This window comes from Cydia fagiglandana, chromosome Z (genome assembly GCF_963556715.1).
Source record: "Cydia fagiglandana chromosome Z, ilCydFagi1.1, whole genome shotgun sequence".
In the NCBI taxonomy this organism is placed as follows: domain Eukaryota; kingdom Metazoa; phylum Arthropoda; class Insecta; order Lepidoptera; family Tortricidae; genus Cydia; species Cydia fagiglandana.
The window spans coordinates 24397154-24469242 of NC_085959.1; the positions used below are offsets into that span (position 1 = coordinate 24397154).

Here is a 72089-nt window from a genome sequence, read left to right on the forward strand (position 1 = left end):
CGTGGCCTACGATGGAGCGAGCTCGCCCAGAAGGTGCCTGTTCACTCTTGATTTGAAGGTTGCCGGGTTATAAGAACACGGAAATATAGACGCCGGCAAGGAATTCCATTCCTTGGCAGTGCGCATAAGGAAAGTAGAAGCAAAGCGCTTCGTGCGAATTGGTGGAATATCTACCAAGTAAGGATGGAAACCGGCCGTGCGTCTAAAAGTCCGATGGTAGAATGGGGACGGTGGAATAAGCTCGTGTAGCTCTTGGGCACACTCCCCGAAGTGCAACCTGTAGAATACCGACAGGCTGGCGACTTTCCGCCGATGGGCCAAAGACTGAAGCTTAGCCGTTAGCTTCTTCTTCTTCTGTGCTGATCGTAACAGACGCGTTTTGTTAGAGAGTGAGTCTTCTGTACCTAGTACTATTATTTATTCTGCGGCCCTAGCGAAAGGGAGGGGCATAGATTGTGTGTAATATTTGACTGTTGCTTTCTTTTTGTATACTTATTTGTTCCCTCAGGACTTCATGTGTAAACCGATTTGGAAAATTATGTTTTTGTTCATCATAATATAATATTTAAATTGATTATGATAGGTAAACGTATACATAAGGTATAAGTGACAGCCTTACAAAAAATATTCAAGACTATGATCTAAAACCATGGTTTAAATCTATGGCAGGCTTTACTTATGCCTTATATTACATTATGTATTAAAAGATAACATTTAAGTTCTATTTTGAGTTCATTTAACATTTAAGTTCATTTAAGTTATATTGTTGAAGGTTAAAAAAAATAAGGATGAAGTAAATAAAATATTGAGTATTATTTTTAAAGCGTATTTTTTTCCTGTCGACGTTGGATTGTAATTACCCCACCCGAGAGTAGGATGAATAATATACCTACTCATATATCAGATCTATACATATTCTTTCAAACTATCCTCTACCTCTACCGCAACATATGTGGCACTATGCGTATTGGCACTAAGCGTATATGGTATTGTGAGAATTTGGTGCTTTGCGTGTATACAAATAATACTCCGCGAAACGCCAAATGGCACATTGCGAATTTGGCACTACGCGTATTGGCACTAAGCGTATTTGGTATTGTGAGAATTTGGTGCTTTGCGTGTGTAAATATAACATTCCGCGAAACGCCAAATGGCACATTGCAAATTTGGTACTATGCGTCGAAAGGCATAATGGTGATGTAAGGCAGCTTGAACTTGACGCCGTGTCCTTTTTCCACCTGACACCATTCAGGGTATGAATTAATGCTTAGTACAAGTTGACCTCCGAAGGAATCGTGATTCTCACAATTACCTGCGAAAACGAATCGCCTTCAGCAACAATATCTAGGCTTTTGATGTACGCACTGACATTTAATGACTTGACATTTATTACTTAAGGCCTGATTCGTAACGGATTTGAAAAATTAAAAAATCTGTTTCTGTCAGCTTAGTGGTTTAATTGACAAAAATATATGATTTTATATTAAAAAAACAGTATAAAATTATCATCTCGTGACTATTATGGAAATTCTACTTTTTCTCCCACTCCTGCCGCAATTTTTGCCGAATGCCCTCCATCAGCCGTGCGACAGTGTCATTAGCCACTTTCCTGCTCGCTGCGTTCCACTTTCTCAGGAAGTCTTGCTGATTGCTGGCAGCCCAAGTAGCATGGAAGTGTCGGCAACATCAATATACCAGCCAATTTAGAACTTAGAGTGATTTAAGAGACGTATAAGAGTGTCAGAAAAGATTTAAGCTGTATAAAAGGTATTTTACAGACATTATACAGCTCAAGCTGTATAAAATCATTATAAAGGATTCTGCGGAATCATGGGGTGCTTTATCAGAATATAGAAAATCTACTATAAAACTAAAAGTGTTGTGAAACACTACAAGCTAATTTTATCGTAAGAGCTGTATACAGGCTGTATTGTAGTATCACTTGGCACTTGTAGCTGTACAAATGTATCTGTCAACCCCGTTTTAAAGCTATTTCTTATGGCGTAATTTTACTCTCCTATAAGAATAGTAGCTGTATAACTTCTGTCTGTAAGGGTATTATAAAACTAAACGAATAAATGGCAGCTATAGTACAGCTTTTTTCTGTATTACTGACAGAGTCGCTTATTTCGGCGTAATTTTACACTCGTATAAGTATATATTTCGACCACGAAAATAAAAAATTGTAATGAACAAAATTAATAATTTAGAAAATTATGAAATGGAACGAAGAATAGACCAAATACATTTGGACCTAAGGGTTTTTTTATTTGTTATACGGATCTCTAAAGAGACTTATAACTTATGTACGGAGAACCGAAATACAGCCAAACGAATACAAATCTTCTATTCTAAAGCTGTTTTAATTACAAAAGCTGTAAATGACACTCCATTTATTACACAGCACAGCTACTAAGATTATAATGCTCTCCAACTATCCTGTAAGCTGTTAAAAAATTGTCGCCATTTTCCAATGAAAAAAAAAAAGTATTTGTAAATATAATTAAGGAAATACTTGCAAATATTAAGCAGACTAACATCGTGTTATGATTACCAGCTAAAATAAATTAACTTTAGCCTTAGAATTAATATTTATAAAACTTTTTGTTAAAAACAAACACTAAATTTACCGATTTTTGATATTTTCCTTATGGTTTCTCTTTGTTATTTTGCAGGCGCGTGAATATTTTGCCAGAAAAGATACATAGGTTCACAATAAATAATAATCGGCACTTACAAATAGTATAATATTCCACTTAAGTCCTCTATAATATTTACTTTTACTTTTACCGTCCACTATAACACTTTATTGTCGCCATTACTATATTACGAATGAACAAGATTAAGACATTTTAGTTTCCTAAATGATTATTATTCTCTTGTAATCATTTTTAAAAACTCATTTAAAACTCATATTCTTATATCGTACTTATAAGAGATTATCTGTAGTGTTAAGGTTTCCTGTTACACCGAAATATAGCTGTAATGCAGCTATTATGCAGCTTATGTATTGCTTATACAGCTACTCTACAGCTCTAATATCGCGAAAGGCTGTATAATTTGGGCCCTTTTTTAACTTATAAGGGCTGTATAAGCGCTTATACAGCCTTTGTACAGCCTAACTGTACTGCTTATAGTATACAAATAAACTTCAATACAGCTTATATACAGCTTGCAATGCTACTTGGGAGTCTTACCTGTCTTCCGTAAGATTCTTTTGACCAGAGCCCAATACCTTTCGATAGGGCGACACTGTGGAATATTTGGCGGATTCAGTGCTTTAGGCACGATCTGGACATCATGTCGTTTGAGAAAGTTTAGGGTATCCGTTGCATAGTGGGCTGTAGCTAGATCTGGCCAAAATAAGGCCGAGGAATCGTGTTTTTGAATGAATGGTATTAACCGTTTCTTCAAGCATTCATTGATGTAAATGTCTTTATTGATTGTGCCAGTTGTAACATATGCACTGCTGCGATCGCCGCATGGGCAAATTGCCTGCCAAACCAGATACTTGGAGCCAAACTTCTCCATTCTTACGGTAGTTTCCGAATCTGGAAGATTTTCTCCATCAGCTATAACATAAAACTGATTGCCAGGAAGTGTTGAAAAGTCCGCCTTCACATAGGTTTCGTCATCCAAAATCAAATGAAAATTGTCTGTACCCAGAAAATCGTACAGCTTTCGAGACCTGGTTTTGATTGTTAGTTTTTGCTTTTCCGATGTTTTCGGCACTTTTCGCTTCTTTTTAGACTTCATACCAGCCCGTTCCTTGGCACGTCTCACCATTGACTGATTGGTAGAGATTTTTTTAGCTACATCCCGTTCAGACATACTGCGGTTGTTGCGAATCGTCTTAATGATTTTCCTGTCTAGCCTAGGATCACGAGCACCACCATGTTCTACGGTTCGAGGCTTCTGAGCGGTAGACAAGGTCTCAAAGTATCGGTTTAGAACCGTATCAACGGTATTTCTTGGGATTTTTAATTGTTTTGCGATGAAGTGGTTCGGTCGCTGTGTATTTTCCATCCATTTGGCGACAATCTGATCACGGCGTTCACGTTGATTCATCTTTTTTTTAGTTTTTCAGCTCTTACGTAATGAAAAACGATGCCTACATATTTTGGAGACATTAGTAATGTCAATATTAAAAACAAAAGAGGGATATTTGTCTTTAGAGCTATGTGCCAGCATTTTGAATTTTTCAAATCCGTTACGAATCAGGCCTTACCTATATACAATGAGTTATAGGTGCTTTTACTTAAAAGGTTATAATGTCGTTGATACAAGTATCAACCTAATCTACTCGTACATGCATTTAGGATTCAACATCAAAGAACATAGGATAGTTTTAATCCCAAAAATTATCACTTAAGTGTGTGAAAAATTGTACCAGGAATCAATAAGTACTTAACTGATGAACAGATTTAGATGGAATTTGGTATTACAAATGATATTAAAATTGACATAGTAACTAAACATAATCAGTTATTAACCTCACACGTCGCCGTGGCTGAATACATTCGCCTCCCTCCCACCCTTCACCACATCTTAGGAACACAAATTAATTAATACATTAAGATTAATTTTACCTTTGGTTCAGAGAATACCGTATTTGGCCTTTATATTGTCGTATGCCAACGCAACTACAATACATATTTATATCCGTAATTTCCATAACTTTTTACAGTGCTCTCTAAGTTTAAGACTTTTAAGAGGGAGCAAACTTAGAGAGCACCGATTGAACCGTAGATTTATTAATTTTGAGACATTTAGCAATGTCTTTCTGAGATATACCTGGATTTCTTGGAAAATTGTTTACTATTATTTTCCTTATTTCGAGTTATTTAGACGCCATTACGTTTTTTTATGAAAGTATTGAAAACAGCAATCCGTGTCGACAAAGGGATTTAAGTTTAAGCGACAATTTTATGATTTATGATTTATTTTTAAAAACAAGTGAAAATCAGTGAGGTCGAATTTAACCCTTTATAAGGCCGCAGTTACACAGATATGCTACGTGAAAGTTAAATACACTACCAAGTTTGTAATGCACTGGGGAACACATCTACGGCAAAAAAAAACCGAAATCATTAATAAAAACATGTGGTCATTATATGCACTCTGCCCGTTAGTGCACTCGAGTTTTCAGATGATCTGTTTCCAATACACCTATTCATTGACATTGACAACAAACATAATGATGCTCTTTACAGACTGGTGTTTGACTACATAATGTTAATCGTAAATCGAATATTATTGTGTATCTAGTAGAGGGTAGGATTATTATACGAATATCACTGAAAAAATTATAACCTGTGGCCCGTTTCACGATACAATTTACAAGCGGAAGTCTCTTTCTATCAAGGAGTTAGAACGAGACTTCCGGTCGTAAATTATGTACCGTCAGGTCTCAATTGATAATAAATTAAACTTGGTTCTCATTAGATATAGCTTATATTTTACATTTTCCAATACATGTTTTTAATATACTTATCGATAAACTACAATCATACAATCCCGACTGTCCATTATCTTTTCCGCCTAATCTAACTATGTATTTAATGAAATAAATGAACTGCGTGAAGTAAATAAAAAAAAAGTTTTCCACTTCTGCTGGTAGGATTAAAACTATTTTCAGTTAAAGCCTGGAATTCTGATGAATAATTCGCCGCCACATATTCTACAATATAAATCGCATAAATATGGTTCATTTACGAAATGTCTGGAATTCTGCGAGTGACAATATTCCTCACATGTCTCTATTGGCATCATGCCTTCCTCTTGCAGGCATATTGTTTCGTGGGGTATTGTCTCAAAGAATAAATCTAGCCATATCGTTGTCGGTAGAGCCAAGCGGTGAAACATAATTTGGATATCAAGGAGCTGTAAAAAAACAAATTAATCAGAAATTTTGTATAAATTCAAAATACATACATTTCAGTTAATCCATGGTATAAGAACATCGGTTCTTACATTTTCCAATACAGAATTTCTATAATCTTGTAAATGTTGTTGTATGTTTGAGTTCATGACATGCAACACCTTTGATAAGGCAGTTCTGTATAATGTCTTAGGACTTTTGGAAAATGTTTTTCGTAAAATTAGAGAATAATCCATTTTATTGACAATATAATTTACTGTGACGTTTATGAGTCTGTATTAAAATAAATACTTTTATCAATCAGCCAGTATTTTGTAAGGTGAACAGCATGTAGGTTTTAATCATGTTTTTGATGAAACAATTCAAAGCATGGATAAATGCAAACTGGAACACCACAATATTTACATATATAACTTGTCCGTTTCGGTGTTGTTTTTGTACTGCAAAATTTACACCTTGATGATGTTGTAGGAAACGGCATATGCAGGCCCACATTTACTAAACGAATTTCGTCGGGTATTCCGAAATTTCCACCTTTTTTATTACGTGGAAAAGATGATGCTTTCCTTTTGCGGCCATTAAAACCATTTATTAAGGCTAGACCAAGTCGGTAACGAAACTAGCGATGGCTATAAATATCCTGTCTTTTTTGCAGTATGTACGAATTGATGACTGCAGCCTCAAATATATACCAAAATATTCTGTGCCAATTCTTACGAGATCTTCGTCCAACGGTATACGTGGACTTCAGATGATCAAATCTATCGACACCTCCCATTACTTTGGTGTATTGAGAAATAGCCCTCGGACAAAACATTTCCTTCTTGGTTCCATTTTTTTGAGTTCTGTAAATAATTTCGACTTTCCTTGGATCAAAAGCATTAGTCATGATGAGGACATCTTTGGAATCGTGCCATCTTATAACGGATAACGGCGGATCGTATTCATACATGAATTCTCCAGGCTTTAGTTGTGCATGTTTTCCCTTGGGCTTTTCCTTAATTGAAAGTGGAATCCCTATGCGGTTTGCACGAAATGTGCCAACACAAAATATACCCGTTTCGTACAGGTAATCTAAGAGGGGCAAGCTCGTAAAAAAGTTGTCAATTGCTATCAAGGTGCCTGCTTCAACATCTTTACATAACGATGTTACGACTTTGTAGCCTAACCCACTGGAAGCATTTTCTTCAACATCCTCCTTTCCTGTATAGATTTGAAATTCATATAAATAACCACTCTTTGAATCGCAGCGTGCCCATACCTTATAACCGCGTTTAATGGGTTTATTTGGCATGTATTGCTTAAAAGAGCAGCGTCCTTTAAATTTAATCATGCTTTCGTCTATAGTTTGATGTTTTGACTGTGTTGCGTTTTCTGAAAATGTATGGTTCAACATGTTGACCATGTCCCGCACTTTGTTTAATTTATCCGTTTTAACTTTGGGACTGTCATCGTTGTTCGACACATGCAAATTTTCTAAGATCTTTTTAAATCTTTTGCAAGTCATTGCTTTTTTAATGACCGGGTTGCCGTAGAATTCGTCAGTGGACCAGTACAAATCGATGCTAGGTAAAGGATGTATACCCATCAGTATGTTTATTCCTAAAAATGCAGACATTTCATCTTTACTTATTTCTTGAAACTGGTTAGATCTTTGTTGCAGGGCGTAGAGATTAGAATTACGTACAATTAAATCCAGCAGTTTTTCGGGAAATAAATTTTTGAAGTAATCTATTGGTTGACTTCTCGATGTATATTTATTTCGTGGTATCAAGTCTTCGTCAAAATCTAGCTCATAAAATGAACCAGTTGCCCTACCCCAATTTCTTTGTTTTGTTTGCTGGCTAAAGGTAGCTTGACCGCTTTGTGTCCTGGAGACTTTCGTTTGGTTTTCAGTTGACGCCATGATATGGGAATACACGTTGGTAGACGGCACATTTTCAGACAAGATGTTTTCAAGTTCTTCAAGGTCATAATTTCTACTTTGGAGTACGTCAAGTCTAGCATTTATGTCATATTTTTGGGAAGAATATAATTGCATACCGTCACTGACATCATCAGATGAACTGAAGAACTGCCTTAATTGGGTTTCAACGTCGTCACCGTTGAATCTGCACATTTTTTCTGAACTCATTACATTAAATAAGCAAATATTAAATTTATTTTATGTTAGTACAATGAAAAGCCGATCCAAAGACGATCAAGACAGATACGTGACAGGCAATACTCAATACTTCTTCACTTGTCATAACTGCCATGTACGTAATACTATGCAATTAGTTCTAATTACAATATTTATCGATATAGCATGTAACCTTTTATAATTTTATTAATCTTAGGTGGCAAATGATACACTTTCCTGATACTACAAACAACGTAGTTCAGTTATTGCAAATATTGCAATTCACGATGGAGCGTGGATGGAGAGTGGATTTATCAAAATTAGACCTTATTATCATACCAATAACAGTCTCACCACTCGCCTATAATAGAAATTATTAGAAACAGCGACTTGTGTATTTTTACCCGACTACGGCAAAGCCAAAAGAAAGGGTTATGATTTTAGCAGTCTATGTATTTAATAGTATAATGGAAACAGTGACAAATGCTTGCTTCCCTTAACGGGCATAGTGCATTCATTGACCACAAACTTTAGATTAATTAATTTCACTAAAATTAAATTATGACCGAAAAAGTATAAATAAGAAAAGAAAGCCTGATATATTTGCTATATAATACCATAATAGTTAAATAAAAAAGAGGATGTTCTTCTCTATAAATGTTTATTAACTAAGTGGTTTCCAAATCGCCTCTGCCTTATAAAGGGTTAAACCGACCAGATCTAATTAAATACGTTAGTTATGTATAGTTAGTTAGGAAGGTGTATATTAAATTCTGATAGTTTCACACAACTCTATCGCTTTAGCAAAACTATTGCTAAACAATTGTGTTGCAAGTTTTACGCTCAATGATGTTGTTCCTAAAATTCAAGTGTGTTTCCGTTAATTTATTGGCAAAATGAAGTCCCAGATTGTCATGCTTATGTATCCATTGGGATACTATTGTCCATTTTTATCTGTTAATGCTCTCTTTGACACAAAGGTATTTCTGACACATTTCACCAAATGGCATGTCAACTATAGTCACACATCACATAAATAGGTCTGAGAGTGGTTGGATGCGGGAAGGTGGTTTTCAAATCAACAGGATTATTAAAATCACACCCCAGCATTTTTGCCCAAGATATATTTATGTACAGCCATCGAAGGTCAATCTGACTATTTTTGCTCCAGCTTCTATTCTTTAGCTAGGTCTTTAGCGACCAAATGGCGTTTTGTGTTTTTGGCATTATGCATCAAAGGCTCTGCGTCAAATCTGTGTACCTACGATGTGGTTTTTGTATCTTGGATTTTAATATTACAAATCTTGCCCAAATTAATCGGGCCACCTATCGTATTTTATCAACATTAAGAATGCCGCTACACAGCCTCCAGGCAGTGCGAACGTGCTGCGCAAAGGGGTCGGTAGATGGCGACTATTTAATTGAACCTTTATAAAAGAAAGCGTTTCTAACTCTCGAAGTAAGAGGGCGGGTTAAACTACTTTTACTTTGCAGTACTTAAATACGTAGCTGATGTGCAAGTTGCGGAAAGTTTTAAAAAGTTGAATTGTTCTCGGAAATTAATAACTGATTTGCAAGACCAAAGTGATCCCATAAGTGTTCCGTGAACAAAGTTTTGTACGGAACACTAAAAATGTAACAAGAAATACAGGAACTTTTAGAATTTACATTTTCGTCTCCCATACGATATTATAAGAATGTTGGCGTTCGGCTTTAAGGAAACTAAATGGCATAGTTAGTTTTTTAATAGTACATTATTGTCGAGGCTCGGAAGTAGCTACTTGCAGGCTGAGGATTCGTTTTAAACGGACGACCTTGGGAGTCCGTTTAATTGAATCCGAAGCCAGCAAGTAGCCTTCCAGCGGAGTCATATATAGTGCTTTTCTCAAAAATGGTGCAAGAAATATAAATGTCATAGAAATATTTTACAAAAGCAACGTTCTTACATATATATTTTGACAGAAAAAAGCCCTTGCCGCCTTTTCATTAATAAAAAAATAGAAGTGTATTTTTCTGCCAAAAATACGCCAACCTATTTGAGACATCTAAATAGTCGCAGTACTAATCATCTGATTGGCTGTTTAATGGGCCTGTGCCTTCATTTGATATGGTAATTTCAACTTTTAAAAAGTTTGAAACTCGACAAATAATGGAATTTGTATGCAACATTGCAGTCCCAAAATCGAGACTGCAATGTTTTTAACTTTTTAATTTTTGACTGACCATAAACTACGCGCTTCGCGACCTATTTTTTAGACGATAAAGTCGACTTTGCCGTCCATTTTTGAGAAAATTCATTTATTTATTTATATACCTAAAGCCTGTACCGAAAAGTTTTTTTACAGAGTAGTTATATTTATGATATCAATCAAACTTTAATGAACAGCAAGGATATTTAATTTTAGTTATATGATACATAATGTCTATTTACAATAAATATTTACATTTTCTGGTTTGAGGTTTTTGCGGCTGAACAAGCGGATTTTTTTCTTCAAGCCTGCTATTAAGTTTTGCACAGTGGTTTCAGTGACTTTGTTGACGTGTTTAATTCCACTTCTTTTTAAAATCTTTCTCTCATGTTGCTGGAGCACAGTTTTCACGCACTGCTTTGACTAATGCCCAATACCGCTCGATGGGTCGTAGCTGGGGACAATTTGGGGGGTTCATATCTCTTGACACACATTGCACGTTGTTTGAAGCCAGACAGTCTTGTGTGGCTCGGGCATAATGTGCAGTAGCCAAATCGGGTCAAACCAACAAATTACCTTCATGCTGCCCTACAAATGGTAAGATCAAACCTTTTATACATTTCTGGACTATATCTGCATTCATGGTGCCTTGCGTGATAATGACAAATAACCCAGTGCATTTCCCACAGGAACATATTGCTTGCCAGATTAAATATTTTTTCGCCAAACTTTTCCATAAAAATATATTTATTCTGATCGCTTATAAAATATTTTGTCACATTCGTCTCATCGTCCATAAGAACGCATATTCCGTTCAAGTTGCAACTTGTACAATTTTCGCGACCTTGAAACAGAACTATTGTAATGTTTTACCGATTGTTTTGGGGCTTTTACTTTTTTATAAGTGTTTAAATTTTAACGCACTTTGGCTCTCTGGACCATGGATGAACTAGTTTGAATTTTTTTGCCACATCCCGCACTGATAAACTACAATTTTTCTTGTAAATAGACACTATTGACCTAATTTTTTATTTGAAGGACCCGTCGGGCGTCCACTTCGAGCTTTGTCTTGGATTCTGTATTCTTTTACGTACCGATTAACAATATTTCGCACCGTCGCACGACTTACATTCACCATCTTTCCAACCGCTGCAAATGTTGAATTAGGATATTCAAGGTAGGTATGTTCTTAAAACAGTTTTTAGGGTTCCGTACCCAAAGGGTAAAACGGGACCCTATTACTAAGACTTCGCTGTCCGTCCGTCCGTCCGTCCGTCTGTCACCAGGTAGTATCTCACGAACCGTGATAGCTAGACAGTTGAAATTTTCACAGATGATGTATTTCTGTTGCCGCTATAACAACAAATACTAAAAACAGAATAAAATAAAGAATTAAATGGGGCTCCCATACAACAAACGTGATTTTTGACCAAAGTTAAGCAATGTCGGGAGGGGTCAGTACTTGGATGGGTGACCGTTTTCTTTTTGCTTTTTTTTGGTTTTTTTTTGCATTATGGTACGGAACCCTTCGTGCGCGAGTCCGACTCGCACTTGCCCGGTTTTTTTTTTCGTCCTGCATTTTAAATTAAAACAATACTTAACGTAAAATTACTATGCCAATCGATACATCAAGACGCAAACTGAGGAATATAGTTAAAAAAATCGTTTACCATCCAGTATTTTACTCGTATATGCAGACTCTGTAAAAAAACTTTTCGGTACGGGTCTTATCTGCAAAATAATTAAATTCTCCATCTACCGCTATTATAAAACAGGCCTTACAATTATGTAGCTCAACCAAGCAATTGATAATTATGGCATGTCAATTTATGTACGAGTAACCAGCAATGCACCTAGGAGAACCCAAGTAACACACAAGCAGGATAATAGAGTAAAATTATCATCTTATTCAAATTAAGATTGCATAAATTCTGTGTATATGCGGTGGAAATTACTAAATTCGGAATAAGAAAATATGTGGGCCTAGTGGGGCCTTTATACCAATAAATGCTGAATAAATTTTGCATAGTATCGGTTTTGCATGTTAAAGCTGAATAATACTTATTTCTTACACAGTTACTTAGACATTATTCAGCTTAAAGCATTTGTGGTTACTAAAAGCTGCATAATAGCAGCATTAGCAACAATTAGCTGTATATATTCTGTGTTGTATGATTTTAAGCAGACAATATTAAGAAAAATGTGATAGTGGCTACTAAATGCTGAAAAGAAGCGTCGGTGAAGACTTTCAACTGTATAAAAGCGGTTGCAGTTTCTGTTTTAACGCTAGTTTTTGAATAAAGGTGGACGCTATTACTGGAAGCTGTAATAAAATCCACATATTATTTGTTATTCAGTAGCTGCATATATGAGTTAATTATGGCTTTTATTGACATAACGTCTGAATAATAAACACTAAAACAACACTTATAGATAAGTTATAGCGATTTTAGTACACATATACTATATTTTCTTGCTAAAAGCTGCAAAATGAACGCAATGAGAAGCGCTATTCAAACTACTGCTTAGTATCAACAAGTGCGCAGTGGAGAGGGTTCCGTAGCTTTATACACGGTCAACAGTGCTACTTGAGTCTGATTGCTTTGAGCTTGAGCGTGTTTTTATTTTATTTTGAACGCATCAAGAATAAATACGCATATTCTTTAAACCAACCATTATTTAAAAAATCGAGGTTTAGTTTTCTTAACAATTCTCTTCGATTGGTTAATTTACACAAGATGCATAGTCCTTTTAATTAGAGATGCACCGGATATCCGGTTACTATCCGGCCTATCCGGCCACTATTTTACTATCCGGCCGGATACCGGATAGTGACCTTCTATTCGGCCGGATACCGGATAGTAACATTGCATGATTTCGGAGTAAACAAATTGGATTTAAGAAACAGACACGGTCGTAATCGTACTTGTTTATTATTTTAAAACAATTTAATTATTCCACTGACTTGCACGCGCACTCATTTCGAACCTAGAAATGAGTCCGCGCGAACGTTTACTAGGAAACAGGTCAAACCTGCAGAATGCGCACCTGAAAAACCGAAATGTAGGTATAGTTCCGCCGGCCGAATATCCGGCGGCCGGATACCGGATATTCGGCCAGTGTCCAGGCCGGATATCCGGAATCCGGCCAAACAACTATCCGTTGCATCTCTACTTTTAATGACGTAAAATAATTGCTAGTTACCATCGTAAACACTGTTAACTGACCATTTTCATACCTTACTGCAACGAGATAAAGTTTACCAATGGCCATTTAAGGTTGTTGTTAGTTGGCAAACAATGTGTCAAATGCCAGTTATTCATATTGTTGCATTAAAAAGTTGTAGACTGGACTGGGTATGAGAAAAATAAAATAATCACCCTCATAGCGAAGTCGATTCTCCTGTCGATTTTGAACAGACTGTTTTTAGTTTTCAAGTGGGTCTACTCATACCCATCCCACACTGTACTCGTACTCATACCTAAACAATACTGCCCATATCAAACTATACTTAATTGTACTCATACCCGTGATACCCGCTACTAATATGAATGAATGAATCATATACCCTCATCTTCGCACCTATATCATATTCATATTCATACCATACTCGTAACCAATACCACTCATACTATATACATCTTCGTACTCACGTCGTACATCTTTGCGTTACCTTTACCTACTACATATTTGTCGGAACAAATAACGGAAAAAATAACTGTGTAAACTGCCGTGCCCCCAGATTTATCATATAACTTATATATTATATCGCGTTTATAATATTAGTGGGAAGTAGGATTGAATATTGCCCGTGTTACATACCTATAATGTTTTATCATCAAAGTAGTGAGGATCTATGTGGTTTTTACTATTTGTGTATAGAACCCTGATAGGCTTTAAGATTGAGAAAACAATTACTATTATACTGATGTTATTCAAAACTTGTTGTGTTAAGACCATTATTATCTAACATGTTGCTTAGTAACGCGAATAATGTGAATGCTTATTCAGAAATTAGCACAATAATAGCTGTGGCAGCAGCTTATATTCAGCACAGTCGGACGCCATTACGGTTGCTCACTTTCTAACCTCTACAATTATATAGGAATTGAAAATGAACTGAAAAACCCATTTTATTCATTTATAAAACTAGTTTTATCGTAGCATAACTTGTTAAAGTACATTTTCTATCACTAAAACATCTAAACAAAGCAGAAAAATTACAAATTTAAATGTGGAGTAGTAAATGTTCTATATTTACTTTTGAAACGGTGCATTATTTACGCGGCGCTTTAAAATTTTTAATAAAATGCATATATATATTAACAGTAAAGTCGCATGCGCAATGAAATTGAAGTTATGTAAACATCAAATAAATATATGGGTGATGTCCTCCTTATTTTGTAAGTTTTCACTGCAGACACTACACTTTGACACGAGTTCACAAATTAAAATGGAAGACAAATCATTGATTTAACACAAATATCTGAATATATTTGCTGTAAAAGTGCACTTTGGAACCAAAAACTTCATAACGTGTGAATAACTGATTCATTGTGTACAAAGCTGGATAACTTTGGTTTAAAAGCGGTATATAAGCTTTTGACAGCCTCTATACAAGTGTTATTCAGCGATTCAATGTGTGGGCATACACTTATATAGCTATTACATTACTGTTATTCAGAAATAAGCGGCGTGGGCAATGCCCACTTTGCGCCCAAACCTTCTGTATAACGTCTGTATAACGCTTATTCAGCTGTTATACAGCTACCTTATTCAGCATTAAGTACGGCATGCTCTATTATTCAAACAATATTCAGCTACGTTGTGTTACTTGGGAAGTTGCTTAAGTTGCGAAACTTCTATGAAGAATATTCTTTGGAACTAAAATTTAATAAACAATCTAATCGTGTCAAGACCGACGTAGACACATGCCATTTTAAATATTTCGCCTGCCCGCTTTACTGTTATGTGGCGTGTAATATTATATATTACACAAAACGTTAAAGTTCTCATGGGAACATTCTCACAGAGAACTTTCTAAGTTTCTTTCATGTAATTTCTCTGAAATTTCCGAGAACATTTCTGCAATTTGTACATTGCTACGACTAACTAAGTTATGGAAATTATGGATATAAATATGTGTTGTACTTGCGTTGGCACACGACAAAAAAAGGCCAAAATCGGCATTCTCTGAACCAAAGGTAGAATTAATCTTAAATTAATTAATTTGTGTTCCTAAGTTGTGGTGAAGGGTGGGGGGGGGGGGGAGGCGAATGTATTCAGCCTTGGCGACGTGTGAGGTTAATAACTGATTATGTTTAGTTACTATGTCAATTTTAATATCATTTGTAATACCAAATTCCATCTAAATCTGTTCATCAGTTAAGTACTTATTGATTCCTGGTACAATTTTTCACACACTTAAGTGATAATTTTTGGGATTAAAACTATCCTATGTTCTTTGATGTTGAATCCTAAATGCATGTACGAGTAGATTAACTTTATAACCTTTTAAGTATAATGTGGTAAGGTGATGATGGCTCTCAAGGCAGCGTATTTTGGCGCTTGTTTTTTTTCAGCAGCCTCTGCCGCTGAGCCTCCCGACTTAGGCACTGGTCCCACCGCGAGCTAGTAAGCTATGAGCTATCGGCTATAAACACGAACAAAATATAAGCACTCCCGTGTAAATAAAAGAGACACGGCGATATTTATAGTTACTCGCCCAGCGGTGAGCTATAAATATCGCCGTGTTTCTTTTATTGACACGGGAGTGCTTATCTTTTGTTCGTGTTTATAGCCGATAGCTCATAGCTTACTAGCTCGCGGTGGGACCAGTGCCTTAGCAGTGTGTCCTACATGGGATGAGGCAAATGTACTCACATAAATTGGATCCCATATAAGACCCTCTCTGCCAGGGAACCAGATGAAGCCCGTCTGGTCGTTTACCGTCTGTTCGAGACAGCCCTGTTGGTTCTAGGAGGCACGGAACACCTACCGAGAGCATCGCTCGATGAACGATTTCCTTTAGAGAGTGGTGCCTGGGGAAACTCCCGGCGCATATCTAGCAGCTGAGCCCATGATAGCCGTTCTCCTCCACCATCACTCGCGCGTTGTACACCTTGCATCCCAACCTTAAGGCCACTGCGATCCTTAGGCAATGCAATCATTGTCCAGCAGTATGCCTAGTTGAGAGGATGGCAAGCGCCACTCACCCGACTTAGGCTTGGAGGTGGTCTTAAGACGCGCCAGATCAGTTCCCGAGGCACCAGCTTGTAAATTAGCGTGACGTAGCCTGCAGAGGATGTCATCCCGGCCCCCTTGAACGGCCGGGCTTTCCGGATGTTCGTTGGATGGACATAAAGTGGCCGATTTTACTAGGGCATCGGATGCGAAAGGTATGCAGATATTGGTTCTCTCTGCGTTCCAGCTGATCTAGTTGGACGCATACTTGCAATAGCAACTGCTAAGTCGGCAGGCAGCGGCACAGGCTGCTGAAAAAAACAAGCGCAAAAATACGCTGCCTTGGGTTGGGAGCCACCTACGACTTCGTGCCCGTCGCCACCGAGGCAGCCGGGCCCTGGGGACGGGAGGCGCGTGAGCTCTTCCGAGAGCTTGACAAGCGCCTCAGGGAGAAAGGGAATGACCCGCCCCTTCTGAGTCATGGCTTGTCTTGTTGAGTAATTAATTGATGAACCAAACGCCATAGAAGTAAAATGTATTAAATTAATAATAGCTTGTTAGAATAAACGGTAATAAACAGTGTCAATATAGGTTCTTAATTTTCTTTCACCCCCAAGATTGATTTTGTACTTTATAGTTTTTAAAAAGGCTGATATGATTTAAAGTATGGAGTTTTTACATTCGGCACACATCAAAGCCACGTGTTCCCACGACTGTAACCATCCGTCCTGTTTTGAAAGTTTCAAACTCAACTTTAATCCTGGCCAACGTAATTGCTAAAGTTGGAACACAAAACCTTGTTCGCGGGACTTGCGATTTACTGTCAAGCGTTTTGAAACTTGTGTAACGAATTTGCGACCTTTTTATTTGCCAATGAGAGAGATAGTCTGCATTTTTACTATAAAGCATAGGTACCATTTTTAGGGTTCCGTAGTCAAATTGGCAAAAACAAAACGTTTATACTCGTAGTTTTAATAAAATTATAAGCCTTTTTCTCATAGGTACCTTGGTCATTTTGTTACCGTCCCTAATCCTAAACATTATAAACTAAATATCTATTACATAATCTCTCATACTCTTAATTGGCCTCATGATCGCCAGTCTAGCGTTAGAACCTCTCGAAGTGAACCGCAGAACTCTAGATTCTTTAATAAGTAGGTAACTACTATATTTTGGACGCAGATTTATTTTATTTTTACATAGATTATAACTTATAAGGAGATGATTATGGTACTGAATATATGTTTTTTAATGTTATTAAAGAATAATTTGAGCGGTATTTCAATTAAGTTACAGGTGCATTTATATATTCAAACGAGCTTTAAGGTGAAGTATAAATATTATTGCTAAAAATATTCGAATGGTATGTTATTGCAGCATGTATCATAATATGAATATAAAAATATTTTTGTTAAAATCTTGCTACACCTATAGTAAGTGTAGCAGGATTTATAATTCATATTATTAATTATATTTAACTATCATCTAACATACTCCGATCAGCAATATCAATCCCTTTAGTACCTTGCTCACGTTTGTATTGCTTACATTTGTATTAGCTACATCTGTATTATTCTGGGAAGCAGGCAAAACAGACCGGGCTGACTGAGTTTTATACTTTTTTTGTTTTTGTTAATCGATCGGAGAGATCTTGGCATCGTTTCATTAATACTCTATTAATAACCCTATATAATACTAACAATAGAAAACTATATAGCACAAACTATTTCGCACAGTATCCCTCCGCATCTTTTACCCGATCCCCGACGCTGGACCGGCTACATCCCACTTATTGTTCAGGTGATCTGTAAGAAATTAATGGTTATGAATTAACCCTTTGAATTGAATGCCAAGAAAACCTAAAAAAAACACAATACGACTTTACGACACAACGTGATCCGTGATCCGTGATCGATAATGTTCTCTATGATAAAAGATATGCGGTATGAAATGAGGTTGTAACACCACGTATCTCGCATTGTATATCGTGTATCTGAAAAATATTAATATCAGCAAACTACGTTAGAACAGTGCCAAGGAAATATATCTGCACATCTTCGTGGTATCCTTTCTCAATGAGCTGTGGCTTGTTATTGCCAGCGACGTCACTACGGCGTCCCGGTGGGGCAGGCTGCCTGTATCCCTATCTAAATCGCTTTATGGGAATCTATCGTTGCGTTGACTTTGGAATAGCCTAGAATGCCTAGCCTATATATTAAAAGCATTCAATTTCAACTCTTAAGACAAGAACTACTTTTTTATATTTACTTACGTCATCCAAAATCGATACTTCATATTTTTTAAAAATTTGATTTATAGTTAGTTCTATTATTTTCATGACTTTAATTAAGCTCAACTGGATGAGCCATCTCGGACCTTTATCAAATATTTTCTGAATGATCATCGTCTTAAAATATTTTTTTTCGATATTAGGTTTATTTACGACTTCTTTTAAGTAAGACACCGACGGATCACGCGACTTATGATTCAAAAGGAAAATTTATTAATAAAAGTACATAGACATTGAAAGAGAATATGCCTGAAGGTATAAAGTTATAACAAACCTTTTTATATTCGGTAATTTCGATGATGCAAACAGAAAATGCATCTCTTTTATCTGAAAGATAAATAATTAAATAGGTAATTATATGACATAAATTTAATTTAATACTATTAAGGCCTACTGTCCACGAGGCGTAGCTGCATAGACGCTGCACGCATCGCCGTGCAGCATTCATGCAGCCCGGCGTACTGACGTTGTCCACGAAGCGTAGCGTAAGCGTATCGTAGCCTGCATTTTCTTTCATTCGTGATGATGTCGTCCAGTGATGAAGAAGTTATTTTGGCCTATTATTATCTTTGAAGTCGGCGGGTATATTGGATACATCCATAACTATACAGGGTGATTCAGGAGACGTGAGCAGAACTAACACTGCGCATTTCGTAAATTATAAGGAACTGTTTCGTATCAGTATTAGTGAGATTAACGTTAATTTTCTAGTCATGTTGAAAAAAAAAGTTATTGATTTATTTACGACATGCATGGTCACCCTAAAATTACAATACTAAACTACCGATACTCTGTGTCAAATTTAATGTCATCACTGTCATCACGGTCTGGTTACTTTTGAAAACTCGTATCTCACTCAAGTTTGACAGTTATTTTCTTCGTAATCATAACGCTGTAATTACGGTTAAAGAGTTTTTATGTTCAGTGATTAGGTCTTGTAGGATGACCATGATTGTAGAGAATTAAACTAGCCCTCACTAAAAAGTTAAAAAATAGGAAAAACTGTGGTTGTTTCGCCTAAATACGACGGTGATCGATCAATTATCAGTTACTGAGTGTGCAAGATTAGTCCTGCTCACGTCTCATGAATCACCCTGTATAGAAAGAAACATACATTGTAGACTGTTCGTAGCTGCTAGAGAACTATTAGCAAATGACAACGTATTTCATTCATTTTATAGAATGAGTAAAAGGACATTTCCACTATTTGCACAAACTTTGCAGCCGTTCCTGCCATTTTTTCTCACAAATACTCAACGTGCTGTCCGTGCGATGCAGCCCGGCGTATAACACGCAGTACGCCCGGCGGCATGAAGCTTGCATGCAGCGTCGCTGACGCGACGTTGCTGCTCCGTGGACAGAGTTGTGCGGTTTTCTATGTAGGCTGCAAGCAAGCGTACACCAAGCGTACAATTAATACAGTAAAATTATACATTTTGCGTTTGCGTCAAATCCGGTAGTTCTGATTTTTTGCAGGCATGTTTATGATGTTGGCCCAATGAATAATCCAAGTTTGTGACCTCGAGCGCAGAACGCAACTTTGTCAAAAATCGAATAAAACGCAATTTTTTTTTAGATTTGGGCGATTTTAACCCTAGAGTACTAGTTTTTGATAGACTATTCCTACTCTTCCTAGGGCGTTTTTAAAGTAGACTAAATTTGCTACAATAAGACACTAGAATTGTCTCTGTACATCTAATATTTTCCGAGATAAAGCCTTTCAATATTTTATAATTTTACATCATTTTTTAGCTATAATATAAGGGTTATGTAGGTAATTTATATGGAATTCATCACCGCCACGTTCTACAAACTATTTATTTTCTATAAAAAAATGTATGAGTGCCTATTTTGCTAAAAATATTTTTTTTTTGGAAATAAATATTTTGTAGAACGTGGGGGTGATGAATTCCATATAAATTACCTACCTAACCCTTATATTATACCTAAGAACTGATGTAAAATTATAAAATTTTGAAAGGCTTTATCTCGGAAAATATTAAATGTACAGAGACAATTCTAGTGTCTTATTTTAGCAAGTTTAGTCTACTTTAAAAACGCCCTAGGAAGTTACTATCAAAAACTAGTACTTCAGGGTTATAATCACCCAAATCTAAAAAAAATCAGAACTACCGGATTTGACGCAAAAGAGCCAGGTTACAAAATTCGACAAAGTTACTGGATTAAATGACGAATACGCGTCTATGCAGCTACGCTTCCGTGGACAGTAGGCCTAAGGGTTTTAAATTAAAACTTTTAATTAAAAAGTAATTTACTTGGTATGGGTAGGTACTTACCCGTTGAGAATCATATATTGGTACAGTCAGCAGCAGATATACCTGAGCGGGCAAGGTGTCCAAGAAAACATATACACTTCAATCGTCACAAAAATAAGGACATCTAAGTTGTCATTTTCACGTAGGCTTTCAGTTCGTCACATATACCTTAACTTTTGAGTTTTTCTTTAACACATACACCCTTATTTAATCACAATGACAATAACGGTTAAAACGTCAGTGGTAACTAAGCACTCAAATTCAAGCTGCTGTCATTAATACCTACACGCACTGCCAATCACGTACGTCAGCAGCCAGGGTGCCACCAGTTGCTAAGCAGTTGTTATTTCAATGGTAACTAAGCATCAACATTTTATCTGTTTAACTTTTAAATAAATACTGTAGCACTACGAAATGACACCTCCTTTCTTAAAGAAGTATTTTATCGTTAAGTGTCAAACTTAGACAATAAATAAGTAGGTTCTACGAGAACGATCGGTTTTTTTATTTTAACTGCCATATGCGGCTGTTCTTCCAAACCGTAGAGCATATTATATACCTATGTTAATATATTTATTTAGCCCGCTTATTGTACTAAAACATACTATACAGGGTGGCCACAGGTTGGCCCATTTAGATCGGCCAGTATGGGAAAATCTGATACTATAAGATATACACCGATCTTTTCTTAGGAATCATGTCATCGATTTAAGTAACACGAAACACTGCATTCATACATTTAAAAAAATGTGTACTCAGCTCGGGAATCAAACTCGGGAAACGAACGTTTTGAAAAATAAAACTAAGACTATTTCTATTTAGATATCGATTGTGTAGGTCTTAAGCAATAAATGTTACTATGAAACATGATGTCTAAAATTAATAAAATGCATTGTTTTCATGTCCTTTAATTTCATTTAGGTAGTAAGTTTTCGAAGATTTTTAGGGTTTTTAGGGTTCCGTACCCAAAGGGTAAAACGGGACCCTATTACTAAGACTCTCCTATCCGTCCGTCCGTCCATCCATCCGACCGTCCGTCCGTCTGTCACTAGGCTGTATCTCACGAACCGTGATAGCTAGATAGTTGAAATTTTCACAGATGATGTATTTCTGTTGCCGCTATAACAACAAATACTAAAAACAGAATAAAATAAAGATTTAACTGGGGCTCCCATACAACGAACGTGATTTTTGACCGAAGTTAAGCAACGTCGGGCGGGGTCAGTACTTGGATGGGTGACCGTTTTTTTTTTGCCCATTTTTGCATTATGGTACGGAACCCTTCGTGCGCGAGTCCGACTCGCACTTGCCCCGTTTTTATTTTCAATACATTTTACATACATTTTTTTTAAATGTATGAATGCAGTTTTTCTTGTTACTAAAATCGATGACATGGTTCCTAAGAAGAGATCGGTGTATGTCTTATAGTTTTAGATTTTCCCATACTGACCGATCTAAATGGGCCAACCTGTGTAGTACCTACTAAAATACGATGCCCCGAATCGATCCAAAAAACGAAGGAGAAAATAATTGTATCCAACCAAGCAGTAGGTAAATATCAAATGGCATTCCGCACAGGAGTAATCTAAGTAACGCTTACTGCGGGTTCAAACCTACAAAGTCCTGATATTAGAAAGTCGTACATATTACGCTACATCTGACATATCTTCAAAAATTATATAAACTAATGCGAAATTAACATAAAACCTGATGAAGACACAAATTAATAATAAAAATGAAACCCAAAAGAAATAAAAAGCTGTAATCTCTAGGTGCGTACGACTGAGATTTGAACCCGCGGTCTCTACTTTGAAAAGCAAACGCCTGTTACTGAGACCACAACGTGCCTTGACAATTGGCTCTAAATTCGGCTTCAGTTAGATTTTGCTATGTGACATTCGTCTTGACGATTCTGTTAAAAGAAATAGTTTGCAGTAAGTTGACCGAGAGGCTCCTGTCAAATGGTTGAAGGGCAAAACGTGAGATAGATGTATGTGATGACAAGACTGTACTGCTTTCGATGATTGTCAAAACGCTTTACCTGAAATTAGCATGGCTATCTTTCATTCAATATTCGACCATACTTGTTTGCTTTAAAGTCTATTTTTCCATATTGTTCAGATATATTTGACACGTTGGCCGCTTAGATACCATTGGTTTTTTGACAGCTAAGGTATCAATGACTTGTTGTAAGTGTAGAAATTAATGAATAGCGACTGTTAACATATTTGTGACACGTTGAGCGCTCACAAGTAAATACTACCATGACAGTCAACAACTTTTTGACAATTTAAACGTTTACCTCTCTTTGAGCACCTGGAGTGTATAGCGACTTCTGCTGCTGACTGTACTAAAAAGTCGAAGAATATGTTTCTTCATCTTATTTAGAACTTTATAGGTATTATCATAAAGACAATTCCTTGAAGCCATTTTCGTAAATTCACCATTATTTTTTTAATATTTGAAGGAATATTAGAACAGGATAGCACTGTCACATTTGACCATCTGCCATTTTGTCCCTGACCGTCATGTTAATTGTTATTTCCTTCTCGCTCAGTGTCAGTGTTTTCCAAACTTTTCACGTCGTATTAAGCTCGGTAATGTTTTGTTATGAAATTGGTTGGTTGTTCTATTTAGAACTGTAAGAGTAGGAGTGAAAAGGGCAGTGTTTTTACATGAATAACTTAAAATTCCGTTAAAATAATTTTCACCGTTCGTTAAAATTCACCCACATTTTAAAGTTTAAGAAACTGCGAACAGCATGATGACGTAGGCTTGTGTCAATCACGTGGTTCACAAGTCTCGGAAGAGAGTACCAGGCGGAGTAATATTATTATACCATGATATTGGTATAGTTTCAACACACCTTGGCACTGACTAAAATAACCGACTTGGTTCCACATTATATCTCAAATTTTTTTATAGTAGAAGCGTAGCGTGCCTTTACTTTTTTACATGTAATGTTTTTGATGGGATACCATATTGCTTAAAGCCGTTACTGTTGCACTCACGCAAAAGAAGTTCATCAACTAACGTTTTTCAGGTTTTATCAACCATAAAACAGGCAAAGCCATTTTTGGCAACGTACGTGGCAGTTTCAGGGGTAAAATGCACCCGTGGGATAGCCGATAAAAAATTACGATGCCGCAGAGGCGAGCTTTTAGAGAATTCAATCGACACATTCTAGTCTTTTTTGTAACGCACCGGGTGTGGAGCCAATTTGTGAAAACTGTTGGAATTTTAAGCTCCTGGTGCCTAGCCAGGTAAATATTGTAAGAACCAACGATTAAACTCAATTTAACATTAATAAGATTATGAAGTGTAGAAAAAACGTATCGTAAACACCAGCTAAATATTCAGTAATATCAGGGTACATGAAAGTAATATTTATTCGAACTGAGAAAAATGAATTAATTATGCATGATTATATTGATGACACTATTAGGTATTTGTCATCTATTAAGAATGACAAAGCGATTATTCTTTAAGAATCTCACGAACCCGCCGCCAAAAAGCCGCTCACATACAGTGCGTGTATCATCGCCCACAATGTTAACTGCCCTTCAGTGGACCTTTTAACGAAAGGCATAAGGTCCATTGATGGGCAGTTAAGAGTGTTGCTGTCTGTACCGTAGCAATCTGAACACGCATGTCTATTATTATCGTCATTAAAGACTTAATAATATAGGCTATGTTCAGATATTTATGAACACCTTGGCCGCTCCGATATATCTGACGGCGTAATCGGCGTATGTAGTGAGAAATGAGCAATAAACAGCCTTGGTCAGATTCAGGTCGTTCGCTCAATTACCTAGTAACGGCAAGTCATGCTTCAAGTCTAGATAACACCCAAAGGGGCAGTGCACCGAAAACGCAGCGTCATGCACAGTTGCAATTCGGTTTCGGCATAATAAACATGTTTCGGTGGAAGTTTCGGTTTCGGCCAAAAACTGCCGAAATTTGTGTGGTGGTGTGCGACCGAGGTTTCGGTTTCGGCAGGTTTTGTTTTGGTATACAAATACTAATCATGTTTCGGTCGAAAGTAGAGCAAAACCGAACCTTCGCGGTTTCGGTCGGTTGCTCTTTTTTTCTTTACCATTTCTAGCAACGAAAACGAGTATCAGCCGGGCTAGCACATGATTGGGGCGACAGGATCTCGCGGCGAGATAGAGTACCCGTCCCTCCAGCATAGCTAAAAAAGGACGGATAGTCTATCTCGCCGCGAGATACTGTCGCGCCAATCACGTGCTAGGCCCTAGGCCTACAGACATAGATATATGTATAAATGGAGAATGCGTCTGCATATAATCAATTCTATGGCTGCTGTTCGGCAGGTTCGACTCAAACGTTGGCGCATCTGCGAATACAATTTTCAATAGCGCGGATAGAACGCCGGCGTTCAGAATACGCTAGTATTGAGGTCTCTAAATCCTTAAACTAATAAAAAAATATAGAAAAATACTCACAAACGTCAATATCTTAACTATAGGCGTGTAATAATCCACGTTAAACACATCCTCTTCCTGCCTCGAGAACCGATGCACAGTCGTCCCCAAGCCACAAATGTCAACACTATTAACAAACTCGTGATTATCAGCTTGCTGATATTGAGTGGGTTCCATGGGATGTTCCGTTCCTTGCTGTTGATGATGTAGTATGTGTCGAGGAAGGCGGCTAGCCAGAGGTATATGCAGGGGACCCAGATGAGGACGGTCTTCTCGAAGCATTCTGTGAGCTCTGGGTTGTCTGTATTCCATGTTAGGTTGCTATCCTGGAAAAGAAGTGGCGATTAGTCGGTGGTAACAGCAATACTCCCAATTGGAAAATAATGGTGAACGACTGTAAGCAACGCCCGTCATTTTGAAAATATAATCCAGTTCCGAACAACAGGATTTTCCTTATACCGATGTCAACGATTAAATATGCCCTAATGATGACGTCCGTAGACCGAACGAACATTTTTCGCCGCGTAAATTGGTCCTAAATTATGGTTATGTTTTTAAAATGATGAGCGTTTCTCCGAGCCTTGATGGAAATATATTGAATGTACCACGCGGTGTCAATACTAAATAATCCTTAGCGCAATTAATTTACAATTCGTAAATAAATATTATTGCAACGAGATGAGGTCTACTGTACCAATAGCCATTATGTCCATAGGTATTTTATCCCTAATTTGATCAGTTTTATTTGTTTATTATTCCTAAAGCCAGGTCAATACTGAAGTTAAAATGTAAATTCAAGTATGCAAGCAAGTTCAGGTCCTGATCAGTTATCTATTGAGAAAATATTTTCTCTTAGCTAGTATATTCTGACCCGGATATTTTTAACAATTTTATTATGGGTCACAGTAAACTTTATGAGTTAGATAATAAGTTACTATGAATTGTAATATGCAGTGCCTTAAAAAAAAATCGGAATCGTCGATAAAAGTCTGTATGTATGTAGGCCTTTTGAGTCAAGCTTTATTGCTACTATCATGGATCCGCTTACTTGAAAAGGGACTCGGAATCCCGGTAGACTGAAGCCTGCCTGCCTTTCAAGCGCAGTCTCGAAAACTTAAGGCGAAAAGTATAGTCCGTTTTTTTTAGCATTAAAAAGAACTTCGGAGAAGTTCGCTTATGGTTCTAAATCTGGCACTTTTAGCGGTAACAATTTGAAGTAAATTATATGTATTGACCATGCTACATTAGATAATTCAATAATTATTAACAATTAACGAGCCTGATAAAAACTGTACGCTTGCTTCTGCGGAGTTCTTTCTAATGCTAAAAGAAACGAACTATAGCACAATTCCAGTGTATTGGAAATTCTGAAATTTTATAAGATCTGACCCCTAAGGGGGTGGTCTATTTTATATATTTAGTGCGAGTATATTAAGTGCAGTTTGAAGGCTTATACGCGGATGAATTTTCAAGTAAAGACTAGTACTTATAACATTGTTTTTATCTCTCCTAAAACATCAAACTCGACTCCAGTTGCCACTATGCTATTAAAAATACCACAGTAACAGGTTTTGCCTATTCATGGTCGTGATGACATCAGAACGAAAGGTCAAGGGGACTCCGGTCAGAAATTGGTTGATAATGTTATGTATAATTATGTAATCCTATTGTTATTTATGGTACATATATACAAGAAATTACGAAGACGCGTAAAGTACCAAAGGCAAGAGCGTCGGCATGCCCTAGCAGGCGTGGCTCACTTCGCGATTTCGTCGCTTTGCTACAGGTAGCTAAAAGTAAATCTGTTCGGCCCCAATTTTGGGGTTTACCATAAGCCGCGCGTGGCGCTGTCGCCACCTAGCGGCCATATCTGTGCTGATCGTAACAGACGCGTTTTGTTAGAGAGTGAGTCTTCTGTACCTAGTACTATTATTTATTCTGCGGCCCTAGCGAAAGGGAGGGGCATAGATTGTGTGTAATATTTGACTGTTGCTTTCTTTTTGTATACTTATTTGTTCCCTCAGGACTTCATGTGTAAACCGATTTGGAAAATTATGTTTTTGTTCATCATAAATGATTATAGTTACTCTATACCTTATTCTCAGCATTTCGCACAAGGGTACCTACCTACTTTGATCCTTAAATATACTTAATGGACTAACATCGATTTTGCTGCGACTATGAATTAATATTGCCTTGAAAATAAATGCCATTTCAAAGTGCGGCATTAAGGCAGCTCACCGCTGGGCGAGTAACTATAAATATCGCCGTGTCTCTTTTATTTACACGGGAGTGCTTATCTTTTGTTCGTGTTTATAGCCGATAGCTCATAGCTTACTAGCTCGCGGTGGGACCAGTGCCTAACAGGCCCCAATTTTAAATAGGTAGGTAGGTACTTAGTTTCACCAAAATATATTTTCGACTCTAAATGACTACACTTCAACTGGGATTGGCATAGCGGCTGGGCAATTGGACCCCCATCAAAAACATAAATGTGAAATGAGCTCCAAAATATGCGTAACTGTTAACGCCGGCAAAAGAATTGAGATATATACGGTTGCCAAGTTCTAGTTCACTTGGTATGTAATTAAAGTTCATGATTTGATTTAGCTAGTTTTTACGATGTTACTTTTCTAAAATTTAGTTCGTATAAAAACTAGCCAAGACCAATTTTATTATAAACTTTAATTACATCCCAAAATTCCCAAGTGAACCATAATCTGCCACCCATATAGATCTCAATTATTTTTCTAGCGAAATCAACAGTGACGCATATTCTTAACCCATATTGAACTTGGTTCTTATTCCCATTTATGTTTTTGATGTGATATCATTATTTATTGTACCGCAATTATTAAAATATATATACATCACAGCTGACTTCTGAACTAAAATTGTATAATACAGATTTTGAGTCACGTAGGGGTTCAAAAGTGGCTCAAAATGGGTCGTGTAAAATCTAACAAAAAATCGTAATTGTAGACTAAAGTTATTTATGACGGTTAAATTTAAATAGCCACAAAATTCTTTTACTATTGTCCATCGCAATTCAACGCGGTAACGCAGCGAGTGTGATGGGCACCTTTGCGCCGGGGGTAGCGCGGGGAGGCCTCTTTGAGTAGTTTTTATATTCCTTATTTTATTTTAGATATATTTAGGGTTGTTAGTTTTAATATAGTATTATTTATAGATGTATTTAGTTCATAAGTTATTTATTTGTTTTTCTACTGTCTTTTTCCTATGAAATAAATTTCACTTCTTCTTTTTACTATCTAGTTTGGACCCGGCTTTTCGCGACGCTATTTGTGCTTTTATGAAGCCTTATTCGCTCTACCCTATGTAGTATTTCAATAAATGGGGAGAGATGGTAAATCTAGAAATAGTAACAGAAATAGTCTTTCATAATTTTTAAATTATAATGGGACTTAATCGCGTACACTTACTTTTATTATTTGACCCGACGTTTCGTAATATTATGTTCGTGGTCACAGAAAAATTAATCTGGTTAGCAAATGTAACCATTTATTTGTATGCATTTGTAAAACTATTAAGGTACAGTCAGCATCAAATAGATAGTGACAGTGAAGGTCTCCAAATATACCGCAACATCTAAATTTACCATTAATACTAAGTCATCCAAAGTAATAAAATAATTCATGCCATCCACTGTCAACAAATATACCGATGCATACACAACGCCTGATACTTAGTAACATTCAAACCGCCGTAAACACCATTACACCCACATCGCCGCCGGTAGCGTAGCACCCAAAGTGTCAAAAAATCCGGAACACTTAAGAAAAATGAACTTTATTTTTAAGGAAATAGATGTCAATCTTACAACTTTGTGTTTTAACAATCATCGAGAAGAGTGGCGACCTGTCAAATAATTTCCTCTCTTTCTTTATGGCTATGCCTAATACGAGTACAATATTATTAAATTTTAAACTGATTCTTTTTCAGCCGCGTTTTTAAATGAAATGTAGTCATTTTATTTATTTAAAAGATCTACTTATATGAGTGGGTTTAGATTCCAAATCAAATCGAATGTTATCAGTAATGTTATTACTTGTACAGTCAGCGTCATATAGTTGGTAACATTCAAAGTAGTCAAATAGTTCGGTACATCATATAAATTATATGGTGTACCGAACTATTTGACTACTTTGGATGCTACCAACTATTATGACGCTGACTGTACATACATACATATATACCTACTTGGTTCGAAACACAATGTGAACGAGAAACGGAGACAAAGATTTAAATAAGGTACAAGAATAAAATAATGTTTTAATCAATCACACACGTTGTTGTTTCAGAAAATAATAAGCAATTTTAACAATAACATAAAAAAAAAAAACAAATTTCTTCGTTGTTTTTGAAGTAAATAATAACAAAAAGAAAGCAGATTTTTTTAATAGCGTGTATATCCACCTTCAGCAGTGATTACATCCGACAGTCGTTGTCGCATGGACTGCACCGCATTAGAGCAAAAGACATTTCCCCGTAAAGACTCCCATGTCTCTACAACGTGTCTTCGTAAGGACTCTGTATCTCTCACCCTGTTGTTGTCCCAAAGTTGAATCATTTTCCCCCAAACATTCTCTATAGGGTTTAGATCCGGACTAAGAGGAGGAAAAACGATTTGCTTCAGGTGCACTTTAGTCTCAGGCTCGTTTAAATAGTTTTGGACTATTCTGCATTTGTGAACCGAACTGTTATCTTGTACAAATTGGACGGTTTCATTTGGATAGTATATCTGTGTGGTGGGCAACAAAACATCACTTAAAATCTCTTTATATTTTTGCCCATTCAATCTACCACCGACTTCTATCAGTTCACCAGGACCAGCTTTAGACATCCATCCCCAAAATCCCAATGTGATTCTACCACTCCTATTATTCGGTAAAACGTTCTGTTCTTCATATCTCGAATTGTTCATTCGCCATAATGACAGCCGCCCTCGGGCAGAAGAACAAAATACCTTCTCATCCACGAATACCACATTTTCAAAATTGAAATTTAGGTATTTACGTGCAAATTCTAGTCTTTGACCTTTGTGCCTATGTGTAAGGAAAGCCTTTTTTGCTGGTATTCTGTGTCTCAAACCACCCTCCCGCAAACGTCTTCTTATGGTGGTTTGTGATACTCTATGTTCGGTTGCCAAATTACGCGAATTCACAAACCGATCGTCAAGAGCCCGCTGCACAATTTCTCTATCTTCAATAGCAGTTGTTCGACGAGGACGTCCATAGGAGACGTGGTTGTTGAGATTGCCTTCCGTGGTCTTTCTCTCTATCCATCGGTAGATTGTAGATCGCTAGAAATAACAATTAATTACTAGTATTTTTAACTAAACACCATGTGAGGCAAAAAACAAACATAGTAGACAACTTACGCTTATGCCCAGTTCATTAGATATGTCTGTTATTGAAACACCCTCCTGTTTTAAATGAATCATTTTATGTTTAACATCATCACTAATACGTATCGTGTCCATTTTAAGACTTACAAGATAACAATTACTTATTAATCTTATTAGATAGCAATGACATATCATGCACTTGACAGTGTAAGTACGATTAGGTATATTGACAGTAAAACGAAGTTTTATTTTTATTTTAAGCAAATGTAAATCAACCTCCTTTACCTGAATTGGAAACCCACTTTGAACAAGAACACTTGTATGTAGATACATCTTGCAGTTATGTATGTAGACCATGCCAGAACGATATTTTTTTATTAAACGGTTTTATTTAGCTTGGGTTGGCGTGGGTCAAATCTAGTAATCAAAATTGTACCACCTTCTTGTTGACCGATTGACTTGAAATTTTTAACTTAGCTTTAGTTCTGGTGACAATGTAATAATATATGATCACTAGTATTACAAATTCAAGATGGCCGACGCCACAAAATGGCCGACTTTATATTCTTTCGTAATTCCCTCGTCATGGGTATCAAATGAAAGGTCTTGGCTAATAGAATACAACACAATATAAAAAAAAATGCAAATTCAAGATTGCGGCTAACACAGAATGGCCTTCATATTTTAAATTTATAATGTAATTTTATAAGAAATAAAACAATGGAATGATTTTATTGGTGGAAGCGATTTGTATATTCATACACGCAGTTACAATTATAGGGTGAATGAGGACATTCAATAAAACAGGGACCGCTACATCGCTCACAGAATAAGTACATTACGTTTATTTCTTCGTCGTCGAAATTGTCGTCGTCTTCAAAAATAACAACGTGGCCGCAGTCGATGCATGCTCCCGTAAATGATATTTCTTCCTTATCAATGTTGATTTTCAAACGCATTTGTAACAGCACATCTAGGAAAATGTGACATAATAGATTGGTAGGTAAAGGAAGCTGAAAAATTTCATTTTTTCTCATTTTTACCATGTCCCACGAAACTACTTTCTTCTTATCGTTTAGCTGAGATATAATTTTATTAAAACACATTGAATAAAGAGAATCCATTTTTCACTGGTTGTCGTTTTAAATAGTCTTATTTCTTCAGCGATATGCATGCAAGATACAAAATGAACATTGATAATATGTCTAAGCATTGACAGGTCGCCACTCTTCTCGATGATTGTCAAAATACAAAGTTGTAAGATTGACATCTATTTCCTTAAAAATAAAGTTCATTTTTCTTAAGTGTTCCGGATTTTTGGACACTTTGGGTGCTACGCTACCGGCGGCGATGTGGGTGTAATGGTGTTTATGGCGGTTTGAATGTTACTAAGTATCAGGCGTTGTGTATGCATCGGTATATTTGTTGACAGTGGATGGCATGAATTATTTTATTACTTTGGATGACTTAGTATTAATGGTAAATTTAGATGTTGCGGTATATTTGGAGACCTTCACTGTCATTATCTATTTGATGCTGACTGTACATGATTCATCGGTCAATAGATATATATAACGGTTTTAAAGACGAGTTAGACTGGTTATGCACTGATAATTAGCTTAAGATAATATATTATTATGTAAAACATTCATAAGTGCTTGTTACTAGCCCTACATGAATAAAGTATATTTGACTTTGAAAATCCGTAACTCATGTAACTTAAGTTAACGGAGTTAAGGTACTTCAGGATTTCACTACTGAATGGGCTGCTAATTCTCGGACAGACGGCTAGAAGTCTTGACAATGGCTTGGCAATGTTAACTGCAAGTAATAAGTTTATTCCGTGCGTAATAACCATTTCTTTGGATAACTAGGTCAACAACTGCTTTCAAATTTGTTGGGAGATATTTCCTTAACTGTACCTATTAGTTTAAACATTGCCGAGTACCATCTTTACTTGCAGGATGTATTTCATTAGGAAACCAAACATAGCGTCACTTTAATGATGTATGATGTACGCTGCAAGAAGAACTACTTAGTGTTCCTTCTCTTAAAATGAAACAGATTGGAAGAAATTACATGGCGGAAGAAAATCCACGTGCACCCTTGCGCCACTGCTTAACAATCGTGATTATTTGAATATACATACATGCATACATAAATACATCACTGGCTCAGTGACCCAAAGAGGATCTTGGCCTCTGGCACAAGAGAACGCCACTCTGCCCTATTCTGCACCCACTTCGCGCCAGTTGGGTATTCCGAGGGCGGACAGGTCTTTTTCGGCTTCGTCACTCCAGCGGTATCTGGGACGTCCGGACGGACGATTTCCGCCCGGGTGGCAGTGTTGCCAACTCGGATTTCGAAAAAAATGCTAAACTAATGTCTAGATTATGCTAAAATTATGCCAAAGATTTTTGAAACACCTATGCTAAAAAATTCTAAAATATCACTTGATATTAGACACTTAAAACACATACTTTTTTTCAAATTGACCGCCTTTTTCTAATGACAAGATCTGCTTGACCAACTTTATATAGTGCGTTGACGTCCATCCGCCCACAAAAGTCAAAATTCATATGAAAATATGAACCACATAAGGCGATGGCGCATATTGTTGCTGCCAAGTTGGTGCAAACTTGGCTTAGACTAAATTATGCTAAAAAATATGCCAGATTCTAAATGGAAAATTTTGATGCCAAAGCGAGTGAAAATATGCAATATCTGGCATCATTTATGCCAAGTTGGCAACACTGCCGGGTGGCCCACATACGCTCTTCTCACAGCACGATCCTCCCCCATCCTCTTCAGGTCCTGTCGTTATATTATTTAAATATAACGACAGGTACTTAACAAAGGCCGCTACGTACTGTATTGTGTATTTAAGTACCTTTTGAAAACCTTAAACTACTTTTTATTATGTTGCTGGATTCGTCAAGCTATGCGTCCAAAGTTAAAAGGCCGTTTTTGTTTTGAGTTCCTAGATGGGTTTTAGGCAATCGGTTTATTTAATTTGTAGGCGTAAAATAAACAATATTTAATAAATAAAGGAAATGATTGTGCTGTTGCATTTTGAACTTTCTTTTATTTCCATAAGAGTTCAATACTCGAATTTAACATGTACGTACGTGTACCTACATGTGATACTTGTGATCGAATGTAACTTGTACCTACGTGTCCGCTCGGACTTACGAGGATACATTTGAAAAGATAACAATTGGGCAGTTTCCGTGTTCCATTTACGAATAATAATGCACATAAATAAAGCATGTTTGAGAAAATAACTATTTCACCATTTTCACCAGCTAATCCATCCTATCAAAGAAATAAACCTCCAGGTTCTTACGTCCAAAATAAGCGCACCGTATTGGATTGATTCAAAAGGATTTATCCTTTGACAAATTGATATCGCCACAATAGACGCACTTTGTTCCCGTAAATTGATTTAGTGTATCGCTACCGTTTCCCGCTGACAACGGCTATTTGCCTGCATTGTCTTCCAAAGTTATGAACTATCTGCATTTTGCCTCGATTGATTTATAAGCATAGATTCAACAATGGAATTACTAAGGCATTGAACGTTGGCGCGTAAACCGCCCAGTGAAGTTATAAGATAAGTAATCATGCCTACTTAATGACAAAGGCGGCAACTAAACAAAAATGTATGTATCGCCCCATCCTCAATCGATGGTTGGATGGGATGGATGGTGGATGGGATGGGATGGATGGATGGTGGTGGATGGTGGTTGGATGGATGGTGGTAATGGTTAATCGATGGTGGACCTTAATAGTGGAGCATCCAATTCGAAAAGTTGTTAAATAACAACCAACAAGTGGTAGCATCGTTGTAGGTTCTCAATGACGTCTAGAGAGTAAGGTAGAAACCACTTGTCGCTTACTAAAAGCCTCGAGGGTATAGTTATTATGGTTAACACGTCACAAAATGGCGATTTGAGGTATCAAATTACGTAGACTAATTCAATCCTAATATTCCTAATTACCTAACCAATTCAGACAAAATTGTTATCAGATATGAAAGTTGTTTAGATTTATTACAAAACAAGTCCCAGAATGCTGCGAGTCCAATTAAATAAAAAATAATGCAATAATACCGAATTATTTAAAGTTATCTGCTTTTTCCAGTTCATACACTTGATACGTTCTAAATATATACCTATGGCCTATGATGTACCTATAAAGCCATAGTTGAGAATTAAAAAAAAAAACGATGAAAATTCAAAAGCAATGGTACGTCGACTTAACAATTGTCCTACGTGCGTGCAGTTAATGCGAACGGTCGGAAGCAAGTTATGACAAGGTAAAAAACTTTTATTAAATAGAAAACCGAACACGAAAAGATAAAATAAAATATTCCGTCAAACTAGTCCATGCTTTTTGTCACCCTCGTGGTATCTACTTATAAAAAATACAATTCTATAAGAAGAAACAAATGATCCTCGCGCGGGCAGGTTTCTCGCGCAGAGAATTACCATCGCAATACAGCGCGGGAACGCTGCCTGCGTGTTGGGCACCCTCCCAAAGGCACCAAATTTTGATAGGTAGGTTATATTAAATATTTAGTTTTAATTATTTTAATTGTAGTTTTAGTTTTATATTCCTGTTTATGTCTTTTAGTAATTTATATTAATAAATCCTTCATTTCTATTGCAAAACATGTAAAATAAACCTAAATTATTTTAAGAAACAAATTGTAATTCTGTTACGTTTAAGGTCAAAACATATTTCATTAAGATTTTCAAATAAACAACTCGTTATTAACTAAATAAGTAATTTTCTAAGGAGTTTTTGAATTCAATCATTTTTTTATGAGATGTCGACACCACCCGTGCTATTTCACATTAAAGCACAATTTATTACCAAAAATAGATTCCTTCCAAATGGATGCGAAAAAAATCTTTCGGAAAGGTGAGACCAGGCCGCCATTGGGATTGACAAGCGTTTGATAAATTACTTTTATTGGTACATTTGTCGAATAGACCATCAATCATCTTCGTTTTATATTACCTATAACGACTCTGCCAATGACTCCCTGCGTATTGAAAAATACTATGTATAACGTTAAATAAGATTAAAACTTACTGGACAGGTCAGTGACCCCTAATGTTTTTATAAAGGTGTCGTTTTGAGTTTCACATTAAGCACTGGCCACCTAGCCTCCTATGAGAAACTATATTATTATTATGTATATAGTTATAACGGATCTCCGACTAATTGACGGTCTTTTTTCCAATAATTGTTACCTAAATGTCCAATGGAACCGTCTGACAGTAGGTAATGTTGCAGAATGGAGTTTATAGCAACAAAAAAGTTTACTGGTTTTCAAGGTAATAAGTATGTCAACTTTCTTCTTGGACAATGCATCATTATAATCATTTGTTACATACGTACCTACCTTTGCATTTTAATTAATATCTCAATTTCAGCCTTTAACAGGTAAGCATGATAAGTAATTAAATAAAATCTCTATTACGCATTGAAACGAGAATATGTATCTTTATTCATGTTAAAAACATTTTACATAATGTTGCTCACATAACTACTCAATTCTAGCCATACTTTTAAGCTTCTATTGACATTTGTCTAAAATATTCCTTATTTCTTACCATCCTATTTTAATGTCTCTTTATTTTAATTGCTAAACAGATTTTCAATAACTACATAAAAGCGTACATTATAACATTGATCTAAAACTAACATCAGGGGCCGTAGCCGAAACGCCAATCGAAAAGTACTTAAAAACATTAGGATTATCAGGATGTCAGATGCAACAAACAGAGACGTGATGATTTTCATACATTATTTCAATTTCGTTTGGCGTTTTCTATAAACTTCGCAACGTTGTATGCCTAGGCCTACTCACTACTACTACATAGTTATTTAATTTACTGAAGAGCCTAAATATAATTCTGACGATGAATTCCGCAAAATCAGCTCAAGTTAATTAAAATTTTGTGAATATTAATAACAGACTTATTACAAGAGTAAATTTAATACTCGTAAATTACTGAGCCTATTACGTAAGACGAAGGCAAGAACGTCGATAATCAATATCCAATCATTTGGTCTTAACATTTGAACAACTATTTTAGTAAACTACTTTTCAAGGGCTAATCTACTTCTACAACTATGCATAAGCTGGTTCTTAACTTGTTGTTCAGATTGGAGAATCGCTGACGTGCGGGCCTGGACCTGTCCAGGTTATTTTCGCATCTTGCCATCTGTGACCAAAATAACAAGGTTTAAAAGCAAATATTAGATTAAGTAAAGGCTACTTTGAAGCCTTTAGGGGAAAATATGTCCAAGTGTCAGAAAGGCTGGGTGTCATAATGTCCATGGTAAATTATTCCGAATGTAAGTCCAGATGTAACAATACCCACTCGACAACAAGTCCAGAGGTTATATATAAGAGGTTTCCCCTAATGTTAGAATGTCTAGGTGTCACATTGCCCAAAATGCCAAAAAGGCCAATGTCTTATTTCCGTTGTGTTAAATAGGTAGTTATGGAGTCAAAATGTCCACTGGACATTGTCCAGTTGTCATCCTATAGTTTAGGGTTAAAGCTGAAGATCAGAGCTGAATTGGCTAGCTGAATTGGGGTATATTTTGTAGCATTTATTAATATGTACCTATATTATATGTGTACGCCCTAAATAAATTGTCTGTTGTTAAGAAGAATCAAATATGAAATGTATTCAAGATTGACTAGAGGGCTGACTGAAGCTTAGCTTCATGGAATTTGAATTTGATTGAATTTGTGATCTTACTTTGTATGAATGAGTTTTTCGAGAGGCGTGGCGCTAATGTCATCATTCCGCATTGGTCCTGCAAGGTCATCATGGGCGCGAGTATCGACATTCAACAGTACATGGCAGCCACCGGTAGTGTAATAGTGCACATCAAATCTGAAATATGTAAGTACCTACGTTGTAGGTCCTTATACCAACTCACTTAAAATTTAAGAATTTCATGTCAAAATTAATATGTTCAGTAATTACAAACCTCCTTTCCGCATGATAATTCCTTAACAATTCACGATTTGTATTAAACATCACGCCATAATGTCCCGAACAACTTGTAACCTGAAATAGTTAAAACATCAAAATTTTAGTAGAACTTCTGTAATAAATTATCAGACGCTTTACATTTGAATCATACATTTAAGTGTTGCGGCAGGATGGGCCAATAATATATTATATGTGAATCATACTTTTATGTGTTGCCGCAGCAGTGGCCTACATTAAAATGTCAATTACACATTTATGAGGTGCGGTAATACGGGCCTACTGAGGGTCGTCTTGTCGAGCAGGGTGCCAATATTGGCTGATGGTAATGCGTGAAACCGGTAACCAGCTTCCGGTTCCGCCACTACCAGCAGACGAGCGCGCTCTGCTGAACTCTGAGCAGAGTCAGTGAGTTCTTTTAAGGTTGATCTGCAGAGCGGCTCGTCCCATTGTTTTTGTGATTTAAGGGAAACTGGAAGCGGGCTGCCTGGGCAGGACTGCAACCAGATGTCTTGGGCCTCATTCAGAGTGGTGGTGCACTCGTTTCCAGCAGCTGCGCAAAATATCTTAGCCGCAAGGTTCTGTGTACTATGGAAAGAGGCCAAAAACGCAGGGAGGGCCACACTGACAACTTGGCGTATGTCCAGGCCGCCATGGCGGATTGGCAGGGAGGCCTGAGTCCAGGCGCGATTATCGAGGTGGATGTTAAGGATTGATGAGAGAGTAGTTTTAAGTACGGAATCTACAGGCTCGATAAGATGGGGATGGATAAAAAAAAATACGTGTCTGTTATTTTAGACTACTCTATAACATATATCAAAATAAATCAAATCGGAGTCGGACAGTTGGTGAGTATATATGTGAATTTGGGAACGAACAAGCAAAACTTTATGATGGTAATGCCACGTGTGAGCTGATTTTTAAAAGGCGGTCAGAATAGGCTTGATGGATACTGAGATGTTCGTTGATGAGCGGTGGAAATGATTCCGGGATGATGGGAGCGCCTAGGAGTCGGAGGGATTGTCTGTCGATAATTTTGATATTGGGAGCCAGAATATTGAAGCACGAGATTATGTTTTTCAAGTTAACAGCAGGAAGGGGCTTGTTGATGAAGAGCTCGCATTGAGGCTGACATTACATGTAAATTATACATTTATGTGGTGCGGCAGTACGGGCCTAGTAGGCTTACATTACATGTCAATTATACATTAATGTGGTGCGGCAGTATGGGCCTACATGACATGTGAATTATTTATACATTTTTTGTGGTGTCGCAGAGCAGTATGGGCCTGACTTTAAATGTAAACCATGCGTAATGTGACTGTTTGGGCCTACATTAAATGTAAACATGCCCTGTAACTGTAGGTACAATACTACGACAATTGTGAATTGAGACAATTTGAAATGAGAATTTTTTTTTAAATAGTTGAATTTTATGGAACCTTTGAAATGCGAGCCCAACTAGCACAAGCTTGAGTGTTGTTAATTTGTTGTATGGATGATTTACGAGTAATCATAATAATAAAGTAATTAGTGTTACTATAGGTTGTGTTTAACATGCACGTTTTTCATATGTTTACCCAAATAGGCAAAGCTGGTGTCTTAAGCCTAGATCCTGGATGCTGCTGGTTAGCGTTATTTTTAGCATTGTCTTCATTTCCATAAAATACTAGAAGACCGACTGGGCTACGTGACAATACTCCGAACTGCGGCATAGCCTGAAATATGTAATTGCCTTAATGAGAACTCGTAATTAGCAATTATTTGCATTGGTGCTATTTATATCACAATTTTGGCACATAAAAATCGAAGTAGGTAAGAGTAGGTGGTACCTAGTATAATTTAACATTTGACATTGTTGCCATGTGTTAATTTCTATTATTTATATATTTTATATAATACAACTCACATAATGGTCCTCGTCACCAATATACACGACTCCGTTGTGAAGATATGGAGTGGCTCGCCCGGTGAGCAACAGTGTTACAACGTTTAGCGACCCTTCCACGTGCGATGATACCAGGTACGTCAGTTTGCCATCCAAGTCTTTCTTAACGCTGTTCAAAAAATTTGACTTAACATTTCGGCTAATATTTGAAGAATCGGAAGTATCATTTAACGACGTTATAACCTAAATACTGTATCGTTAAGTATAGGGACAGATAAAACCTGGTCTAACTGTTGGCATGTGTATTATTTTGTATTACTATGTTCTAAGAGTTTGATCTGGGGGCATTTTTAAGCTATATCTGATTTAAGAAAGTATGATATATTTTTGAGGGACTTTATGATGCTTTTAATATCGTATAGCAAATACAGTCCGGACAAGCCTCTCGAGCTGAGTTTGAGACTATTTCACCGAGTCTGGTACGATTTACAGTAACAACAGGTTAATAGGCTGCCAAAACATGTTATCTAAGTATCCTCTTCATGACTGTTCAGCAGCTGCGGAATAAATGTGGTGAATTTTTATTTTTACATAAAATCTTTTACCATACGATTTGGAATCCCTTCAATTTCTGATGCAAGCGGAATGACAGAGACAGCTAGAAGAATAAGCTTAAAACCAAAGCCTAACGGACATTCATGGAGTCGATCCATCGCTAGAGCGGGTCGATAGAAACGCTCCATGATATTAGATGTCAAAGTCATAGTTGTCGTAAGCAGCATGCCATATTCTCTAAAAGCCCACCATGCACAGGGGCCCGATTTTTGAATTTCGATCGGCCGATTTCGTCACTCGAAAATCAGCGGAAAACGGCGAAATGCTAATTTTTGAAATACGAGCGATCGAAATTTGGAATCTAGTGGTATTGATCACTCGATTTCAATTCTATTAGTAGAATTTAAACGCCTAGTAGTGGAGATATCATTTAACGAAATACACGAAATCGAGTGGTCGAATTTCAAAAATCGGCCCCCAGATCCTAAACTTTTTATTTAACGAAAAGAAATGCTTAGACTATGTCCGGATGTTTCGCTATACTAATCAAATGTGTAATTGCTGTTTACATAGTACGATTTTTTTAAGTGCGATATTGTCTTGATCGCAAACCGCAAATTTTCTTCTAGTATTTGTCAGCACTCGCTATTATTACTCGAGAGGATAGGGTAAACTTCGTCCAAACCATATGCTTTACGTCGAGCTCCCAGGACGAAATGTGTACCTTATTAAAGCACTAATTAAACATATGTGTAGTTTTGAAATAAAAATATAATACCAAAAAAAATCGGCTAAGTAAAACAGTCTTTAGTCGGTAGTCATTATGCCTACAAAATACTGCCTACGGTATATAATCCGTGCTACGGTTCTAGTTTGTCATAAATATTTGTTCCTGAGTTATGGTTGTTTTCTGTGTATCAAAGTGCGTATTTATTAGTTTATTCTGTGTATCAAAGTGCGTATTTATTAGTTTAAGTAGGTATATATCGTCGCCTCGTACCCGTAATAGTCAAGCTTTGCTTAGTTTAGGGCCAGGTCGATTTGTGTCGAATTGACCTAAATATTTGTTAATTAATTATTATGATTCAACAATCGCGAGCAAAAAACATGTTAAAACAAAATAAAATGATCTTACTTTTCACATCCTCTTGACAGCACTGCAGCATACAGCAACAACAAAGCGCCGCATCCTTCTTCAATTTTAAACTAAAGAAATAAAATGATTTGCTTATGCTTTTTAGGGTACCGTACCCAAAGGGTAAAACGGGACCCTATTACTAAGACTTCGCTGTCCGTCCGTCCGTCCGTCTGTCCGTCTGTCTGTCACCAGGCTGTATCTCACGAACAGTGATTGCTAGACAGTTGAAATTTTCAGATGATGTATTTCTGTTGCCGCTATAACAATAAATACTAAAAACAGAATAAAATAAAGATTTAAATGGGGCTCCCATACAACAAACGTGATTTTTGACCAAAGTTAAGCAACGTCGGGCGTGGTCAGTACTTGGATGGGTGACCGTTTTTTTTTAATTTTTTTCCGTTTTTTTTTTTGCTTTATGGTACGGAACCCTTCGTGTGCGAGTCCGACTCGCACTTGCCCGGTTTTTTTAATAACCTTACAATAGCAATAAGTAAAGGGATAACAAGATTTTTAAATGAATGTAAGTAGAGTCTGTGCGGAAAGAGAAGAGTTGTGGAGTGTATTGAGCCCCATACATTCCACGATTCTTCTCTTTCCGCACAGACTCTAACGTCTTCACACAATAATATTAAACTATAAATGCAACTATGGGATATTCCATCCATTCCGTTAGTTATGTTTTGTATACGATTGTTCGGAAAGTCTACTACCTACGCTACGTTTTATTCTCCAAAAGTATCTCAGACTTTAATCACTAGATGACGGGAGCTCTTGTGATTCGCTTTACAAAAAAAAGAGCCGGTCGACCGTACCTAAAATTATTGGATTACAAATTAAGTGCTTACCTACCAAGTATAAATACCTCTTCATAAAAATCTGGACATCCTCCAAATTGGTGAATTCAAATAAGTGCAGCTTGCGGGGCGAAAGTAAAATTCTTATAACAGGTATCGAGCTTGTGTTTTATGGCGGGCAGTAAGTTATTATTCTCCTACATGCATTTCATAGGGTTATTTAATTCCCAAGAGTAAAATAATCCTATGAGTATCCGAAAGGTAAGATAGAATTCGTAGTCAAAGTTGTAAAAACCCGATGGCCACTGATTTGAATTTCCTTATTTTTGGTATGATCATGTTAAAATCCGAAAACGCCTTTTCACCAGTCCACAACCAACCAAACCTTGCTAATGTGGTGGGTTCCTTCTAAATCGAGTGGTTTGGCAATCCAAGTTAAAATAATAAATGTCTCCCAAGGTTTTCAAAATATATAAAAATACACCTCGAGAGATTGCACATACTCGGATGACAGTTAAAATGATTTCCAGCTTGTTTTTTTCTAAGTTGATTGGCCTACTAGCCGTTTTGCAGATCGCATACTGATAATGAAGTCCGTTGCTATTTACCTTTTCGGTAACCCCATCTTGATAGTAGGTCGAGCTGTGTTGCACGTACGTCATATCTGATGGCAGTGCCACCACTGCCTTTGGCTGACCCGTCTGCGGAGGGGTCATGCCGCCCGCGCACCGCCATATTACTTCGCTGCACGCACGCCATAGAGCTTCTTCCTGACGCTCCTCAGAAGGCCGTAAGTAGCTACAATCAGAATTCAATTGTACATACCTAATACAATTATGGTTGTCGGACTTCCAAAAATTACGCAGTATTTGTATATCGATGAATCTGAAAACAGGTTAGTAGATATTGCAACGAATTTGACCTCTTTCTCGGGAGTTTTTTAGGACTTTTAGATTTTCTTGGCCGTGTTTTCGTCTTCGTACAATGATGATTTCTGTCATAAAAACTACCCCAAGTCGCATAACTTATTCAACGATATTAAACTATTCAACGAAAGCTTCGGTGCTAAAACTGTCTCTATACGAGAGTTTATCTGAATCGGTTTAGCGATTTGAGAGCTCCATCAAGCTCGCTTCTCCTACAAACGTAGTTACGCTCTCATTTTAAACGCGCTAGATTGCTCTGAAAATTTGTAAGTGCTTAGAATAGGATAAGGTATTATCTATGCTTACTTGTAATTAGTTCATGTAGCTTCAGATAGGTACCATTGGAAACACCCTTCTTTGATCTCAAATTTGGACAACTTAAAAGAACATGGACCCAGGCTAGCCTACCCATTGGTTGGGCAGCCTGGGCATCCGCAAAATTTCCAACATGGCGCTACCCGCTTTCTTGGCTTCGGTACACGGTGCTTAAAACCTTATCGGGAAAATTTTAGCTTCTTCACTTGGGCTCCTGGAGGCTTTGCACTGTACCGAGGTCAAGAACGTATGGAATTTAACAGGTCCTAAGACAGGTCCACCTGTCAACCCATGTTCGCAGAGGCAATGGGACGAGCCTCTCTGTCTCGCCTGAGCCTCTGTGTTTCACCAACCATATTTAACAGACTGATTAACGTCAAACGGAAAGTATGAAATTTCCCGTATAAATAAATTTAGCGAACGCTGTAACGCTGACAAACGGTTTGGTGCAACCGACCCGTAGTCCGACAGATCGCGCACGTCTTCTTGCCACTGCGGAATGGGAGTCGGATCTTTGGTTGCAGACACTACCATCCACAACGGTGGGCACATTGTTGGACAATACGATATTCCGTTTGGCCATATGTCTCAGAATACGGCATCAACTAAAATGCCCCACCGGTGCCAATGCGGAGTTATGGTGGATAATCTGGGCCGCCTCGGCCTCTCATGCAGCCGTAGCCAGCCTCCACGACGTCATCCGAAGGGCCCTTGTCAGTGCCAAAGTATCGGTGGTCCTCGAGCGCAACGGTCTGGCCAGGGTCGATGGCAAGAGGCCTGACGGAATGACGCTGGTGCCTTGAAGTATGAGCTACTTGTCTGGGGCACTACGTCACTACGTACTACGCCAGGCAATAAAAAAAAGGAATTGTCTTAAATTGGAACGAGCTGGCAAGTTGACTTAGGTATATTTCCTACAACTGAACTGTACAACACCGTATAAACTGAACTAGTGACGATGATGATGACGGTGAAGATTTGGAAGATATTAACGAAGCTTTAGATTAGATTTCAGCAATTGTTAGAATTAATAATAATGAAAGATATTTAGAATAGCATACGTTTAACTTAAATAAGTATCAACTTGATTCTAGTGTTGATTTTAGTTCAGATTCACAATTTACTGCTTGAAGCAGAAGTAATAGAATTAGATTTCAGCAATTGTGAGAATTAATAATAATGAAGGATATTTAGAATAGCATACGTTTAACTTAATATATAAATATAGATATTCTTGATATACTTAATGGAAACAGAGCTTGTTTGAGTATTTACTGTTTAAAATAATGTGTGGAAAGTAAAAATATTCCCTTTTGTAATTTAATGGGATTTTCATCAGACTCCACTAATTCAATGGTTGCACTACATAATTCCATATTCTCGCGTTTAAAGGATGAATTACCTAGCATTGCATGTATTAAATGCTCCTGCCTCAGCATTCACTTAGTCAACTTAGTGGCATCAAAAGCTTGCCTATACCTACTAAGATCCCTCGCAGATACCTTGCGCAATATATGTAGGGTCTCATTTTTCACACAGTAACAAAGGGCAAAAAAAGCTGATTGAAACGTAACCATGTTTTGGAATTGACATCCACAAAATCCTTAGTGACGTTATTTTATGGGATTAGACTTAAACCTGCGTACTTACGGATACAATTAGTTTATTTTATTGTACTTAAATATCTTTATTTTATTTTACCTACTTTAAGAACTTAGTTTTATTTTACTACCGCTCTAGTTAGCCGGTTACAAGCCAAAACTTCACTCTTTACTGGAAACCATTTATGCCAACTACATGAAGTTTGAAATCCCAAAATCTGACCCCTGTTCTGTGAACCATCAACATCAGAGTAATTTTCTGCCACTGGATAAAATTGATGTTGGGGTACAAGCAAACGGATCTATAATAACCTTTTGAGAGAAAACACCCAGGAGACCCAGTAGCAAAACAGGAAATAGACAAAGCAAGAAAAGGGTGTTTACAATTTTACACTGAAGTTAGTTAGTTAGTTGAAAGCCAGATTTGAATTATCTGACCCCATCTTTCAAATTTATCAACATTATCGAACCCTGTCAGGCTCAAGCTAATGAATGCAAAGAACTATGTCTTCTAGTTAAAACGCTTTCCTTGCTTAACAAAAACTGCTGATCAAAAAAAATTAGATGGAGAATGGAATGAGCGTGCTCTCCTAGATCACGAAAGTTTAGGTATAGATAGTAAACTGTCAGCCGCGCAATAAGTTTAGTATTGAAAAACAGTGTTTTCACTTAATGATAAATATGGTAACAAAATGTTTCCAAATTTAAAAGCAGTGATAGCACTATTGCTTATTTTGCCATACTTAGGCATTGAATTCCTATGTTTTTTGAAACCACCCTATGGAAAAAGGAGGAGAAATTAACACAGACCGAATGCCACGCGCACAGAAATATAATCTGTGGCCATGCGTAAGTCGTGGGGGGGAATTTGAAAATTAGCAAAAGAGTAGGTTAATTGATACGGGGGTAATTAAAATTTAATTCTGTACATAACGAATATTTCAGTGATAAATTGATTATTAACTGTCATTACAGTGGTGGGTAGAAATATCACCTACGCAAACAATGGAATATTATTCGATAGCATACTTATTTTCCTATCTAATACTTCAAGCACATTCGCAAACGATTACACCATTCTTTATGTTCAGCAATATTTCGTAAATTTGAATAAACTTAGTCGAATTCTTCGGCCGTTATGTTCAGCACTGAAGTAAAATATTGTCCAACAGTACATAGATGGTCGGAATTTATGCCGGAGCACGTGGCTGGTAGGAGAATTATGACAGGCATTTCGATGTTATATCGTATGCCTTCGCCCGTGTAGTTTTAGAGCGTACGAGTATAGGTATATCAATTTACTATTTATGTTATAGAAACCAACTCAAAAAAGTAAGAGTTCTCCTGTTCTTAAAATAAGACCGTATTTATTTCATTTATCATTGAAATCAGTATCAATTATTTCAAATCAGTTTGATATATATGTATATAAAACAATTTAAGGTCATAATTTTTAGAGTAAGGTATATTTTTTGAATCTCTCATACGTGCTCAGAAAGTATAGTACCTAGTGGTAGTAGTAGTCATTATTTATTTGAAAAGCGGGTTTAAAGCTCTAATAAGTTACCCTTTGAGTTGAAAAGAGTAATATTTTATAATTATATTGTTGTACCTACCTATGGAAGCGGATTGAAAATCAATTGGGCGTAGGGTTTTCTGTGACCAAATTTTAAAGAGATTCCATAATGATTTCATTTGGATCTTGTTTAAAAAAAGTCGAACACAGGATTAAAAGTGGAGCAAGTAGACAGTCTTTATAAGCCTACTTCCACTTAGGCTTATAAAGACTGTCTACTTGCTAAGGCTATAAATTATTTTATTCACATACTTCAACTAATTTGATATTTCAATATAAAATATTGTTGTATTTTTGTGACACGTAATGCAAAACAACACAGAAGAAAATTTTATTTAATTTATATTTTTTCGATTGATTACTGCTTCCATCAGTAGTTTTATGCTAAAGAACTTTTCCTTGGTTAACGAAATACTCAGCACACTCGTCTTTATTTATTTTGCATCCATGGTGGGTTAGCATTGATGTCATACCATGAATAAATGAAAGTAAATATTGATTGTAAAACAATACTGCTCATAATTGTTGCTGAGCAGGCGGCGTCCCTTAAGAGGGACAAGTAACGAACTACTTGTTCGTTCCCTTGGCTGTGGAGACGTCGGGGTGTTGGTGCGCGGAGGCGAAAACTTTTCTCGGGGAGCTGGGGCGTCGCCTGCAGCAGAGGGGTCTCGACCCCCGCTCCGGGTTGTTCCTGGCGTAGAGGTTGTCCATCGCGGTTCAACGCGGTAATGCAGCAAGTGTGATGGACACCTTTGCGCCGGGGGCGATGCGGCGTGGGTTATTTGATTAGTTTTTATAGGTTAGTTTAGGTTTAGATGTAATTTATAGTTTTACTTTTCGTAGTTTTTAAGTAAATTTTATGTTTAACTTTCTTTAAAACAAGTAAAAGAGTATGTTTTGTCCCCGGAATCACGCCTTGAAAACTTAGAATTGAAGACTTAAAAGGTGAAAGGTTTTGCGGACTTAATGTACTTGCGGATTAAAATACTCACGTTTCGGGAGGCTCGGCAGACTTGTTATCCTTAGTCAAAGGTCGAGAATCAAACAGGAGCCACTTGATGACATGAGCTTGGAGGCCAGCAAGCAGTGACCTGGTACCATTGCGAGGAGCTGCCAGGCCGTAAGCTAAAGGCTGGTCAGGTGCTCTCATTACAATGGGCGACCTGACCCATTCTGCTCGCGGTGGGCATGATGCCGTGCCAAATGTAGTTATGCGAAGTTCCTGTAAAAGTAGTTATTTTCTGAAAAATTTTCTACCTCCATTCAAGATGTGAAACTACCTATGTACAGGGTGAAATTTAATTCACTGGCCAAATTGAAACAACCGAAAGAAGTCGAAAAAATATGAAACGTGTTTTTTCTTTTAATACCGCTCAGTACATTTTTTTCGAAATAACTCATCATCAAGTTGTCCTAAAAACCTCGTACGTTATGGTGAACCGACAACTACCCACTATACCCGCTTCTCTCTTATCAGTTAAGGTCATTGACACCCCGCCCCTCCCGCTGTTTGCAATCGCGTCACCAATTATGAACCCTATTGCAGCGAGATTACCTACATAAGTTGCTAATTTTTCCTTTCATACTTTAACGGGCTTAGAACCGTCAAAATGCAAAGGCAACCCATTTTTAATCTAAAATGTTATTTCTGACTAATGATTATTAACAAAACGTCCGTGGCTTAAAAACAATGAGTAAAAACTAGGTCAGGAATCTTTGCATTCAGGCGTATTTAAAAAATTGAATCAACCTACGTACATTTGATTAAAAATCGACGCAATTAACGAAAGTCCCACGAGATGGTACTCTTGGATTCAATCCTTGTCTGCGAAGGCGTGGAACGGATTCCATTTCGTATAATCTTTGTGCACCACGTAAACACTCACCACTTAATAAATAACACCGTACCACTTCGTAATATTCCCGGTTCGAAAACATTTTTTTTAACCTTAGTACGCGCGCGATTATTATTTTAAGGTTGGCGAGTGACGAGTGACTAATCATTTATGCTTACCGTTATGTTTACCGCTAGCGCGGAATGGTTTAGTTTAGACTACCCTCGAAATTGATAAACCTGCCTACCATCGCCAACACTAACTGGGTGGACCCTATTGCAACGATTATAAGGTTTAGTGAAGGTCAGATAATTGCTGATGTTGTTGTTAAAACCTACTATTAGGTTTGTTTACATTTGTGGTAATAGGGTGACCACGACTCGTGGAAAATATTTAAAAATTGAAAAATGAAAATTAAAAAAAAACGTTCTCTTTTTTTTCGCGTAAATAGATTCCTTAAGTGTAACCTAGTGCCGGGAATGACTGGCCAGTGATTTAAATTTCACCCTGTATACCTACATTTAATTTAATTATTAATAATAATTTAATTATTTTTTAAAGTTTTGATTTCAGATTCACTTTAAATCTAGATGCTCTTCGAACGTAAAATTTATACAAACGATGAGAATTAAATAAAGAACTGTGTTAGAAATATTAATGTTTTATCTCACAACTGCCAGCTCCTCAGTTATCGGGTTTCCTCCAACGACGCAAGGTTTCGTGCCAGGCGATAACTTGTTTCGCGGATACAACACCCTTTCTGAAATAGATTACTGTGTATACATTAACACGTTAAGCAACATGCAAGAAAATATTTCTTGCATGTTGCTGAACGTAAATTTTAATGAAAATAATAGGTTATTTTTATACTTCAAAAAATTGTTCTAAATATTTATGTTATTGACGTTAATTTAATCAAAACTTTTTTCGATGAGTCTATTATTCCTTGATTCAGGCGCCGTAGGCAGGAAAAAATATCTGAGAGTTTCTAGGAGATTGGGTACTGCAATTATTTATGGAGATACAAGTATCAAGTAAGAAGGACTATGTTTTGTCAAAAAGTTTTGGAAGTACGGTTTGTCAAAAAAAAAACATAGGTGTATCGATTTTTGCGAGTGCAATGTTGATACAAATTCAATTATTTGGCGCAGTCAGCCAGCCAACTCTTTTACAAAGTTGTATCATCCCACCCGTCTATAGGCCTAATAGAAAATAGGCTTAGGTCCTATTCAACTAAAGACCAACCAACCAACCGTGACTTTATTGTCTGGGGTTGAAATACCTATTGATTTTAGACAGGAAAATACTCTTCTTTTTTTACGGTAAATAAATTGCGGTGAATCGAAAGCTAATTTTATATTTAGCGAAGTAAATAAAAATAACTCACGATTTTAAGGATAATGAATGGGTTAGATTATTTATTAATAGAGATATATTTATATAAAAATTCTATTCTGTATATACACCCATGCCAAATTGCAACTTAATTAACGGATACGGACAGACAACACAACATGGCGAAAACTTTCTTAAAAAGCAAAGGTGACGCTCGGATTCAGACTGCACCAGAATGAATGCTGCAGTATTGCTGCATGGCATTACTGCAGACCACATTACTGCCGTAAATGACAAAATTTCGGTTAGAAACATTAAACCTCGTGTTTGAAACCCTTGCAACGCTTAAGATTCCGCTTTTTGAAGCACCCACCAATTTTGAAATAATTCGCTTGGTTGGTTATTAATATTAGCACGAGCGGTTAAACAACAGCTATGCCCCCTTGTAAAATGTTATTAAAGATAAAATTTTAATTAAAATCATACGAATAGGTACTGAACAAGCATACCTATACCTACTTATCGCGTGTTAAAAGTATGGTAATACCAAATATTAAATCATTTAATCTATGATGATGTTACTTAACGCAAGAAAAACAAGGAATTAAAAAATACCAAAACACTCTTCCTGTGATGTACCCAGAACACTCTTGCGTATCATTTCGCAAGAAATTATTCAGTTGTGTGCGTAGGTCCAAACTTTAACTGGTCTCCTTGGTCGTTTATTTTGGTTGAGTTTCAAAATGTATTTGTTCTAGCAAACTAGGTACGTCTATTAAGTATATGTGCAAGGACCTAATTTAAAAAGTAAATGGTGACGTTATTTATCGCGAAACTGGGAACACGGATTATTTATGGTGAAGCAACGCAGAGATCGTTCTAGACAGTTCGGGTGTATCTGTGGGAAAGTGATTTCTAACTGCGTCGAAGTGTGAAATGTGAACTGCATTACAAGTAATTGCCTTCGTGCTGCACGCTCTCGCTATAAGTGTCAAGGGCATACATCTATTACTTAGATTCGATTTTGAAGTTACCTTCAATAGAAGCATATGTAGTGTATGATTTTCCGACCCACTAGACATTTATTTTAATGTAGTTATTATGTTCAACTAAAACATTTATTGAGCAAATAGGCCATGTCAAATTTTTACAAGCAATAATAATAGGTATACAATTACAAATATGGAATCAATATTACACCATTTATATTTAAGATCATGATTGTCCATAAAAAGTGTGAGATTACGAAATAATGAAGGTAAATTGGCTTGTTTACATTATTTGCAATTTCTTTTGAACCCCAACTTCAAGCTCGTTGAAGTCTGTACATATACATATACATATGTAGATGATATACCTGTGTATATAAGACAACAATTACAATATTTGGCTGTTTTTTCTATCCCATTAGGTACTACAGATTGTAAATATGTGTACCATAATTACGTAATTAATTAGTAATTACACAGTTGTTCAATGTTGCTGAATAGTGAATGGTTTCTATTCTTTATGCTATTTCATTTACCTTCATTAAGTAGGGTGGAAGTGTGTCGTTTTCCCGGAAGCATACTTCTAATTTACTGAAATAAATTAATTTTTCCAAGCCTTTTAATGCCACTAAACACATTTGAAAGATTGTTCAAACAAGTAATAATCACTATAATAATTATTAATTCACTTACAAAAAAAATTACAAACGATTTAATGCAGCGACCTTTATATATATACTTCATAGACTAAAACGGTTTCTAACGGCACATAAATGTGCAACCTAACTGCACGTCATACTAGCGTAGGTGTTTGGTTCAAAATGCTTGCATTTGAAGGTGTAATAATACTGAATTTACTGGTGTTACACTAGGGTGAATGCATAGTATGAGTGAGTATGCTAGACTACATAAATATAATAAGAAACATAATAACGAATTGAGAACGAAATTCTGTCCGTATATACTTAGGTTCATTGAATTAAATGTTAATATAATGTTATCAAAACTATTGTGGTATGTTTTCATACGTAATACAATGTATTTTAAATATATTTCATAGATCGATATATTTTCTTTTATTTTAAAGATATTTCAATGATATTAAGTTATATTTATAATCGAATAGTTGATTACAGTTAATTTATATAAGTACTTAATATCAAATTAGGTAAGTAGGTAGGTAACTGAAAATTATGACAACTGACAAATATCAAAAAATACATTAGAGATATTTAATACAGTAAAATTATACATTTTGCGTTTGCGTCAAATATGGTAGTTCTGATTTTTTACAGGCTTGTTTATGATGTTGGCCCAATTAATAATCCAAGTGTGTGCGAGCGTCGAACGCAACTTTGTAAAAAATCGAATAAACCGTATTTTTTTTAGATTTGGGCGATTATAACCCTAAAGTACTAGATTTTGATAGTAACTTCCTAGGGCATTTTTAAAGTAGACTGAATTTGCTACAATAAGACACTAGAATTTTCTCTGTACATCTAATATTTTCCGAGATAAAGCCTATAGATAACCTACACGTATGGGTTTGATGAAAAAAAAATTCCAATCCGTTTTTTGCCATTTGGCTACGGAACCCTAAAAAGGGAGGAAAAAGTAGTTATTTTTTATTTCCCCAATATCTCGAAAAGTATTAATATTTAAGAAACCAAAATTATTATTATTAATGAGGAGGATATTTTCCAATCAAACATTCCATACTTACTTGCAGAACTGTATCTCCATTATTTATACCTACTTTTTATTCATCATTTTTGAGAAACGCGCGCGGCGTGAAAAAACTATTTCGTAACATTAAATATAATGTTAAAGGCATTTAATATTCATTGAAAAATATAGTCTGTTCGAGATCCTGAAAAGTGAAAAATAAAGATACTACTCCTAAAAATACTTGTGATTCGTTATGATGTCTAGAAAAATGTACCTATTCGAAGCGTGTATTAGCACACAAAAAATAGCAAAAGTTATAAACAATAAAAGGGAGGAAAAAGTTGTTATTTTTTATTTCCCCAATATCTCAAAAAGAATTAATATTGAAGAAATAACAATTAATATTATAAAAGAGGAGAATATTTCCAATCAAACATTCCATACTTGCAGAACTGTATCTCCATTATTTATACTTTTTATTCATCGCTGAACACAGCCCTCCACGCCTCATTTTCGAGAAACGCGCGCGGCGTGAAAAAACTATTACGTAACATTAAATATGCGTGCGTGTCGCTTCGAATTCATTTTTCTAGACATCATGACGAATCTAATGAGGTATCACACGTATTTTTAGGAGTAGTATCTTTATTTTTCACCGTTTTCAGGATCTCGAACAGACTATTAGGAAATAACCATAATATACTTATAGGCGGCGGCGGGATTAGGTTTTTTTATTATGTGTTTATATATCTTTTCTTATGTTTTGTAAGTGTTTTTATATTTTACTTATATACTCACATTGTAAGATATATAATATTTATATAAAGTGTATAATATATATAAAAATCCATACAAAGGTCAAGGAGGTTGACGATGAATGAATATAACATAACATGTGGAAATTCCAAAAATCCTTAAGAGAGGCATCAAATTGCAGTAAACTTGGAAATATGTTCCCGGAATGACTGCATCCACGACTAGCGACCCGGAGCGAACTGAAAGCAAACGTATCGTTTAGGCAAATCCCATCAGATATACACCTACATTACTTCTTTAAGTAAACATTGTGAATATCGAATTTATCTTATTTTCGAAGTTACTCCAAAGCCTGTTTTCTTAGGAATTTCGGGAACCGCTGGTATTTTTTTAATTAACAACCGCATGACAATACTTCAGTTTCTGGATTGACCGGGCCGCTTCTGTGTCGGGATTTTGTAAAATCTTCGAGGTTATGATGCTCTCCAAATGTTTGAATTACTTATTCGGTTCACGTTTGACTTGGAGAATTTGTACTTATTTACGATTTTTTGCAGTGAGTAAGTACTTGCCGATGCATTGTGAAAGTGCAGGACTAACTTGCAATGTCCCTAATTAATTCGCTCCACCGGGAAAAAGATACTATTAGGGAACAAATATGTAGCAATTGATGAATAAGGGATTGATAATGATATCTTTGTGAGCTGTACGTCAATGAGTGTCCGCTTAGTAAATATTCAACAGTCCTTATGTACCGCTTATTTCGACTGATTGTATCCTTTTTTCGTCTGGTAGGTCGTTTTCAGGTCACTAATTTAACGAAATTGATACTGCTATTTTTGAGAAAATCAACATATACATGTAATACCTATAAGCTCACTTATGACGCCGAAGCCAACCCATTGCGGCTATTTAATTAGATGCTGTATCTGAAACCACCCTATGGTTAGATCATACTAACTGGGCTACCGGATGAAAAACTGGGTGCCTGCCTAATAAAATGGTATCCAATGTGATTTCCGGTAGATGATGCAAGATGGGCCACCATATAAACTGACATCATAGATGGCTCAAAGGCAACACCGGTCTACAGGGCTCGGTTTTTATATATGTACTTATGTAAAGTATATAGCTAACCACCAATAAATAACTTAAATGCTTCTTTCGATATTAAGTTTTCGATGTTTAAAAGACTGTTCGTGTAGTCTGTCTGTCTCTTTTTGGACAGTGATATATTTTACACCTACACATTGTACAATAAGGATAAAAAAGCTTTAGTTCAAATAAGAGAACGTTTACTTTTGTTTGCCGTGATATATGGCTGTAAAACTCTGGGTTGTAACTACTATTCCATTCTGCCTGGTATAACTATTGTTTGTCATGCTTTTTGTATATTGAAAGGTTCCATGCAAATTTAAAATATTTACACATGATTTGTTGTATCTAGCGATTTTCCTTGTAGCAATACCATAACTGGCACGTCATTATCAGTATACACCGTGCACCGTAAACAAAGGCGATAATTGCCTCGAGTTTGAGGCAATTATCACCCTTCGTGCTGCGATACCGTACGTGTACTTAAGGTCACCTCCAGAATCTAGCGAACTAAATTGACATGAGATTGACAGAAAAATGATACCAGGAATAGCAAAAAAAAAAATAGTCACGAGTATATGTTGATATCGATAATTAAGATATACATATATTGCACTTACTACCTACCCATGTGATAATAATAAAGGGGCCACAAACAATTTCGAGAAAAGTGGTTGATTCGATTTTAAGACTGACGTTACCGGTCAAATGAGGAGGTGCGGATGCGAAATTGTCAAATTTGGATGTTGTTTATTTCAAGAGCTCTGGTGGTGATTATAAATTGCACAACGGGACTTAAAAGTTTTAAGATTTACCTCCGACGTTTCGAGGACGGCGTTGTCCCCATGGTCTTAGAGAAGACTGGCTAAAGTTGACATCAACATCTTCTAGCTGCGCGAGTTTTTCGAACTACCCGCACTTGGTCTTGTTTATCAGCAAGTACCAGCTGTTATAATCACTACTGCATCTCAAATTGTATTCAAACACCTATTATAATTAATGATCACCAAATACAATTCATCATCACCAAACCTTGAAGAGCAAATGAATGCGAAATTCCCATCTGATTAAACCATATTGCCATATAAAGTAAAATTTTGGTAAAATTACTGGCTCCGCAGGCGCCGCGTCGCCCAATCCTCAATTCAGTCACGCACTCACGCGCGACCCTCACAGAACTGCGATCGTTACAGAAACAAAATGCTACTAGAAAAGTGGGTTAGATTAGGTTAGAACTGCGATCCTCACAGAAACGAAACGCTATAGAGCAGGTTAGGTTATGTTAGAACAGCAACCCTTACGGAGACAAAATACTACTAGGAAAGTGGGTTAGGTTAGAATTGCGGCACATACAGAAAATAAATGCTACTAGAAAAGTAAGTTAAGTTAGGTTAGAACTGCAGTCTTCACAGAATTGAACTGCTATCAGAAATGTAGGTTAGGTTAAAACTGCGACCCTTACAGAAACGAAATGCTACTAGAAAAGTGGGTTAGGTTAAGTTAGAACTACGACCCTTACAGAAACGAAGTGCTACTAGAAAAAGGTGACAAAGTGGATTAATTTATTTAATAGGACGACGAGAAGTAAAATGTTTGCATGACATTTTTAATAAAAAATGTGGTAAAATTTTTGTGGTTACTATTTCTGGGTTAACAATGATGGTTTCGTCTTGGGTCGTCCCATTCGTTTTTCGTCAAGTTCTTAAATTAGTCCTATTCTGCTTTAGTCACTCATTCCAAATTGAAAGCCGCCGACGATTGTGACGAATGTAGAATGGGTGACGAAAACAGAATAGACTAATTTAAGAACTTGACGAAAAACGAACGGGACGACCCAAGACGATACCATTAATTTGGAGTTATTTGCTTTAATAGGATGCAATATTTATATAATTTTACATTAAAATAGTGTTTTAATATTGGTGCTCATTTACTATTTTTGGGTTAGCAATTATTAGTTAGGTGTCATTTACTTTTATAGGATAGCAAACAATACGAAAAAATGGGTAATCATTTCACATTAAAGCGGTAGGGTTTAGGGCTTTAATATTGTTAGGTACTTATAGTTTGGTCATTTTCGTCTTTCTGTTTTTCTGTCCATCCGTACGCTACATTGCTAGCTAGTTAGTACTATTTTTAGTAGGTACTATAAAGCGGCAATTAGCCATGGGTGTATAAATCACGCAGATAAATTAAATATTAGCAGGTTATTTTTTAGGGTGGCTTATGTAATTTTTTTAGGGTTCCGTACTCTTATAGGATCACTCGTGCATCTTTCTGTCTGTCTATCTATATGTCTGTCCTATTTTCTTGAACACTACTGGACTAATTAAGTTGAAATTTGGTACACATATGTAAATTAGTGACCTAGAAATGGACATGTAACGTAAACAAATGAATTATAAACATGGGGGCCACTTTTGGGGGTAAATAAGAAAGTTAAAAAATAAAGTTTTTCAAACTATATTGTGTTATAGGTATATCAAATGAAAGAGCTCGTTTTGAGAATTCAAAATATATCGTTTTATTATTTTAATACCTATACATATTTAGGTTAGAAGTAATTTAAGAAAATAGCCAAAACATGACCATTCTCATGACTAACGCTTGACGGCAATTTCTAATAGGTGTTCCTGTCATCTATAAGTAAATAACTATAATTTGTATTTTGTTTTCAAAACTTTAGACCCAGTAGTTTCGGAGATAAATGAGGGGAGGGGAATGGTCAGATAGACGCACGAGATCCTATAAGGGTTCTTTTTTTTCCTTTTGAGGTACGGAACCTTGAAACTACCGGATGTCCGTTTCCAACTATCCCGCTGATCTAAAAAAAATATGAAAAATAAAGTTCTATTCTACCCTAAAACAACGACTTGGCCGCGAATATTATCAACTATTTGCTTAACTATGTCATACCTTCATCCTTTCTCCCAAGATCCGGCGATAGCAAAAGTAGTCTTTTATCAATATTTCCCTTTTCTTGATTCCCTTTTTGCTGCGCCTTTATCGCTTCATAATCCATTTTGTCATTTGATTTTGGTGTCCGATTGTATAATAAATACTTTGTCAAATGATCCATTATTGAAACCTGATTTAATTGTAATTAAATTAAGTTACTTTGAAACTATGTTTAATTATCTTACGGTTTTAGACGTACAGGTATAGATATAACTACCTATAGAGGTAATGGTATGGTGAGAACACTGAACAGTACCAATTCGAATTGCAGAATGTTTCGTGTACAAACACATTGTGCGGCAAAATGTTTATGTAAATTACAATTTACATAACTTAGAATGTGGTACCTTTAAATACTTAGGTAAAGTTGCACATCACACTGATGTATGTCATGTGCCAGTCCGCAACGCTGGTGTAACTAGTAGTTAATCCGGTAGATTAAATTTGTTTATAGTAGGGTGGATCGAAAATTTTCTTAGGATTTTATTTTTCTGATAGTGACAAAAAGAGTTTAAGTTTAAGATAAAAAAGCCAGCTAAGTGCGAGTCGAACTCGCGCACGAAGGGATAAAAATCCCGTTTGTTGTATGAGAGGGCCACTTAAATATTTATTTTAATCAGTTTTTAGTATTTCTTGTTATAGCGGTAACAGAAATACATCATCTGTGAAAATTTCACTGACTGAATTAAACTGTCTAGGTATCACGGTTCATGAGGTACAGCCTGGTGACAGACAGACAAACAGACGGACAGACAGACAGACAGACAGACCTATTAAGGGAGTAAGTGAACGAACTTATGTATAAAAAATAGTTTCATCAAATACGGTTTTGGGTTTAAAATGATTAATATTGCGTCATTACTAATTAATAATTGTTTTTATTTTAAGTAGGTATTTAAAGTTACTATCTTAGATGCAATGTAAGTTTAATAAAAGTGTCCACTTCTATAATTATACCAATAGCCAAATATGAGTCGGATCCCCGCAATGACGTATATGTTCGATAATTATTCGAAATGATTCAGCAGGGGTAAACAAATCTCTTTTTTCAAGTTATAGGAGAGGCAAACGAGCATACGCAGTGATTTACAACATGTTTTTTTCTAATTATGTGTCAGAAGACACTTAGGCCCACTTGCACCATCCCACTAACCCGGGGTTAAGCGGTTAAACCGTTAGCCTAGTGTCAAATTGTACTGGTAACCATGGCCTCCAGGTTTAACCGGTTATTCTATTATTATTCTTTTATTGTAATTCATCACGTCTATTATCGTGTATTCCTTAAGAGACAATAACAAAAATGGAGTTTCGATATACATTTATAAGATTTATTTAGCAATTTTTTTAATAACATCCCTATTTACTATGTACCTATAATTATGACGCAAAGTCGTCTGCCAGAGAGCATGCCGTTAATTATAGCCTCAAAAAACAAAAATATTCTGGTGTAGGATTAAATATTCTACGGACCTGGTGTAGGACCCGGGGACCCTTATGATCCGGAAACACTTGCTGAAGTGCTGTTTAGGGACGTGTAAAAACAGCCCCCGCAGTATGTCGCACCGGGTCGCTAGTTTCAGAGAGAACATTTATCCGATTTCACTGCAATTTGGTGACTCATGAGGAATTTTGAAATTACACCACGTCATTGTAACTCAGTAATTTGGATTAATCATTCATTGTAATTTTCAACGCATTAGTGAGTAGCCCAGTATAAAAATTGTAAAATGAATTCCGAATTGACTTTTTATAGTCCGTTAGCAGGGGGTGTTAATCTAGGACCATTCGTTTTTCTGTTTTAGTAGGATTAATGTTGTGTTATGGACATGCACATTATTTAGAGTTCAAGAGCCTCTTATTCCTCAAAAAGGACGACATATGACCATACATTAAGAGCCCATCAACGTGCACACTAGCGTCACTGCTAAATAATCGCGATTATTTAAAAAAACCGGGCAAGTGCGAGTCGGACTCGCGCACGAAGGGTTCCGTACCATAATGCAAAAAAAAACAAAAAAAAGCAAAAAAAAACGGTCACCCATCCAAGTACTGACCACTCCCGACGTTGCTTAACTTTGGTCAAAAATCACGTTTGTTGTATGGGAGCCCCATTTAAATCTTTATTTTATTCTGTTTTTAGTATTTGTTGTTATAACGGCAACAGAAATACATCATCTGTGAAAATTTCAACTGTCACGGTGACGGTTCGTGAGATACAGCCTGGTGACAGACGGACGGACGGACGGACGGACAGCGAAGTCTTAGTAATAGGGTTATTAAACGTTGGAATTCTTCACAGAAAGTTGAATCGATTAACATCATCTAATTGATTCATCATTCAGTCATTCAGTCATCATTGAAATGACGTGTTTCCTAATTAAATATTATCAATAAAAGGATATACCCATGTCAAGTTTGCCCACCACAATTTCGGCGGTTTAAGTAACTTACTATTATTAAGCATAATTAATATATGTACTAATATGAAAACGCATATTCTTTAATATGCATATAAATCTACACAATTTTAAATTAATGTTTTAACAGTTGTAATCAGTTGTTTTGGTATACCATTGGAAATAGTAGCAGATCACGTTCCATTTCATTCATTTCAATGCCAGCAGTTTGCAAGTGAATGGGGTTTTAAAATCATTTACTAACTCAAGTCCAAGATATGCATAGTCCAACGGTATGGCAGAACGTGGGATGCACATTGATAAAAAATGTTATCTAACAAAATGTAATGATCATAAAACAGATTATATGTAGGATTGCATCTCCTGTACATATTTGGCACACATTTTACACCTTCTCAATTAATCATGAATAGGAATTTAAAAAACCGGGCAATTGCGAGTCGGACTCGCGCACGAAGGGTTCCGTACCATAATGCAAAAAAAAAACAAAATAAAAGCCAAAATAAAAAACGGTCACCCATCCAAGTACTGACCCCTCCCGACGTTGCTTAACTTTGGTCAAAAATCACGTTTGTTGTATGGGAGCCCCATTTAAATCTTTATTTTATTCTGTTTTTAGTATTTTTTGTTATAGCGGCAACAGAAATACATCATCTGTGAAAATTTCAACTGTCTAGCTATCACAGTTCGTGAGATACAGCCTGGTGACAGACGGACGGACGGACGGACGGACGGACGGACAGCGAAGTCTTAGTAATAGGGTCCCGTTTTACCCTTTGGGTACGGAACCCTAAAAACTCGAATACGAGTAGGTATATTTTGCATTTGAAATGCCCAATCGTGATAGTCAATGGTACCTTTTAAGTTTTAACTTTTCCAACGTAACTTTCGAATTAGTATACTCATCCATATTTCGAGTAAAATAATAATATTATTACAAAATATTTACACTTTACGTGCTACAGCACATAACCTGTTTTTTTATGCGGAGTCAAAAACCACGAAAAATTCGGTTTTCTTTTAGATTTGGACGATTATAAGCCTAAAATACTAGTTTTTGATAGTATCTTCTTAAGGCGATTTTAAAGTAGACTGAATTTGCAGTGAGTATGCACTTTTGTCTCAGGAGATCGCGCTTGGCACAATGAGTCGGCTCCCTAGGTCCAATCTATCTATATATATAAATGCAAGTGTCCTGACTGACTGACTGACTGACTGATTCATCAACGCAGAGCCGAAACTACAAAAGATAGAAAGTTGAAATTTGCACACCAGCGGGCGCAGCACGGCTCCATTTTTATCGACTATCACTATGCGCGTCCCTTTTGCACTTACATACTTGTTAGAACGTGACAGGCATGGTGACAAGCGATAAAAAGGCCACCGTGCTAAGCCGCCAGATTACATTTATAAAGTGTACAAGAGATAAGAAGCGATTTTGAGAAATTCAACCCCTAAGGGGGTTAAAAAGGGGATGAAAGTTCGGCTTGGGGTGTAAATTTAATTTTAACCTAGGAACTTGAATTTTTTGCAAAAAAAGGTATTAAATTAAAAAACATGAAAACGAATTTTAGCATTTTTGAAAATTCATCCCCCAAGGTGGTGAGAAGGGATTGAAAGTTTGTATGGAGATTAGATATTTTGTGAGTGCGGAACTTGAATTTTTGTATAAGTGCATAGGTACCTATTAAAGTAATTTAGCAACCAACATCAAAATCCACTTGACTTAAAACTTCATACAACTTGCTAAAAAAGAAAAGTAATTTCAACAATGCTTGGATATGAAAATTATAGGTACTAAAGATGTAAAATGTTGAACATAAGATTCCACGCGGACGAAGTCGCGGGCAACAGCTAGTCTGTCATAAGTCATTTGAAATGTAAAGGGTTTTGCCGAACACGACGCTAGATTTTATTAAATTTATTTATGTGTTCTTGACTTTTTTTTAAAAACTAATTGCTTTACCGACCTCCAAAAGAAAAAAATCAAGTGATGTTGATGTGAGATCAAGCGAACGGGAGACCACAAGGTCTCTGTAAATCTGCCAATCCACTTATTTTCGAATATTTCACGTATGTCATCGATTTCGCACTAGAACAACGATATTAGGCGGTGCACCCTCAATACCCTTACCAGGTCTGGACGTTGTGAGCCAGAGGCAAATTCATTCACAGAAAAAATTTAAAACGTTGTTGTAGTTGGTCGTAGTAAATAATGGCACTTAACTTCAAAGGAGGATGGGCAGATTTGTATGGACATCTTGCCTCGATTTTCATGGCGACTTAATAGGTAATTATACAGTTTAATTTATGAAATAATTTTAATTTCTTAATATACGTTGATCGTTTATTCCCTTTTTATTCCACTTACCGTGTGACGTATTGAATGAGAGTATATATTTGAAATAAATTAAATAACGAACATTTTGTGTCCTACAATAGCAAACGCATATCAAAATAAAATTCTAAATAACTATTTAACTACCTTTGTCCTTGACGAAATTAACGATTTTGTTTGTCAATTGCAAATCATCATCCTTGTCTTTTGGAACGCTAGACTGCATTATTTTCCAGCGAGAAGTTACATCTACTCTACTCATTTTCGTTATTCATACCAAATACATTGTTCTTTAACATTATTACTCGATTTATATGGCACTTATTTGAAACTGATAGTAAAAAGTATTTTAAATTAAGTTAATATAGTTACTTAATCTGCAAAATGTAGCAAGAATGAACTGCGACTGTGAGAGTAGTGATATGATACCGCGTATTTAGGTAGTAGGTACGGTAAAGTGAATGACTTGCAATTCGAGTGCCGTTGGCGGCTTACACATTTTGATACTAGTGTAGTTATGATATTTATATATCAACTTGGGCAATTTTTCGACGCGGCGTCATTGTCCCCTTCTGCCCTTATTTAGCAGTTTTGTCTTGCCGTATTTGCCACTTTTTTCTTAGCACAGCTACTTAATTACCACCAGTACCAGAATCTCCTCCTTGCGTCGTAATCCTCAGTATTGAGGGTCGTGACCAGAATCTCAGTAAACTCTTAAATAATTTTTATTAAAACGCAAAAAAATACTAGACCGCTTCACAGTAGGTACTGGACGCCACAAACTGGGGACGCTTCCTAATCCAGAATTGTCGAATAAACTTTTATTGATACAGAAAATAATTACATGATACAACGAATTTATTTATTTTACATATTAACTTAACACACTAACGATGTCACCAGTGCTGGTTTTACGATAATAAGTTTAACGATCGATTACCCGTAATTATGTTATGTCCAAAAGAAGTGTTAGTAAAAAAATAATACATAAGTATCCTTTATTCTTCTAAACGATCTACCAAACAATAATCGCAACATGAATTACCATAAAATGTATACCTAATAAGTAACTAATAACTCACATTTTAGACAGTATTTACTTTTACAGGGGCAGTTTCACTATGGACCACAAACATACGCTTCCAAAAGTGAACCACGAGGTAGCCAGGAAAATACTAATCGTCAAATGTTACAACTAAATCCATATAAGCGCTATTAAATACATTGTCATTCAAAATCGTAATTTACAAGTCGATTCTGCCAGCTTAAATGAGAAAACCGTCTGTGTTGTTACAAAAAAACGCGTTCGTTATACAAGGAAATGTATTCCAGAATCAAAATTCGGTCATTTGTATGACATTGTTATTGTAATAATTAGAAAAAGTTATATTGAACCAACTTCCGAATGTTAAATACAAACTACCTAATTTAGTTTTGGTAAAGTATACTTAATATTTTTAAAGTTAAGGGTATCAAGACGAGTTAATCTACTTATATATCGATCGTCAAACAATACAAAGCGAGTATTTATCGTAAGGTCACGATACACTTCATTACTATCGTTAAATACAACGAAACGCCTTTTAAAAAATAAGTTCCACCTTCAGAACCTTTTGTTACTTGCACTGTTCCCAGAAAGAGCTACTTAATAAAGGCCACCAGGCTTACAATCATTAGACTTAAATAAAACTTTTAGGGTTCCGTAGCCAAACAAATTAAATAGATAAGTAGGTACTAACTCTCAATTACATTATTTTTACTAATAACTTTGTTTGTTTTATTTCTTTTTGTTTCTACCACTATCTATGTATTGTAGACGCTCACGCATTGTCATAATTTTTAACTTGTATGCATTTTAAACTACTCAGTTTTTTTCGAGTAGATAAAATGAATATCTTTAACCAGAAACATGGATTTTCTTGTTCAGAAAAGATTCAGGTGGTTCAGCAGACAGACACTTGTGCACTTATTACATCGAGTCCACAACCGGATGAGGGAACGGTGAAACTCAGTCATCGCAACGAAACCTTAGGCGTCAAAACCCTTAGGTATAGGGCATTGTAACCCGTGATACAAGTAACTTTAAAAAAATCTATCAGGTTCACTTTATTACCTAACAAAATAATTCTGCCATAAATACGTCCAGCTACCCTCCTTTATTATAGAAAAAAATAATGGACGTGTCATTTTAAATTAGTAATAATCATATGGCGCCGCGGAAACAACAGATTTCGTTTAGGTCTTGAAATATTGGCACTTATTTCTTAGATTAGTATATATTTTTTCATAATCTAAATTTTGATGCATTAATATTAAAATAACTACGTTAACTTTAAATTTTTTGTTACTTTATTGTCAAATTGAATTTCTTTAGAAGTCAATAAATTTCTATTTGCTATCGAGTAGAATCTGTGATAACAAATACTTGCGACGCTTTCTAGGCGTTGATTAAGTTAGACCATTTATCCAGTCGATGTGTAAACGTACCGTCGGCACATAATATCGGGTTTATTGCCTTCGGCGACAGATTAGGTGACTGTTAAGAAATTGCCAAGTAGGTAATGAAAATCTGTCTGATTAGCAATTACAGCCAAAAATTTCATAAATAAATGTAGTTTTAAGACTGTATCGTTTGATATAAATACAAAATGAATATGCAATATCTTTCGCTCCTTTTTATATTATATCCTCTCAAGGGTCCTGAGTCCCTGAGGCCTTTATAAAGGATTAAATCCAAATTATTGAACTTTAAATTAAAATGGAATAGAAGAAGGTTCCAAATTCAAAACTGCAATAATGAATAATGACAAGGGGGACTCAGCAGGATATAATGATATAATGATAAAAAATGCTACAACGAAACCAAAGTTACTTGTTTCTGGCCAGTTTTCTGACCTTTTGTCTCATGGCGGCCATGGTGTCTCATCATAGACAGCGACATTGTCAAAAGTTCGGGCCACCTTATTTGAGTCTAAACGATATTGCTGCTCTGTATCGGCACTACGGGCTGATTTACGTAATTTAGCTTTCATAGTAGCGCAGTGTTCGATCGGGCGAAGCTCTGGACAATCAGGCGGGTACAGTTTCTTGGCCACAAAATGCACATTATTGTCTGACTGACGGGCCACAACAGTTTCGCAGTTGTGCTTTCTTATCATAGGCAAGACTCGCTTCTAAAGACACTGTTTCTTTTAAATATCGGCGGTTATTACTGAAGTAGTGAAAAATACACTTGACTTAATGCCTCATTCACAAATTGCCTGCCACACCATAATTTTTTTAACCAAATTTCTCCACACTTATGCATTTTCAACACCATAATTTTTTTAACCAAATTTCTCCACACTTATGCAATTTCAGACTGTATGACCGATGTCTCATGGACCATGTAATACTGGGGACCTGGCAAAGACTTACACTGCCGGATTCGAACTTTAAGATACGCCATTTAATATAGTGCCATGCCTTATGGGAAACGATCGCAGAGATAGTTCAGAGCCGGAAACCGCTACCAACTTTCAGTATGTTGTTGGGCATGGCATTGGGTCTCCAAAACTGCCGGGAGACGGCAGCGCCGGCCATCTACTTCAGCGGTATGACGTCATCAAAATGACTCCCGCTTCGTTGCGAATATTGCATACTGCACCCAAACTATGCATAGCACATACACGTGTGGGGTATTAAATGAAAGCCAATTAAATAATCTATATTTTATTTATACAAAGTGTATCAAAATATGCAACAGTTTCAGAGAAATTTACAAAATAATAAAAATTATGTAAAAAAATATTCGATTATTTGGGTTTTACAACCAAACCAAAAGTCGGACGATAAAGCAATGTACTACAACATTAAAGATGACGTCTCAAGGCATACACTGATATCAATAAAATCAAAATTGGACTAAATATGTTGAAATTATGCATCAAAATGTAGATATTTGCCCATACAAATGCATAAAAGTAAAAAAAATCCAAATTGGTCATTTTTAGGATAATCCGCATAAGCTTCTAGTATGTTATTAGCAATATGACCTGGATTCTAAAACTGCCGGGAGACCATCTTTATTGTCCCCCAGTCACGAATTATGACGTCATACAAATAATCACTGCCGAATTTCGTAAAATGTAAATTATAGCTATACTATGAGTCACACATACATGTGTGTTACATGTAATGAAAGGTTATTAAATTTAGTATGATTCACCTAAACATTATTTGTAAAAAAAATGTACGGTTTAAGAGCTAGAAACAAAGAAATACCACTTTTTATGGAAAAAGTAGATGTATATCAATTTTATAGCTAAACTAAAATCGTCAATAAAACGTTGCATATAACATTTAAAAAACCAGTTATTCAACTATATATCACAGTTTAAATTTTACATTTTCGATAAAAACTGTGGAAGTTGTGGAAAAAAAACTAAAGCGCGCCAACAATTCTACCTTAATGCGCTCATATTATGCAAAGAATAGTTCTATTGATCGAGTATTAAATGAATGAACATTACATAAAATACATGAAAACGACATTTTCGAATGGAACCATAATTAAAAAAATAATAATTTACTTGATAAGTAAGCAAAATACTGTTTCTTTATGTGCATAATCTCCTCCTTTCAAAGTCGGTTTAAATGTGGTTTTTGTGACCTGGGCTACAAAGACAAATAAATTGACACCTAATTTATCAAAATCAGTTCAGTAGTTTCATGCAAACGGTACCTACACATGCACGCATAGATAGCAAATTCTGCCGTAGTCGGACAAAAAATTAAAATTAGATAATTAGACCTTTACTATTATGGCCTGGCGTGGCTTGGCATCAAACGTTGAAACCCTCAGGCCGTAGATGTTAGCAGGCCTAGCGGGCGTCGCCTCGATGAGTTAGCAAGATGCCTTATGGAGGCTTCGAAGGACCAGAGGGGTGACCTGTATTTCGGAGGATCAGAGGGAAAATTCTGCCAGCCTTCTCAGCTCAGCCTTGAGACCCTTGCACCACTCAAGATTCCACTTTTATAAGAATACCCAACTGGCGCGAAGTGGCGCAGAATAGGGCAGAGTGACGCTCTTTTTTTTTTTTTTTTTTATTATGAATGGGCTTACTCATGGCCACAGACTAGCCGAGGCGTAGACGTGGCCTACGATGGAGCGAGCTCGCCCAGAAGGTGCCTGTTCACTCTTGATTTGAAGGTTGCCGGGTTATAAGAAAACGGAAATATAGACGCCGGCAAGGAATTCTTTTGTGTCAGAGGCCAAGATCCTCTTTGCTTTGGGTCACTGAGCCAGTGATGTATGTATGTATAAGGCTAATCGAGGCTTAAATATATAATTATGTATCGCATTAAGTGAACTGATATGGCATTTACCTCGATAAGGCATTTTGTATTAGGCATGTACCTACTTACTGGCATGTAACTTTACATTTCTCTAATAATGTAGCGTAAGAGTCTATTTCATATTAATATTTACCGCGACTACAGCAGGAACTGCTGTCTACGTATGTAATTATGTATTTTTTACATGAAACAACTGATCTGATTATGATAAATGAGGTGTCAATTTATTTGTCTTTGTAGCCCAGGTCACAAAAACCACATTTAAACCGACTTTGAAAGGAGGACATTATGCACTTAAAGAAACAGTATTTTGCTTACTTATCAAGTAAATTATTATTTTTTTAATTATGGTTCCATTCAAAAATGTCGTTTTCATGTATTTTATGTAATGTTCATTTAATACTCGATAATTAGAACTATTCTTTGCATAATATGAGCGCATTAAGGTAGAATTGTTGGCGCGCTTTAGTTTTTTTTCCACAACTTCCACAGTTTTTATCGAAAATGTAAAATTTAAACTGTGATGTATAGTTGAATAACTGGTTTTTTAAATGTTATATGCAACGTTTTATTGACGACTTTAGTTTAGCTATAAAATTGATATACATCTACTTTTTCCATAAAAAGTGGTATTTCTTTGTTTCTAGCTCTTAAACCGTACATTTTTTTACAAATAATGTTTAGGCGAATCATACTAAATTTAATAACCTTTCATTACATGTAACACACATGTATGTGTGACGCATAGTATAGCTATAATTTACATTTTACGAAATTCAGCAGTGATTATTTGTATGACGTCATAATTCGTGACTGGGGGACAATAAAGATGGTCTTCCGGCAGTTTTAGAATCCAGGTCATCTTGCTAATAACATACTAGAAGCTTATGCGGATTGTCCTGAAAATGACCAATTTGGATTTTTTTGACTTTTATGCATTTGTATGGGCAAATATCTACATTTTGATGCATAATTTCCACATATTTGGTCCAATTTTGATTTTATTGATATCAGTGTATGGCTTGAGACGTCATCTTTAATGTTGTAGTACATTGCTTTATCGTCCGACTTTTGGTTTGGTTGTAAAACCCAAATAATCGAATATTTTTTTACGTAATTTTTATTATTTTGTAAATTTCTCTGAAACTGTTGCATATTTTGATACACTTTGTAGAAATAAAATATAGATTATTTAATTGGCTTTCACTTAATACCCCACACGTGTATGTGCTATGCATAGTTTGGGTGCAGTATGCAATATTCGCAACGAAGCGGGAGTCATTTTGATGACGTCATTCCGCTGAAGTAGATGGCCGGCGCCGCCGTCTCCCGGCAGTTTTGGAGACCCAATGCCATGCCCAACAACATACTAAAAGTTGGTAGCGGTTTCCGGCTCTGAACTATATTCCCATAAGGCATATGACTAATAGATCTAGAAACGATATGGATTAGATGTGTCAGTGTCAAAGGTGACGTATTTGATTGAAGAAACGTCACATTTGACACTGACATATCTAATCCATAGAAAAAAAGCAATGTATTACGACAAAAGATGGCCGAAGGATGGTCAGACTAGCGGCAAACTTGTCGTTATTACCAGCAACCTTTATTAAAACATGCTAGCAAAATATATTAGAAATATCCTCAATTACAGTGGAGTGCAAAACATTCAAAAAATATTTCTATGTCGGGATAGTAAAAGATTTTATAAACGTGATAAGTGTTGCAGAAAAACGTCATCGAACAAATAATGTACTTATTGGGGGGCTGGAACCACAGAATAATTAAAAATCCGTGATTTTGTGACTTTGTCCACAAAATCAAAAAAGAAAGCAAAAACTGTGACACAAGGATTAAAGGCTTTATATGGAAGGTTAAAAAAAAAGAATATAAGTTTAGCGGAATATAAGTTTCGAAGGACCTGCGGTAGCGCAGCCCGAAGATAAAAGGGGACTATGTGTGATAAGATTATGATATTAATGGGGCCGACCTTACCTGGATGTAGCTTTAGGTTGGTTGTGGCGGCCGCCAGATGTGGTTGCTTCGTTTTTCTCTTCCTTCCACTTATTTTTCACCTTTTATTTCAGAACTCGCGAAAAATGTATTTTTACGATTGACGTATTATTTTATAAGCCTTACGATTAAATAAATATCGATTAAAAAAAGAGTAACCAAAGGAAAGTTGATATTGGATTTGATCGCATACCTAATACAAAAAAATGTTAAAAAAAACTAAGGACCAAAAAAATAACTGCCTTGAATTTTTTTAATAGGTATTACTAACATGCTGAAATTAGGACATTCTAGACCAGGGCTCTCCAAACCCCGGCCCGCGGGCCTAATCCGGCTCGCGACGCGTTCCAATCCGGCTCGCCGACACCCAAAGCGTCCAGCCCGGGGGAGCCAGGCTCCAGGGGTTCAGCCTTAACAGCAGCAACCATATACAATACGATTGCTGCGAGTAGACCACTTTCAGGAGTTTTGTGTGGTGGGACAGCGTTTTGGCTTATTTGAGCCGTTGAGCCCGCGCCGTCTCCACCTTGCAGATCTCACAGTAGTTCCACTTGGGATCAACCACCGCCTCGCAGTTGGAACACCTTTCTCTTAGGGGCAGTTTGCCCTGCAGTGCGGGCAAGTAGCTGAAAACGATTACAAAAAGTTATTATTGCAAATACTAATAAGTCATGTGTCTTTAGTTTTAATTAATTAAATAAACTTATAGGTAGATAAGCCTTCAGTTAATTCACTTTTCACTCTTATGGTGTATTTTCCACAATATGGACAGTATTTTCCTTTTTTATGAATTAGAAATATATTATCTGGCTCCAAAAGAAAATTTTATAACGTTAATTAATGCATGCAGAATATAAGGTAAGTACCCCTATTAACGACCCCATTAAAATTGGCATTCATTACCGCGGTATGTACAAAATAGCGTTTAATAAGAAAGCTTATTAACTTTCTTTGAATCTAATAACACAGAAATAAAGCCTTATCTTTTGACTGTAGAATAATATTGGGAAAGCTCGGGTTCCAATTAAATACTCCCTTCAGTTTCCTTGTTTTATTGGTTTTACATTTTCAATTCCGCTTTACACAATATCCATCCATCTAGTCTACAGCTAATGCTGACATCAGTTTAATCACAAAACTCATTAAATTATCACAGCATCGTCTACTTCATGTTTTTTTCTTAATAGCCTTTTCAGTTCTGACATCTGTCACATTTCCCGCGCATCCGCTTAAGTTTTTTTTTTAAAAAGGTCTCCCACTTATAAGGCGCGTTCACATTTACTTACTATTTGATATAAAGATAAAGCATAATACTAAAATTAACTATGGACGCGATGTCGGAACCTAACAGCTTCGGCCATCCTCTTTAAGCGAGTCCCTTCGCTTAGAATGCTATCACAACGCAAAATACTATTTTTAGAAATCAACGATAACAAATTCAACATAAGTCTAATCATTGAACTTTGCTTCTAATGACAACACAACATCAACATACAATTAAATAAGTTAAAACAAATGAAACAAAAAAATCTATAATCAAAAATGACATCTGTTTCAGACGATATACGCGTACCTACCCAATTATACAACAGGTAGTTACAATAAGCATATCGGCCATCCTCTTTAAGCGAGTCCCTTCGCTTAGGTTATTATCACAAAAGAAAACTACATATAATACAATAGTTGGTCAAACCAATTTGCTAGTCAGCAAGAACCAGGAGAACCATACTCTTTTCCTTTGGGTGCTAGCACCAGTGCAAGACATAGAATAGAATAGAATCATTTAGAATAGAAACATAGATAGTATGATTCTCTCTTTTCAAAGATAACAAATTCAATAAACTATAAAAAATAAATTTTGCGTCTAATGACAATATAACATCAACATACAATTTATAAATTGCAACCACTGAACACAAAAATATAAATTATCATTAACCAAAAACGATGTCTATTTCAGACGATAATCATAACGACGATTATAAACATAACAGGTACCTACATATAACAGAAATTAACATGTACCTAAGACATACAGTTTATGAAATCTTACAAACATATATATGTATTATTAGTCGATATTAGGTAGGTACAATACAAATATATTTTTGTTAATAACCTATCCTCATGTGCAAACATGCTTACTCGCTTTCAGTAGCGCTATGATTGGATGCATTCGATTATAAATCACTAGAAAACACCATACCTACACGATTGCATTTTGCCAATAGATATATTAGCCTCCTATCCTATTCCTATCGTACCTTCGGTTCTGAAACCTATCGTTAGGAAGAACTAACGTAATATCGTAGTTACTTACCAGGGGTTTTTTGATATTGTCCATCGTGTGGACCCTGTCTTACTACCCGTACTAGATCACACTCTTTATGTTGCCTTAACACATTCAATACCACTAAGTGCTACGGGTTACGCTCGTAGCGCGTAGCCACGGTTTCGTCGTATGTAGCGCGTAGTTGCTACGAACAGTGTACCCGACAGTCGGGTTCTTGGTGTTGAATGTGTTAAGGGTTTTCAATATTTATTGAAATTAAGTACGTCTTTAGATTACTGATCTTTTTATTTTATCACCAGCGCCTAGCCTAACTTTTGGAAACTTGGCGATTTTGGATGTGTCATTAATAATAGCAGAGCCCAATATACCTTCTTTAAGTGATTTCAAACCCTATTAACAGTTCCAAGGGGCTCTTTTGTGCAATTTTATGTTTTGTCGTGTATACGCACCAGTAGGTACATCGGTGATACGAGCGTCCCAAGC

At 36.3% G+C, this 72089-nt stretch overlaps 1 protein-coding gene across 4 annotated transcripts; it reads right to left on the reverse strand.

The window, feature by feature from the left end:
* Window positions 1–36241: 36241 nt before the first annotated feature.
* On the reverse strand, window positions 36242–51545 carry LOC134678197 (inactive ubiquitin carboxyl-terminal hydrolase MINDY-4B). Of its 4 annotated transcripts, XM_063536661.1 has the most exons (12): window positions 51425–51545; window positions 51268–51322; window positions 49079–49167; window positions 47565–47794; window positions 42763–42952; window positions 42210–42275; window positions 41355–41425; window positions 39686–39833; window positions 39357–39494; window positions 37775–37854; window positions 37540–37677; window positions 36242–36993 (listed from the first exon to the last, which is right to left on the reverse strand). In XM_063536661.1, exons 2-12 carry the CDS (start codon window positions 51308–51310, stop codon window positions 36930–36932), a joined length of 1257 nt encoding a protein of 418 aa, XP_063392731.1. In that variant the 5' UTR covers window positions 51311–51322; window positions 51425–51545; the 3' UTR covers window positions 36242–36929. The 4 variants fall into 4 exon arrangements, with proteins under 4 accessions (XP_063392731.1, XP_063392730.1, XP_063392729.1 ...); XM_063536660.1 differs by having other exon boundaries at window positions 51268–51528; XM_063536659.1 differs by lacking the exons at window positions 51268–51322; window positions 51425–51545 and adding an exon at window positions 50358–50730.
* Window positions 51546–72089: the final 20544 nt, after the last annotated feature.

Bases quoted from the DNA above. Each gene is read 5' to 3' on its own strand.
- LOC134678197 (XM_063536659.1), bottom strand. From the start codon at position 50,403: ATGATACGCAAGAGTGTTCTGGGTACATCACAGGAAGAGTGTTTTG. The intron at 39,495-39,685 runs GTGAGTTGTATT...TACATATTTCAG, and splicing joins TTGGTGACGAGGACCATTAT to GCTATGCCGCAGTTCGGAGT. The intron at 37,678-37,774 runs GTTTGTAATTAC...TACATATTTCAG, and splicing joins AATTATCATGCGGAAAGGAG to ATTTGATGTGCACTATTACA.